Source organism: Pyrgilauda ruficollis, unplaced genomic scaffold (genome assembly GCF_017590135.1).
Source record: "Pyrgilauda ruficollis isolate IOZ18807 unplaced genomic scaffold, ASM1759013v1 scaffold20, whole genome shotgun sequence".
In the NCBI taxonomy this organism is placed as follows: domain Eukaryota; kingdom Metazoa; phylum Chordata; class Aves; order Passeriformes; family Passeridae; genus Pyrgilauda; species Pyrgilauda ruficollis.
In genome coordinates, this window is record NW_024519207.1 from 4460699 (window position 1) to 4532787 (window position 72089).

General features: G+C 41.3%; 2 protein-coding genes across 3 annotated transcripts; both read right to left on the minus strand.

Annotated features, from left to right (window-relative positions):
• Nucleotides 1–10979: 10979 nt before the first annotated feature.
• COG3 (component of oligomeric golgi complex 3) lies at nt 10980–41118 on the minus strand. Its single transcript, XM_041466991.1, has 23 exons — nt 40859–41118; nt 38842–38988; nt 38260–38321; nt 36426–36591; nt 35563–35637; nt 35349–35441; nt 34941–35066; nt 33049–33129; nt 32788–32831; nt 32451–32577; nt 31865–31956; nt 29292–29431; nt 27973–28133; nt 25749–25854; nt 23739–23863; nt 22043–22132; nt 20079–20199; nt 17694–17782; nt 17461–17595; nt 16377–16452; nt 14813–14940; nt 14147–14245; nt 10980–12972 (listed from the first exon to the last, which is right to left on the minus strand). Exons 1-23 carry the CDS (start codon nt 41024–41026, stop codon nt 12943–12945), a joined length of 2481 nt encoding a protein of 826 aa, XP_041322925.1. The 5' UTR covers nt 41027–41118; the 3' UTR covers nt 10980–12942.
• A 915-nt stretch (nt 41119–42033) lies between these two features.
• On the minus strand, nt 42034–53870 carry SLC25A30 (solute carrier family 25 member 30). Of its 2 annotated transcripts, XM_041467085.1 has the most exons (11): nt 53770–53870; nt 53104–53193; nt 51060–51138; nt 49383–49530; nt 48674–48768; nt 48314–48399; nt 47024–47119; nt 46023–46147; nt 45374–45512; nt 44436–44516; nt 42034–43643 (listed from the first exon to the last, which is right to left on the minus strand). In XM_041467085.1, exons 2-11 carry the CDS (start codon nt 53122–53124, stop codon nt 43602–43604), a joined length of 912 nt encoding a protein of 303 aa, XP_041323019.1. In that variant the 5' UTR covers nt 53125–53193; nt 53770–53870; the 3' UTR covers nt 42034–43601. The 2 variants fall into 2 exon arrangements, with proteins under 2 accessions (XP_041323019.1, XP_041323020.1); XM_041467086.1 differs by lacking the exon at nt 53104–53193 and having other exon boundaries at nt 53770–53838.
• Nucleotides 53871–72089: the final 18219 nt, after the last annotated feature.

Sequence of the window (72089 nt, forward strand, 5' to 3'; positions counted from 1 at the left end):
AGCAAACATTTGTTTTTACTTCCCAGAATACTTTCCATTTCCCCAGCGGTCTGTGACTCAGGAACCTCCTGAACTGTGGATGCCATCTCTGCATTTAACAGCCCTTGATGGATTCCTCTCCTATCGATCAGCTTACACCCTATTGAACCAACACAAACTTTAAACATCCACTGTACCCTATGGCAAGGAGTGCCACAGCTAAAAATCTCCTTTGTTTATTTTGAACCTCTCACTTGATAGTTTGATAGTTTTCTTTGATGTTCACTCTCTTCCTTTGAAGAGCACTGAATAATATGAACAGCTGTTCCCCAGTCACATCGCTCTTCCTTTCACAAAACTTGGTCATATTTCTTCTTCAGTCATTTTTTCCTCCAAGATAAAAAGTCTTAATCTATTCAGTCATCCCCTGAATGGAGGCCTTTTGTGTTTTTGATCATCTTCAATTGCCTTCCTCTGTAACTTTTCTATTTCTTCTGTATCATATTTGAGATCAGTGAATCAGGACTGCACAATGGCATTCAAGAGAAGGGAGTCCATGGAGTTATACAGCAGCATAATGATTTCCCCTGTTTTGCTCTCTCCTTCTTTCCTAACAATTCCTAGTTTTCTGTTTGCTTTTTTGATTGCTACTGAGTCTTGAGCTGACATTTGCATAGAGTTATCTATTATACCCTGAGGATTTTGCTCCCAAGTGGAAATAGCCAGCTTGGAGCCTATTATTTTGTATGTAAAGCTAGGATTGTCTTTCCCATGCACATCACTTTACATTTATCTACATCAGATTTTATCTGTGATTCTATTACCCTTTCATTCAGTGCCATGAGGGTCTTTCTGAAACTATTCACAGTCAGCCCTTTGCCTCAACCACCCTTAATATCATCAGCAAACTTCTCCTCTCCCTGCTTGCTGCTATGTTGAAATTATTTCTGAATATTTAGAAAGCATGGGACAATGTTCTGGCTAATTTAACAGCTTACTCTCTCAAATTTGAAGTGCCAGCTCCCAGGGAGAGGGTGAGAAATGTCAATTCCCAAGCTCTTGGGGTGCCATTGGAGAGCAGATAGGGATAAATGGCATTGTGCCTAAGCAGCACTTCTAGCTCTGCCCTTGCACAGACAGGACAGGAGGTGATGGCACTTGCTGGGATGTGTGTCTGCCTGTACCAAACCAGCCTAGGATGGGCCCCAGCCCAAGGAGGTGAGCAGAAGTCCTGGGACCCCAATAAAGGGTGCAGAATGGAAGCAACGGATGGCAAAGCCTTTCTCTGGAAAAACCTTTGCACACAAAGTTGTGTTGAACCAACAGGAGTTAACTGGGAACTCCTCCTCACAAAAAGCAATCTGGGAGCCTGACCAGCTTGTCCAAGAGAGCCCAAGGCCAGAGTCAGACAAGGAGCCTCTCCATGGGAGGAGAACACAAGGATGAAGGAACAGCCACTGCCCTCTGCCTGGGCAAGGTGAGACCCAGCTCTGGTTTTTTGGTGAGAAAAAGCCAGAAAGGAGCAGTGAGGAGCACTTTCCCAGCAGTGTGTTTTCCCTGGGAAGCAGCACCTTGCAGCAGTGCCTGGCAGGAGATCAGTGCTGGGGAGCAACACCGGGGCTCTTCTTTCTGCTGGGGGTGTCCTTGTTTGGGGGAAGAGGCTGGACAGTTCTCACTGCCATTTGTAGGCAAAAGGAGCCAGACTGAGCCTCTCTCCAGCACCACAGGCGAGCATGAAATTAATTCACCTGGAGAAAAAACCAAGACAGGGTTCTTCATTTCTATCCAATGGCACTACTCAGAGCCACAGGGTCACCCAGAATGTGTTGTCTGCTCTCAGGTCCTAGTAAATTCATTTTGCAGCCTCTAGAGCCAGGCAGGGCAGGATTTGCCAGCTCTTTGGTGAGATGCCTTTCAGAAAAGGCATGTGGCTTTCAGAAAAATGCTCTGTGGAAGTGATTTGATGCTCCCACACCTGCAAGGGGAAAAAGGATGCGTCTCTTCTCTGATGACAGAGCAAAAATTGCTTCAAAGGGCAGAGGCTCTCCCCTTTTAAGAGACTTAAGCTTGACCATCAGAAAACCAGAACCCTTTTGATGACAAAAGAATAGAGCAGGCATCAGTGACTCAGGCACAAAGTGTTTCTTGAGTTGTGGGAACACTTTTGTCTCCTGGCAAAAAGATGCGTGCGCATATAAAAAAAAAAGACTGGTTTCACAGATCCAGGGAGGAAAAAAGAAATTCAAGAGAAATCCAGGGGCAAACCCACTGATATTGCAGCCACCAACCCCCTGCTCATCCGAGTGTGGAGGTGCTCAGCCACGAGGCAGAAGTGCTCATTTCCACCCAGCCTGGCAGCTCTGGCCGTGCCATTGCCCACTCTGGGGACTGAAGCTGAGGACAGGCAAGCGACCAGGGCTCCCCCAGAGTGGCTGAGGATTTCAGCAGTGCCTTCACCTGTTGTTTAGGGGTGAGGTTTGGCTGGGAACTGTGTGGTGTGCCCTGTGCCAGGTCAGCGCTTGTGACCCACCCCAGCATGGCTCACACACCTGCACAGCCCTGCTGCAGTGACAATGGGTGTAAAATCAGCCCCTTTGGCTCCTGCTGCAAACTTTGCATTTCATTCAGGTCAGAACTGGAGGGTCTTTTCCTCTCTCTCTCAATGGGAGGTGTTGGGGAGGAATGAACAATGAATAACAACTCTTCTCACCACCAGAAAGGCAGATGTGGATCGCAGGCAGAGCACAGCATTTGTACAAGCAGCAGTGGCAGCAGCCTGTGTAACTCAGCCAGAACAAACCAGCAATGCCTGCAAATAAAGCTGCAGTAAGATGCAAAATGCACAGGTGCCATTCATTGGTCCTGGTGGCACCAGGGTTTGTGCTGTCAGCCCACCCAGCCCTGGACCACAGCTGGCTGACAGATAAGAAAAAACCAAGATGGGCTGGATTTAGGTGACACAGTAGAAGGTGACTGATCACAGAAGAAGGCACCAGAATGGCTACTATAAATACTACAGAGGAGAAAAAGACCCTTAAGGCTAAACCAGACTTGCAGTGCTTTTGAGCCATTATCATAGAATCACAGAATGGCAGCATGGTGTGGTTTGGGATGGAATTACAGGATCATGTAATTCCAATCATCTAGTTCCATCTCTTCACCATGGGCAGGGACACCTTCTCCACTAGATCAGGTTGTTCATAGCTTCATCCAGCCTGGCCTGGAACATTTCCAGTGGTGGAGCATCCACAGCTTCTCTGGACAATCTGTTCCAAGCGCTTCATCACTCCTACAGTAAAGAATTGCTTCCTAATACCTAATCTAAACTCTGTGATGGTTTAAAGCCATTCCCCCTTGTTGTATCACTACATGCCTTTGCCAAAAGTTCCTTTCCAGCTCTCCTGAGCCCCCTTTAGGTACTGGAAGGCGCTGTAAGTGTCCCTGGAGCCTTCTCTTCCCCAGGCTGAACGACAGGCTGGAGACAGGCTGTCTGTCTCAATGTCTTTATAGGAGAGGTGCTCCAGCCCTCTGGACATCTTTGTGACACTTCTCTGGAACAGATCCATGTCTTTTCTGCTCTGAGGACCCCAGAGCTGGATGCAGCGCTGCAGGTGGGGTCTCACCAGAGCAGAGCAGAGGGGCAGAATCCCCTCCCTCACCCTGCTGGCTACGCTGCTTTGGATGCAGCCCAGGACACGTTTGGCTTTCCAGGCAGTAAGTGAACATTGTTGAACTTCTTGTCAGCCAACACCCCCAGGTCCTTCTCCTTAGGCTGCTCACAATCCATTCTCTGCTTGGGAAATCCCCAGTCAGGAAGGAGGAGAGCTGGCCGTGAATGTTGCCATTGCAAATGCTTTGCAAGTGCAGGCTATTTTACTTTCCAAAATGCAAATTTTCCAATTTCCCTTAAAGATTCTTCATATTAATGTTGTCTTAAAAACTGAGTGTGTCTTGACTTCTAATGTAGTTTCTCAGGGTTTTCTTTTTAAAGAAGAGACAGGAGGTGCTTTTTAAAAATTGTTTTTAAAGTTTCAAGCCTTTTAAAAATGCATAAAGCCTTTTTTTCTCTTTTTTTCCCCTACTTCCTCAGTGCTTCACAGGATGTCAAAAGAAGGCCAAATTCCCAAGTTGTCCACATTTTCATATGAAAAACAGCTACAACTTTCCATTGAGCTCTTAAGAAGGAAGTGTAAACATGTCAGCTGTGTTTACGTGGGAGCACAGATAATGAAATATAACCTACATTTCCTGCATTATATATATATATATATATACATATATATATATGTATATATACACATGCCTTTATGAGAACAGTCTAGACCTACAGTAGCTGATCCAAAGGAACAGCCTCAGGAAAACATGAGTCTACCCATACTGTGAGAGCATGGCTGTAGCACAAGCTGCTTCCTGGCGAAAAGGGAGAGTGACCATCCCATGGCAGTGGCAGGGAAACACGCTCTGCCCACCTCCATACCATTCACCTCTCCTGCCCTCCAAACCAGGCTGCTCCATACCCAGCGGGGTCAGGTCCAGGCTCCTCAGCTAGGAATCACAAGGAGAAGGGCTCCTGGTCCCAGGCCAACAATTTAACAGCACAGGTAAAAGCTTTACAGGGTTCAGGCAGCCTTGAGTAAGGACAACACCACTGTGTCCAGCAAGGGATGGGGTATCCTGGGACATCCCCTCCAACCCAACAGCCAAGAGAAGCAGCACCCCAGGCCCTGTTGTCCCAGCTTCTGTGACCTTGGAAGGGCAAGCAAGGACTGGAGTTCTGCCCAACGAGCCAGGGGCTGGAAGGGATCTCCCTGACAGCTCAAGCCCCTGCAGCATGGCTCCTCTCTTCCTTGCCTGCTTCTCCTCTCCCTTCCCCAGCCCAACAGCATTGCAGTTTCTGTCAGCATGCAAGAAAATTACCTGTGATTTATCACACAATCAGTGATTTTGTTGGCTTTTTTATTTTGGACATAGAAGCACGTTATACTGCTCTCCCATACTGAAACATAGGGGTAGCAAATCTGCCTGCCTGGGGCTGTCTGTCTTTTTAGCCTCATAAAAAGCCTGGAAAATGAAAGCAGGAGCAAAATAGCCAGTTTGTTGCTATTTTTGTTCCCCTCTATCCCTTACAAGCAGGAAGGAATTCTTAGTTGTTCTGCAGAGCCAAAGCCTGCACCTTCAGATTACTAAGCTGGTATAGCCAGAGCTACAGCTGGAGTCACCCACTTCAAGCATACAAAATGCCTCCACCTGGGAGCTGCTGTGGATGGGTCCCTCAAGTCCCTGCCACAGACACAGCCCAAGCACAGTCCCTTTCTGCAAGTGAGAATTTGCTGCTGCAGTAACAATGACCTCTCTGCTTCCCCCTCTCCTAGTTGCTCTCCATTCTTCCCAGAGAAGCAGGTGGTAATGCTGCTTATTTCTATTAGAAAGTATTAAGCCCTGCTCCCTTGTAATGCTGGGAGCCAAACCCTTAGCAAAGAAATGTTTCTATGTTCCTTGTCAGTACCTTGCAGGATAAATTACTTTTGTGTCTGATGAAAAGAGGGCCCTTAGCAAATTGTAACATCAGAGGGCAGCTAATAACACAGAATAATCTTTGTACATGGAATGTGAAAACGCAGAAGTGAAGGATGAGTTTTCTTCAGTTATTTGAAAGGGTTTAATTAAACAGTAAGCAAACAAACAAAAATACCTAAGGCGAGGTAGAAAGCACAGAGTGTTATGGTCTTGCAGAGCTCTGGGGTTGGTACCACTGGAGGGAGGAAAAAGGCCTGGGGCATCACATCCCCATCCCCTCTGTCCAGGCAGGCATCCCCACCACACTTCCAGAGCTGTGGAGCCCCAGGTGGCCACAGTGGAAAAATGTGACCTTGTCACCTGCACCTGGGAGGGGAAGCTGCAATAGAGCTGGTTAGCTTTAGGTCAGCACTGCTGCTGGATTGTTTCTCATCTCCAGTGAGTGTTCCTCACTAAAAGAATGACTGAGGTGACCATTTTCTTGCAGTCTAAGTTGTTATATGAGATGAGTGATGACTTTAGTAAAAGCTGGAAGCATCTGAGCCATCAAATAATAATTTTTGACATCCCATTCCCAGTCTCCAAAGTTTCCCTTCAGAAAGCTCATATCTGGAGGAATCACTAAATCCCATCTCAATTTTACAAGTCCTCCTTGTGCTGAGGCTAATTAATGGACATCTTAAATGTCTAACCGGCTATTACAAATCATTTTAAATGGCTTTTGCAATAATGCTTCCATCAGACTCCTGCAGTCCCGCCGTTTGCCTGCAGACATGTTGGTGTTCCATCCGTCACACGGCAGCCAGGTTTTACAGCCTGACACCGAGGAGATCCTGAGCAGCACTAAAGCATCGCTGGCGTGCCACGAGCCTCTCCAGCCTCGCAGGAGCGCACGCTTCCCGCCGGGGTCAGCCACGGGCTGGCTGCTGCCTCACCTTGATGCCTTAAGTTTTAGCTTTGATATTTTTCATATTCTGTACTGCACTAGTACATAACTCTGAACTTCATATAAAGCGTTAGCAAGCTCTCCTCACAGTTTAGTCAGACCAAACAATCCTTTTCCAGCCTGAGAAGCAAGGACAACAATTGCAGCTTCAGGCCCAAGAAGTGCAAACAACAGCAAAGCGAGGAGCGCAGTCTGGGAGGATGGGACTTCATAACCTCAAGCTGTAATTGGACAATTAACCCCAATATGTAAATTAGCCTCTCAAGGCATCAACTTCTGAGCTGGGGCTGGCTACTGCAACAAACTCAGCCTCACCCAGCACCTGCATATTAAGGGCAGTGCTAAGTGACCATCTGATGTTTGTGAATAGAATGTGATAGTTTTAATGGGAAGAAAAGAGAAATCTGACAGCTTGTCCTGCTTACAGACAGGCTCAGGCTTGCCCATGGCTGGTGCTGTAACACATCACAGATGCAAAGTTAGATTTTCTTTTTTTCCTGTTGTTTTTTTTTTTTTTTTCTGAACTGCAGCACAAGGTAACACTGAGGGAGACCAAGCCAATTCTTGCAGCCTGGTGAGAATCAACTTCTTCATTCCTGGGCAGGAAAGACTCAATGCAACACATGCAGTGAATGATAAAAGCTCCCTGTGTGCCACAGCTGGGGGATGGTCCAGCACCCAGAGCTGTCTACCCAGGCTGTCATGAGATTGACAGCATCAACTTGCATTTGTATGTGTAAATATGGGTTGTTTTCCCCCACATGCTGCCTTTCCCTCTCCTCTGTAGTTTGGCAGGGCCATTTCCCATACCCAGCCCCACACACAACCATACACATATGCATAGAAGACCTCTTTTTGGAGAGGGACTGTGGAAAGATGACCAGGGTAAAAAAGGTAACAGTGTGGAAGTTGCTGTGGAAAATCCAGCTGCTCCTCCCTGGATGGAGCATGGTCAGCACACCCCACCTTCCACACACAACACAGCACAGTCTAAGGGGGACTACTGCAGGATGGCGTGGTGACACCACAGCCAGGCCCATTGAAACCCTTGCAGAGGAGGGAACGCAGTGGTACTTTCCAGCTGATAAGCCCCTGAAAACAGCAGCTGAAAACCAAGGGAGATAACAGAAGTTGTCCTGCTGTTGAATCAGCAACAGTGGTGAAATCATTCTCCTTGGACTGGCACATGTCCCCATCACACAGGTCCCAGCTTTTCTGGGGTGTTGGCAGAACCAATCAAACACAAAGGGTTTGAGTTAATCTCCCTTTTTCATATGACAGAGACTTACACAGCCCATACTCCTCCCAAGGGGTTTTTCTGCCCTTCAGGGACTCATGGTTCTCCAAAGGGCCATCCAATTTCTGTCCTGTGCATTTACCAAAGGACAAAAACTTACCAAAATGAGCTCCTGACTTGATGCATCAGGCTCCAGAAGCAACTCCTAAATGGAAAAAAATGGAAGCTTGGTCCAATTGCAGACAAAATGTGGTACTTGGGGCCAGGAAGTTGTTGGGTCTAAATTCACCCAGCTGTGTACTTCTCCCCAGGGCCACCCTGGACTCACATACAGATCTACTTGAGGTGGGAAGGGGCCACCAGAAGCGCTGATCTGACCTGACTTCAGCCAGCACTCTCACAGCCCTCCTTTCCAGTCCATCACCATGGAACAGAAAGGCCACATCACCATTAAATCCCAGACTTGGGATCAAATTGACTTACTGTCCTCAGGCACAACAATCCTGTCTGTTTCAATGTGGGGTCCCAGCTCCTGGTAAGCACTTGCTGTGATATCCCTGTCTGGCTGGCTCCTGCCTACCAGCTCCTTGGAGAGCAGCAAGGAAACCACCCAGTGGAGATAAATCTGGGACTGCTGCATGGGACTGGTCATAAATTTTCATGCAGAAAAATAACTTGTTTCATTCAAAACCAAATTTCCTGCCTGTGTGACTCTTAATGAAATTCCCTCCTGGAAAAGCATTAAGAGGAATTGAAATGCTGTCATTGAAGGATAAGAACAAGACTCATAAATCCATTTTGAAACACTGTTTCTTTTCAAAGCATTAATATTAAATGTCAATATAAGCACAAAGCTTCTGATTTTATCTAAACAGCACTCCACTTAACATGAAACAAGCACATGGGGAGAAGAACACCAAAATCCTTTGGTATTTGTCATCACCCACTCAGGTTTCCCACCTCTGACCCTCAGAGGTGGAAATGCTGTTCTGGCCAGGGTTGAGCCCTGCTCGGTGCCAGTGTGACTGTCCCAGCCTACTGGTGTGTAACCCTGTCCCTCACTAGAGGCAAACACAACTGGTCAGCACTGAAATCACATCTTGCCCATGCTTGGTTGGGGACTGAGGCCTCGGGGGTAAGGATTCAAGTTGCCTTCTCTGGTGCAGGCACAGACCAAGTGTTGCCAGCCCTCGCAGCAATGCGCTGTAAGAGGTCACAGGCACATCGCTAATGGAATCAACCTCTGCGCTGGCTGCTCAGGAGGGTGGCAGTGAGCCAAGGCACCAAGTGTGCAGAACCATAAAGCTCTGGCTATTGCTCTTTGGCTCCCAAAATTCAGACTCCTTCTCAGGACCATCTGCTCTGTTAGATATGGAAGTCATCTTCCTTGTCCCACTACTTCTGGGCAGCCCACTCCCACTGAGCTGGCTCAAGTAGTGAGTTTAGTTCTTTGCTCCTCAGTCCCCTTGTGCTGGAAGAGGATCAGCTTCCAGGGGAAGCTGTAGGGTTAGTGTGCTCCATGAGCATGAAGGGAAAGGGGACCCATGGCAGGCTGCACGGTGAAAGGTTGAGTTACAAGAGATGCAGGATGCTCTCCCACTCAGTCCCCCCTCAGAGAGTTTAGCACTAACATCCTTCACTCTGCACGGGCTCTCTTTGCAGCTGAAAGATCCAGAGAAAAGTCACCCACTTAGGTGGCCAGAAAGCAAAGAGGAGCTCCTCCTTCAGTCTAAAAACATTCAGCTCATGAGCCTGCTCTGCAATAATCAGTGTTGCAATACTTTTGGCAATCTTTTTCTCAGCGATACCACTCCTTGCATTTTGTTATCTTCTACCTGCATGAAATACTGAAACACAAGAAATTAGTGCTCACAGCAAGCAGTCACATCAGCATTTCAGACCAACTTTTCCCATATCAGGGTGGTAACAGTCACTTTGCAATGAAAACAAAGCTCCTTTCTTCAAGCTCACAATGCCCATCTGTGCACCAGGTCCTTGTAGCAGGTTTGCCTCAGCACATGACAGATCCCAGTCTGACCAGCAGGGCAACACACCAAATGCACAGTGCCTTGAAGCACATGGCTTCCATACTGCAGCTGAGGAACTGGAAATCTAGGAACTGGTTGTGCCAAGTGTGCCTGACCAGCCTGCTTTGGCTCTCAGCCAGAGACACCCGGGCTGGGGCAGAGGGGATGGCAAAGAGCAGCCTGGGCACAGGGATCAGGGGCAATCCAAGAGAGGGAACATGAGGTGTTTCCAGGCTCCAGCTGATGGCAATACCTATGGCTTAGTGGCATGGTTGGCCACCACTGAAAGGAACTAACTGATTCTTTTTTCCTTTTGCGCTATTTAGAGGTCTTTATATCAATAAAGACCTGACTTGCTGCACATATTGGCTTGGTTTTAGGACTCAGTGAGGATGAAAATGCACAAGAGTAGGAGAAAACAGCATTTGTAGACAGAGCTGGATCTACCTGCAGCCACCAGGATTTGCTTCAGCAGCACAGACTTTTCCCCCTTTCACACCCACATCACTTTGTCAATATCAAATATGCAGTTTGAGAAAAGAACTATTAGGTTTTACTTGGAAAACACATGGCACAGCGTAAGATTTTGCTGCACCCATCACTGTTGTCCAAAAGCTGGCCAGGCATTCATCTCATTTGGATGCAATCCAAAGGGCCAGACCCCTAGAGGAGCTTCCAAGTGACCAGGAAGCTCTAGTCACACATCACTGCCCCATACCTCTCAGACAGAAGCCGAATTCCACAGGGAAGGAGAGCTTTTACTTTGGTAGTTCCATTCCAATGACATTGTGAAAGCCAGAGGGTGAAGGGAAGCTCCATGCTGACATTACAGGGGACAAACCACAAGCTCCTGTATGATGTGCTTTACACCACCAAGGCCCAGAAGAGCACTACAGGGTAATGAGAAACTCTGGCTAGATGAGTCTGTGAGTAACCAGGCAAGAACAGTCATCAAACACAGCAACACTTGTGTTTTCTGCCACCAGCTCCCAACCTCTGTTAGTAAAAGCCAACTTAGCTAAAATATGTTCTTGTATTACAGCTGTGGTTCACAGTTGTGGTTTCTTCCTCCTAACAAAAGTGCAAGGAAAGAGACCATTTAGTCACACAAGACTGCTTGTCAGTAAAGAAAATACAAATTTACTTTTATTATAACCATAAAGAGGCATTAATTTAACAATTAGCTGTACATTCAGCACTCAGGTATATCGGTGTCAAATAAACTCAATTCTCTTACTGCCAAAAAAAGAACACTTCTCAGCAATGCACAACCTGTGCTTATTAGGATGTTTATTGTCTCTGTATTGCAGTTATCTTGACAGACAAGCCTCAGGATACAGAATAAAGCTTTACTCTTGGACCAAAATAGGAGGCAACATTTTTATTTAAAAAAATTAAAAACAGCAAGTTTCTAGTCAGATAATATAAAGCATCTTAAATTAATCTTTTGAAACTATTTACACTATTTGTAAACGTAAATATCTGAAACTGTACATGTTTAAACAAATGTTCATTTAGCAAACAGGCTGTAAAAACTGATTGCTCTAATCCTTCCACCAGCTATCCTAGAGCTGTCTGGGTACTCTAAGACAGAAAAAGATCCCAAGCACAAGAGCGACTACTGCCATGGTTTACCCTTCACAACTCTTCTGTACAATGTCTGCTTTAAGTTAGTCATAACTCTGTACAGTGACCATGCAGTCCTTCTGAAAAACCTTATAAAAAACAAATATACATATATTACAATGCACTGGACATTATTTTACAGAATATTTTACTGTATTTCTACATAAGTAAAGGGAGAGGGCAAGTTTTTCTCCTTGTTAGTTCCTTTACTTAATTTTTTAAGGGGTCATGTAAGGTCCTATTAGTACCATTTATGTATTTCAGCACCACTGCTGTAACACTTCTTGTGGTAGCTTTCAATCCTACCTTCTTATACTCCAGCCTTGTTATTTATATCAGGAAAATTATTAAATCAAAATATCACCGATGTGCAAGGAAATTTCTTCTTATTCAAAAGTACAGAATAGGCTTTATAAATAAGTTAAAAATCTGTCACATAACCCATTACATTTTCATTTTACAGTGCTGCACAATGAAGATTTACACACTGAGAGACCCTGAAGTGTTCATTCCATTAAGGGCCAGGCATTTAGCATCCAGCTTTCCACCCTAATGTCCAATTAATGCTCACTCAACAGCGTGCACTGTTTACCAGTACTTCTCTCTTTACAATGCAGATTTGAAAGCCTTGCACATCAGCTTCAGGCATCCCCACACCCTCTGATTAGCACTTTCTCCACGGCACAAAGGCTGTGCAAGCTCCAGACCCTGTTCCACTTTAAACAGTGTGACACCACCATCTGATCTTGAGAAAGGCAAAAAAACCAACTGTGCCCTAAAATAAGACAGCTGAAAACATCAATGCTAAGCAGTACTGTAAAGCATCTGAGAACATGCAGTTCTCTCAGAAACAACAGAAATTATGTTGCACAAATTTCCATTGCAAATCCCAAGGATCTGAGACTCTTCACATGGAGAAAGGCTAGAGTATGACACTTCAGGTCAGGCCTCACAGCTCCCAGTCACAGGAGTGGAAGAAAGACAGCCCATCCAGTGTTTCAAGAAACACTTCACATGTGGGAAATTAAGTTTTCCCAAGCAAGAACCTCTGAATTACTTTCAAGCCTGTGGTGGATTAACAGGATTTTCAGAGAAGTTAAAGAAAAACTCAGAGCACGCCTGCTTAAGTCAAATTTTCATACCAATATAATCATCTCCCAAGTCTCAAATATCTATTGCTGTTCTCATTTGATTCCCTGCACTGCATTTCCAGTGTCTCTTTGAAAGTGTGACTTTCCATTGCATATATCAACTCATTAAGAGAAACCAAGAATGGTTTTTACATTAAAAAAACAAACAAAAAAGGTTTTCAATTTTGAAAATATCTGGAAAAGGCAGTAATTGAGCTTCCATAAGAGTGATCAGCAAAGGAGTTTTTGTTTCATTTTCTTCTGCCCACTGCTCAAGCCAATGAACAGGAAGACCTTTACCAAATCAACAAACATGTTCATTTTGGGTTTTTTCCCTAAAACAGGGTTAAGCAGCCTGAATAGTTTTGATACAGACTAGACTGCACAGGGATCCTTCGTTTACTTCAAGCAAATGTCTCTGCATTCCCTTCACTCCCTGGCATTTGGCTGAAGCTTATTCCAAGCAGCCTCACTGTTGGGCTACTTGGACATCGACAAGAGTAAGTTCACCTGAAAGACAAAATGAAAGCCTACGTTAGACAGAGAAGCCAAGTTTTAGAACTGATGAGTCATATTTTAACCTTTAAACAGGATTCCTAGGAAGCACATTAATCAGAAGACAGTTACAAAACAACAACCAAAATTTCCAGTCAAATGCCTACTCACAGGCTTTTTAAAATACAGCTGATGACCATGCTGACCACTCATTTCAGCAGTCACAAACTACTGTGATAAACTTCCTAAGATATCTTCATGTGCCAAAAAACAGGCACACTGGCAAAAAATGTTTATCATTCACCTCAAATATCTGAAACACACTTGGGATCCTTCACAGTACTTGTTTCCCATAGATTACAATATGGTTTCCCACACACTTCAGTTTGCAGGGTAAGTGATCCTAAAGTTCATCAGATAAACAGTTAGAGGAAGCCATCTCCTCCAGGATACCCTCACCTCCTTATGGTGCATCACTCCCACTCCAGGCCACTGCTCCAGGACAGTTATCACACATGCCTGTGGCCACACGCACTGCAGGCAACATCCTCTAATCCATAAACTAATTACCTGTTTAAATCATCCTGTGATAATCAAGATTCTACCTACATTCCCTAGACTACTAAGGTCAAAGTGACATTTTTAAAAGCCTACCTGGTTTCTGGCAGAGAATCCTAATAGAGGGAATTCTTAACCCAATTAGATCATGTACGGTTACTCTTCCATAAACACCTGCACATTTTCTCACTACAATTCACTTTAAATGCACTCTAGTAATTCATTCTCGTGCTTTCTAAATGTAAAAGTGGCTGCTTTTTGTATTTGTCAAGACTGTCTTCAAGTGCAGTTTTTTTAAGGCATATTCACTGGCTTTGATAACTTTCCAAGAAGACAATGCCAGGAAATGGCAAGACTCTTCTACAATGCTGTACAACTCAATCCCCAGCAACAACAATCACCACCTTGGTTTAAGAAAATCTATTAGACATTCACTAAAAAAACCCAACCAAACAAAGTCCCCTCCTAGCTGAGAGTCTTAAGATCAGATAAAGCCCAAAGTTTAATCATCCAGGATTAAGGGAGATAAGAAATAAATAAACTGGAAATACAAAAAATGAAAAAAATCGATGTTTATAAAAGCCAATCACATGAAAGAGCAACTGATAAAATAGGGAGGTTCAAAATATACCTGTTCCATTGAAGGACAAGCTATGATCTGGAGGTCTTCATTACTAAATTCTTCCTTTAACAGAGCATGGAGTTTCTGGAACATTTGCTGAATGTTATTCTTTTAAAGGAAAGGAGAAAACATCAATATTAAAAAACACAACACCCATCTTAAACCAGAACACACACAATGCACATGGAATAGCTACTGAAGTGACCAGGTAGTGAGAATCAATCAAGCATCAAGAACTTTTTTCTAAAACAAGCCCCAAAACAGCTACAGGAATCCACACTAGTTATAAGACAAAAACTTCAGTTAGATGTGCTAAAGTGAAACACTGGGTCCTAAAGACTTAACCTGGAAGCTTAAAACTCAAGCTTGGCTCTCCTGATTGTTTACAGCAGGTTTTCCACTCAATTTGTATCACCCTCTCTGCCTCTGGTGCTCTTGCCCATGCATAACTGACCAAAATCGACTGGTTGGTGTGGGACAGAGTTAATTTTCATTATGGCAGCTCATTTGGTGCCAGGTGGAAGATGTACAGAATAAAGAGCAGCAGTTACTTCCCTGTAATACCCATGTGTTGCGTAGTATAAGCGAGAGCAGTACAGCTGTTTGGATTTGGGTTTTTTAAGCTAAAGATAACACCATGAAACATCTACAGGAAAACATGGCACCAATACTCACCCTGACTGGCTTAAAAAGAATTAATTCTGTGTCTTTATTGGACAAGTATAAAGACATGCTTCGTAAAGTTGATGGCAACTTTGTTTTTATTGTCTTGTAAGTGGAAGAGATCAGATCGTTGATCTTTGCTGAAAGTAAAAGAAAATATGTTTAACAGGCTAAAATGGAGTTCTGCTTGCTGAAACCTATACTCCAGAAAATCACCTCCACTCTCCTGGGGCAGATCATTACCAGAGGTTTGAGCGGAAGGGAGAGTGTCAAACCCATCACAGGACCACAGCCTGCCAGACACTGCTTCCTTTCCCTGCAGAAAATGCACCCATCCCATTTCTGAAAGCTACCACATCCTCCCATCCTCCTGAGGCTTTTGAAATCACAGCCCTCCAATAGCAACTAAGTTCTACATAGGCTCCCTCCCAGAAAACTTACTGGAAAAGCAACTGCTGGGAAACAGTGCTAGCAAAGAGAGCAGAATATCACAAATTCTCCTTACTGTTTATGGACCATGTCTATGAGAGGAAAGGCTGCACAGAAATCTGGATTTTGAATTAACCAGACAGGAATCCTCTGTCAGACAAGACCTTCTTTCTTTATTGCCAGGAATTTTAATGATTTTACAAGATCTTTGTCTAAAGGCCAGGGGAAAAATACATTTTGTAGTTTTAAAGTACTGAAATTAAAATCCTATGTGGGTTTTTACCCCACTCAACTTCTGCCACATCTAAATTTTCTGCCTAGTCCCACTTCCCAGACAAATGACTCCAGGAAACAGCAGAAGGTCTGCTTCAATTTGCTTCTACACACATAATTATCTCCAAACAAACATTAAAAAAACTCCTGAAGAAGTGGGAGATATTAAGTAGAACCTCGAGTAGAACCACCCTTCAGAGTGTCTGACCCATGGAGCAGCACTGAATTATGTATGAACATGGCTGGCTTTGCATCTTAAGAATATGATGCAACAGAAGGTTCCAGTGTATGATTTGGAAAAATCAGAGTTTTTTATCCAGAAGCACAACTTTGTAAAATGAAGAGCAAAACAACCAAGGAGCATCTAAAACTGCTCCAAATGTTCCTATGAAGTGTTCACATTTAAATTTTTAAAAAGAGGGAAACAAACGCAGATTCCATTTTTGCATGGTGACAGGAAAACTGAAAACAAAGTAAATACCAAATGTACAGACAATAAGGGCTTGAATGAGGATTCATTCTTTCCTACAAAATTAAAAGCTTTATAATAACATAATTAATTAATTCCTTAAGCACATTCTGTATGCAGTTGCAGAAAGTCTGTTTACATGCAAGAACAGTCACAGTTTGAGAAATACTCAAGGCATTCATCTACTGCACCAATTAAACACATATTGTGAAGTTTGTCAGGTTTTTAGAGCTGGCTTAAGACATTTCAAATAGCACACAGGCTCAAATGGAAGCCAGGATCTGCAAGAAAAAAGTAGACAGTTTTTATATGTAGAATTTTTCAAAATCAGTCTCTCAGTCCAAGTTATTCTGACCACCTCTTCAGATTCCTAATAGTAGCATGAATATAAACCAAAGTAAATACCTGGTTGTGCCCAAGGTTGCTGTGAAAGGCTGTAATTGGGACCTCCTTGAGTGGCCATTGTTTTTAAAGCAGCTACCTAAAACAAGTAAAATCAACAAAATGATGTTTCTTTCAGTTGAGTTCACAACAAAATAACCAACTAAAAACTGCACAACTCTCTGAGATAACAGTGCACAGAATCTCCACTGATCTTCTATGACCTGACTTAACAACACACAGGGGAAGCAGCTTGACAGAAATGCAATTCAAAATTACAACTGCGATCAATTCTTGAAAGTAGAATTCAAAATGGGATTAAATTTACAAAGATGCTTAGGCACCTAAGGATACAAAACCTCAAAAGAGACTTATCCTTAAGCAGCTTAGTCAAATTCCCCAGATTCTCAATGAATCACTGAGATCACTCAGACAATCTATCAGTCTCACCAGTTACCCATCTATACTTTAGGCATGCCATTGACCCCTACCCCAGCATGACAGGCATGACTAAATTTAATCTTCTAAATTCTTAAAAAATCAGCAATTGGGATGTCTGGAGTCCATGCAATGCTGTAGACCCAGTTTCTGAGAGGTCATGTCACTTATTCTCAGGACCTAAGATTCAGAATAGATCCTGCCCTCTAGAGCAGGTTCTAGAAAGAAATCCTGACCTCTAGAAATCCTGACCTCTAGAGCACGTTCTAGAAAGAAATGTATTGTAGCAAGACATGTAATACTGTAAGACCTCCCTCAAGAACACACATGACCCAAGACTGTTTCTGAAGGCTTACAAATGCAATCAAAATAATTCCTGCAGAAAGAAAAGGTCCTGCCAACCTTCACACACTTGTTACAATTCAAGGAAAAATTAAAGCTTTTTGATCAAAGAACACAAGGGTTGCTTCTAAAAACAAACCATGACATGTTCCTTTAGCCCATTAATCTAAAAAATGCCTGCAAAATTGCTGTTGGAACTTAAAGGAAAGCACATTATCTTCAGCTAATCACACAGCACTAGCAGATTGTCATATACCCAATTTAAATACCCATTCCCTTATCCTACCAGTACTTCAGTTAGGTTAACAAACATACAACTCATTTGTACCTTTGTCATGAACTCCTCCAGCTGGTCTATAAACTGTTTGGTTTGCTGCTGAATAAACTGCTCACAGGCTGATTTCAGATGACGATCTACGTCTTTCTTGGAGTCGATATAATGTTCTCTGATTTCTGGAGTACCCTTGAACAGAGAACAACAATTCTCTTCTTTTTAATTGCCAGAGATCACCGCACACTTAAATGACCCATTTTTTCTTAATGCAATAAGACTCACATTACCTCCAGTAAGAACTGTATCAAGGCATTGTTGCTGTTCAGTCTAAAAAATCTTGAAACTGCCTTAGGATTCAGGATTTTAAATGCTGCATCTGTGAATCAGAAAGCCACTCACACTGTAAGTCAATGCCACTCAGCTCCAGGAACTACAAACTATAATCACTCTTTTATGCATAAAAATGGCCCAGCATGAATGATTATGACTGCAACATTAATGACTCCAGCACTGCTCAGAGTGGATGCACAAGTGCACATGCACAGAAGCACACAAACATTAATTCACTACTTTTCAATGGCACCTATGGTACACCCGTACCTAACACTTGCACAGTCTAAATAGATAAATACATTACAAGAAACTAACAAGTTGCTGATATTAACTGCAGTGCTAAAAGCATGAAAATTGTGTGAGCTCTCCTCTTCCTCCTACTGTAATCTACAAGTGGAAGACTTTTACATAAGCTATTTAAGTATTTACAAATAATCTGCAAAATTTTGCACGTTGCCTGGGAAAACCAGCTACAGTTGTATTAAATAACTTTTAATTGTTACTTTTTTCTTCTGTGCTCAGCTGTTTTAGTTAGGACAAAACAACAAAACATCAAGGTTGATAAACATTCATGTTTATGTTCTCTACACAAGTCTCAAGAAGGAAAAGCAACAATGTCTGTAATTAACACAAGATACTGAAATTACACCTATAGTCTCAACAGGATGCTGTCACTCTGAAATCTAGTCAAATTAGGAAAAAGAAAATTATTAGTTACAGTATTGTTTTTTTACCCTACTGTCAGCCATTTATCATCCACACATCTATCTGCTTTTTTTTTCACTTCAAAAGGAATTCTGCACTCTGTATGAAACAGGGGGAGGGAAAAAAGACATAAGAGTAAAAGAAGCGTTTTCTGAGACATTAAATAAAAAGAGAATATAAAATATATAGGTTTGTAGATTTTGCACTGAACTAAGAATCTGCACTCTTATGCAGTGAAAGGTGAACACAGAGCAAGATTATTGTTCTCTGAATTTTTTACCAGCAATTTAAGCAATTCCAAAGATTTCCCAAATTCTTGATTAGAAGACCATGAGCTAGTCCTTTTTCCCACCGAGTATTTCAGTTACATGAACCTTAACATTATACTACTTCAAAGAAGTTGGGCAAAAGCATGACTTTTACAGTAAGCAGTATCCCTTCATCTGTAAATACCAAATTAAATCTCAAACCCGTGTACAGGAAGTTTGGCTAGAACACAGTAAAACTATTAGCCATATTATTTTTCCTTTACAACTCATCCCAAACATAAGACCCTATTGGTCTATGCTACACCACAGTAGCTACACCACAGTAAGTCAGAAAAGCTACATACATCTTTTCAACACCACTGCCACCACCACCACCAAATACAAAGAAAATGTTTTTTTCCATTACTTACCACTACCACCTGCAAAGCACTGGCTGGCACAAAAATTTATTCCAATAAATGAATATGGAGACAAACTTGTGTGTCAGCCAGGACAGGACACCAAAAGGATGTATTTGCCCTTTAACCTCCAGTCAACTAGAAACCACTCAACAGGTAGGAGGTTTCATTGATGTTCAAATGCAACAAGTGAAATGGTTAGTGTAAGAAATGCTTGCTTCAGAGTTAAGATTGCAGCATATTAGCAGGAAAGAGAAGTTATTTCTTCAGCTTTCTCTTCTGAAATGGAAGGAGAGAAACTTGACATGCTTCCAATAATTTTTCCCGTTATCCTTACAACTTGGAAAGTGCATGACAGTTCAATTTTGTATTAAGAGCTTTTTTCCTGAATTCTATAAGGGAACAATAGTACAATTTCAAAAACCATGACCATGGCCACTACTTCTATTTTCCTACAAGAGACATGCTTGCTACATAATACCATAATACCGATACTGTTCATTGAACTTGCAAAATAAGAAATGCTTCTCAAAACAAAAACCTCACAGAAAGGTCCAGGAAATCTTAATTTGCTCTAGCTAAGTTGACTGTGTATTGTTAAATTTCCCTGCTAAGCAGCAGTAAGAAAAGATATTCCTTTAACAGACAAGAAAAGAGGAAAGAATTCTGTGCAATAGAAATGTAGATTACTTAGCTGTTCTTAAAAGAGACTGGAAAAATTAGTTAGGTCAGCAGTGAAAGCAGGCAAATGCATTTCATACAAAAATAAAGAATTTTTTAGACACATTTTGAATTGCCCTGAGTAGGAGAATGGTTTTGGTTTTTTTTCAGAAAAGCTAGGAACAAAGCAAGAGATTAGAAAGAGCATACAGGTCATTGCAAGTGAACATAAAATAAACCCAAAAATTTTGCTGGCACAAAGGGAGGACAATCCCATCCCATTCTGCAGCCAGCAGCTGTTTAGTACCTCTAGTTTTCTTAAGGTCCAGGGAAATTTCCTTAATGGTGAAATCAGTGTGGAAAGGAGCAATTTGTTCACGAAGGATCAGAAGGTGTTTTATTAAGAAAAGCTGTCCATCGACCTGGGTCTACAGCACAAGAGAAAGAACATGCATTACATGTAAAACAAAAAAACCCCAAACAATTAAATGAGGAGCAAAGTTTCGACATTTCCACTTTTATTAGTTAACAAGCTTTTTCCATTAGTCTGTAGTGTGATTAACTACACTCTGGGATCAACAAATCCCACTTCTGTACTATTCCTAATACACTGCACTATAGAAGCATTACTTCTACTTTAATGGGATACTTTATTCCCATTTCTCAGAAGAATTAGATTACACAGTCTTATCACTAAATGTCCTCATTAAGTAAAGGTATCCACTACTTGAATGATACAAATTTATTCTTCTTCAGAGAGAGGAATTATTTAATGTAATTCATATCATTTCTAGTCGAAAAACATGAGGTTCTAAATTTGTTTTCATCATTACAATGACTAAAAAAAGTCAATGTTCCTGTAATAATCTTGATTAACTGTTCTGTTCTGCAAAGGTCTTACAATGCATTTTTCTCATGTCATTAAACACAAAGCTTAGTTAATTTCTAAACAGCACAGCAAAGACACAAAGAGTAAAAGAAGGCCAAGTTCACTCCATCTAAATGATCCGTTTTGCACTGCTTGTTATTTTAACTACATGCTTTATACTGCGTGCTACTTTTAATCTTTAAAGTTCATGGCTCATTGAGGTAAAAGGAGGAGGACTTTAGAATTCAAATTTGCTTTTGCAAGCTGGAGGAGAGCTTTCCTTGATATAATGTTAAATGAAACAAAAAAGAAATCAGATTTAAATCTGCACTTTCAACAAATAGAAATTTCACTAAAAATGAGTGGTGGAAAGGGCTTCTTGAGTTGTTTGGGTTTGGCCTTTTTTTTTGTTGTTGTTTTAATTCTTATATGCATCATTTCACCACACAACATTAAACTAACATGCATCAAGAACAAAGTGGCAGAGATCCTAGTTTTCGGCCAACCTATTCAGGGTTCGTTGCAGGATGAGTTTCATCCTCTGCAATACTTTTAAGTCAATGCTGGCCAGGTATTTAACTGCAGAATTCTGAATCAGCTACACAGGAAATAGTTATCGGCTCAAGCTAAAGGGAAGTGTAGCTTGCATTTCTTTTTAAAGATGATATGTTTAACAGATTTCTTTAAAGGACACTCAAAAGAGACACTTTAAAACAGATAATTTCCAATCAGAACTACAACCTTTCTCATTATTAAATATTTACTGCTTATAAAAATCCAACTATTTTAGCCTACTAAGACTTTCTTTTTTAATTCACTTCCTGGCTGCTAGGAATTAGCAAATTACTACAGGATTTAAAGGAACTGTGAAAGGAAAAAGAAAGTTTACTGCTCAAACACAGTAAAGTTCAAATGACTTGATGAATCTGCATTGAATTCTGAGCAACACACGAGATCAAACCTTTTGATAATACAGTTCTGAGCAGTGAATACTTAAAACTTCTTCCTAGTGAACATAAGTTAGAAAGATTTTTGAAAATTCAAACAATGGAGGCAGAGAAAAAGAGAAAAGAGTAACAGGCAGTGAAAATAAATACAAAGTCCTCTAGCAAAAATTTCCCTTTAGGCATCACTTCACTGAAATCCCACGAGTTAGAGCAGCCTGTAAACACGATTGCTAGGATCTGTATTCCACCTTTTCAGACAGGCTACCATGTGAATCATTATCTTTGCCCTGCAATACATTAACCACAACTAAGAACTGGCAAATCCATCAAGTCTCTGGGGGCAGAGCAACATGCTTTGACTAAGATTTTAACAGAATTCTGAACCACTGCTTTGTGACTTTAGATATACAAGGGGCTGGGGGCTGTGGAAATCATACCCAAAGCACAGATTCTGACCTTGTTTTTGCTGATGGAATCAGCAGCTCCCAGCAGCGACTGGATGCAGGCAGATAAGGCCTCTTGCGATAATCCCTGAAACACTGCCCTCTGCAGGGAAGAGGAAAAAAAAAGACCAACAAAAGAGGTGTTAGCAAAGCTTAGGCAGAATTTTAAGAGTTGCACTTCATGAACGATGTGTTTACCAGCTTATAAAACTCTAGATTAACTAGCTAAAAACATGTTTGCTAAGTGCAGTGACACAGGACGGAGCATTCACACACAAAAGCTTGCTACAACCACTCAGGCTGGATGCAGGTACCCACACAAGCCTGCCCTGCTCCCCCTGCAGCTCTGAACTGGCATCTGGGTAGTGACATGGTCAGTGACACCTCACACATTCAGAGCCAACAGCATGAATGGTGTTGTGCTGGGTAACCTGACCAGACACTTCTTCCTGTGTCAGGCAACTACCTGTGCGTGCAAGCTACACCTGCAATAGACACGAGATCATTTGAGTGAGCTTAACCTCAGGCAGACTCAAATTACCTCACATTTGTGACAGCTTAGTAAACAAACATGACAGCTGCCATGGCCCAGGGGACACGGTGCAAGTGCTTAAGTGGCAGCAATATGATCCTACAGCTGAGCCAGCCACAGGAACACGGCTCGCTCCCACCAGCACTGCAACAGAGCCCTGACTGCTCCAGACTTGCCAGCACCACTTCATTCACATATTCCCTATCTACAGGGTGCAGGCAAAGGGTGCCAGTTCAGCTACAGTGTCTCAGGGTAAAACCAAATTAACCTCTGTGCAGATACACTGTAAATGAGCCTTGCAAACAACACAGAAAGCACCTCATTTACCAAGGTCTAGCTGAAAACAAGGGCAAAAATTCATCTATTTTAGTGGGATTGATATGTCAAGCAATAAAGCATTAGTATTTTCTGGCTTCTTTTTTAGCACTAGCATCTTGGCAGGAGTTTCATTTAACACCCATCAAGATATTTCGAAATCCATTAAATGTGTCTAATAAAAATACAACATATGCAGAAAAGCAAAAACATTTGCCTTAGTTTCCTTAGAGACTTATCAGCCTTATATGCTGTTAAGTGAGCAACACAAAACAGATTCTAACAGGAAAGTCTAAAAATATGTGTTAACTAAATATGTCTTTTGTTTCTGCTAGACATGAAGATTTCCACTATCTTAAACTTCGGAAATGTGTTCCTGTGTTTTGGAGCATGAAGAGATGTGTCACAAAAAAATTCAGAACATTTTCAAAATGTAGAAGCAGCACAGTCACCATTTTTAAGACCAGAGACATCACACAAACACATTCACCCAGTAATTTCAGCAATAAAATCATTCCCTGTAATTGACCCAGAACTTTCTATTTTTTCTTGTGCTATTCACTCCTCAGCTTTGGTGAGACCAGTACCTTGAACATCAGACACTGAATTATTTCTGTAACAGCAAAAGCAATAGACGTACAAATCAGTGCCATTTTTCTAATTCTACAAATATAAAATTGTCTTGGCAATGATGACTTAAATTTGTCAGTTCACTTGCTTTACATAAAGACAGCAGCAGAAAGACCAAGAGGTTAGAGGCCAGTAATTGTCCATTCCTAGTTTGTATTAAAATATTTAGACATGGTGCTCTACACACTTCATAACTTCACCTTAAAAATTAGATAAAGAAATTTTTGCATACATCTATACATCTGTACAGTTTGGAGAGACACACTAGAGTCCTTCTGACAGTAGGATACCACATTCCATGCAGATCTGCAGGTGAAATCGTGCTCTGATGCCTGGGATTAAGGGATTCAGCTGAACCTGTTTAAAAGCAAAATACACACATGAAAAGCTTGCCCATCTGTCCTTCCAACCAAAGGAGACTGTAATATCAACTGTAATATAAAATTCCATTTCATACTCTCTACACAGAAATATGACATTTTATTTTACCCAAACAGGTAAATTTTTTTTTTTCCTTCTGAGCAGGTCAGTACTAGATTTCTGATGTGAATCAAGCACAAGCCTGTGAAAGACATGAATTTGCTTTCAGGGGTGGCCCAGCTCAACCTTTTTAAATGAGTTAGTTTTACAGGCATGTCTCCAATGACACACACCTCCCACTCAGCTAAATGGCTGAAATGATCAGTAACTGAAAAAAAAAAAAAAAAAGCACAGGAGAAAAGAGGAAAAAGAATTGGTTAGAGATCATGGAATTACAGGAAATGCTTAGGAAAAAAATAAGGAAAAAAACCGTTCTATTTCTTCACTCTTTCCTTTCTGCTGGGGATAATCCTACATGGATTGAACAGTTGCAAAAAATATAGGGTTTAAACATAATTTATAAACTGTAAAAATAACAGCAAAACCAATTTTTTCGTGAGATAGTTGTAAACATAAAAAAGTGCTCCTCCTGCATAACCTTGATAGTAACACAGTATGCTCAAAATGGATTTTCACAACACCTGACAGACAGAAGTCTGTTTTCATTTTGTCCTTAAATCAAGCTGGGAAACAGCTGAGTCAATAGCATCAGAGCTCTGATTTCAAATACCAAGCATGTAAAAAAAGTAAAATTTTTGGAGTTTCAGCTGCTGATGGAAAATGCACTTGTGTTTATGTGATCAGTGAAGAAATCACCTGAAAAAAATCCAGTAATATCTTTCTACCTTTTGCAATTATAAATTTATTGTCACAGTAATTAGAAAGCCTGTAAAATCTTATGATATCAGTTTGAGGTTCCTAGGCCATTCATTAGTCACTTCAGCTACTCCTGCAGGTCCTGAAATGGGAGAGGCACCTCTGAAGAACAAATAATCCAAATTATCTCAGACACATGTCTTCAAATTACACCACATAGGTTCCTTCCATCTCCTGAGTGCAGGTGAAATTTACAGGACTTGCAAATTCCATACACATGGGGTGAAGTACGATGAACTCCATTCTCGAAAGGATTTGTGCAGTCCAGCTAGAAACACCTCTGCAGACTTTCCAAGCCAAAAGCAAGAAACTACCATGTAATCAAAAGGAATACAAGAAACAAGTGATAAAGAGCTGAGAAAGATGCTGCTGGGTAAATAATAACACTGTACCACACTGAACAATGATAAAATAAAAGGAGAAATTCTTCATGGGTCTTCCATAGTAATTAAAAAATTTCTAACACTCAAATGACTGGCATCAGCCACATTTTAAGAAATTTTATTCCAGTTTGCTGTAATTTACAGACACATGGGTCACAAGTTTAAAATGTCAAGGAGTAAATTCTGAATTATTTTAAATACCTGTAATTTAAGAGACATGCCTAACACACCAAATGACCTTTCCCATCCTAGCACAGCTGACAAACAAACGCATCCTCAAGTACACATCTTGATAGCAGGGATACTTTTCAGTGGAGAATACAAAAGCTCAGGTTTATACAAAGTACAATAGATGCTGTTGGTTGCAAAAGTAGTTGCTTCATATAACAGACTGCACTTGAAGCACAAAGAAATAGCACCAAAAGAACAAGATCAGGCTGCTTCTCATCTAAAATACAAAACTAAAACTTTGAGACAAAGTTCACCTCTAAAAATTGCTTATGTATTTGTCTAGGAAAATAACCTTTTAAGATACCTGCAACTTTTTCACAGATGATTCAAGTTAATGCTCACATTCCATGAGCTTTATGCATTAATTTGACAATATGAGATGTATTTCATACCAGATTTAACTAAGCTGCAAGACTCGGGATCTTCTAGTCGGACATCTGAAAATGAAGCTTCAGATGGCAGCTTCTTCTGTTCCTCCTTCAAACTCTGTGCAATTTGCTGCAAAAGAAGATACACAATAATATTTTAATATCACACAACATTGCTTTGGTTACAAAGCTTTTTGGGCGAAAGCATGCTGAATTGGAAAAGAAATCAGCTACACTCAGTTTCCAGTGTTTCAAAGACATTTAGAAGAAACAGGCAGATGTTTCCAAAACAGTGGCAGAAATACTGCAATACGAGAAAGATTCACAAATACATATCTGTGTAAAGCACTGTTCTTTTATTTTGCCTGTTTTACTGATTTCTCAGTAATGACCTATAAAGCCACTGAGAAAGAAAAGTTCAAAATAGGGTAACCCAGTTCAATGCTTACTTGGATTTTAAACATATAATTTTTTGATGGCTTTATTTCCAGAAATGACATGCAGATGGCCCAAAAGTACTCTCTAGTTTATTCCCTGCGGGAGTTCAACCAAAAGCCTTCCCCTAACATTACTCAACATTTCCACACTTCAACCTTTTCCACTACTTGGTCAGCTTCAAAGCAACAAGAGGCAGCAAGAATGGGCAAAGAACTACATTAATATTTGAGCAGCACAGCACAAGAAATATTTTTTCCCTGTGCTTTTAACATTTTAATAATTCATTTACTAAGACAGAAGGGCTCTCTAAATAGCAAGGTTTTGAAGTTTAAAAGCAATCAAGTAGCAAAATGAATCTCAAACCAGGCAAAAACTGAAGTCTTATGAGGACATAGGAAGAGCAGCGTAATTTCTCAATTTGGAATGAACTTTCTCTTCCTTAACTAAAGGGCCATAGGACCTTTGTTAGAAAATAAGGCCTCGTACAGACCAAACAGCAGAATCACTTGCATGAAGATGCTTATTAGTCCTTAAACTTTCAGTATAAAAAGCAGGTACTCTACAGACTCACTAGCTTCAGGGTTTAAAACCCTGTGGATATCCCATAAAACTGCCAAAGTACAAACTGTAGCACAATAAAAGCTTTAGATGTGTATAAAGACAATGTCATAGCAACATGAGTTCACTACTGATAATTTTCTCACAGTGTTTTCTCTGTTTGCAGGCAAGAATTGAGCCCAGTAAGGTACAGTCACACAATGTTAACGTCTTTCAGCCCACAGCAAAATACATATTTTAGGTAGGTAGGTAGGTAGGTAGGTAGGTAGAGAGAGAGAGAGAAGAGAGAAATAAGACAGACAGACAGACAGACAGCTTCTGCTTTTTTATAAGTAATGTTCTGATTCTGAAGTCAAACAGCAGCTTCTCTACCAACTGGTCAGCTGGAACTAAGTCCTACAGTTTTCTAAGCACCACCAGCTATTCTGACAGCTAGGTGGAAAGCAGAATACAGCAATAAAATTTGGATCTTGCCAGTCCATGTTGGAAAGGTCATTCTCAGTCACCTCAGTCCTTTGACAGCTTGGGCCTCCCATTATAAAGTGAATGGCAATAGTTATTTGGAGGGGGATCTTTACTATGCTTTACTGCTTCCATGTAGTCTTCACACAGTTGCAGCTTGTTCTAGTCAAAAACTCATGAAAGGTTTCTCATTGGGCATTTATTTATTTCTGTGAGTTGTTTCATTTTTTAAACTAAGTAGAATTAGTTTGATCCATTTCATCAGGAACATTGACTCAAAGGGAATGACTAAAAAAACAGCTAATACTGATAAGAACTTGAAAAAGGCTTCTGGAAGCCATTGCTAATGTGTTAAATTATCTAAAGCAAGTCTCCTCTCACACTGCCTGAACACAGGGTATACACATGCCTACCAAAAGCTAGTTGACCAGTGATTCTTAAAACAAACTTGCAGCTAACTGGGACTGTCCAAAGCATCTTTTCAATTCCAGCTCAGCTAGAAAATACACTGGGTAATATCTATTACTTATGAATGTAAACAAAAACTCAGAAGCTTCAAGTTTTGACAAAACTGTTAACTGTGAGAACTATTGCCATTGTCACTAAGTTTGACATAAAATGCTGACATATAGTTCAGAGTCATAATTTAATCAGCAAGTGTCAATTTTAAAATGCCAGTAACACTAAATACACCTAAGAACAGGAAAACCCAAGCTGCAAAGCACCGTACTGCACAACTGCATACACTGCATGTACAAAGTCAAGGACAGTGAAAAGGCTGAGGCTGTACCTCCATCATTTCCAGCTTGTCAGGATAGGCGAGATCGCCGGGCGCGGGCTTGTAGCCCGTGATGTCAGTCTGAATGTAAATGTGCGTCCTATAGACAAGGCGCTCCTGTACATCTTCCAACATCTGCTTCACACCAGCTGCAAATGCACCCAGTTGTTCAGCTGGCAAAGGTAAGAAAAGGCACAAACTTGTTAATGACAAAGCGAGCTTATAGAAATACAAATCTGAAGTATCACATATAGGATCATAAAAACCTGGCTTGCTGCAGATGGAGTCAGGATATTTTTGGAACAGTGGCATGCAGACAAATTTGTGACAAACAAGGAATTTACTGAACTCCATGCTACAGTTGCTTTGCTCCCCAGATTTTCATTAGGCTATGAAAATGCAACCTCACACTGATGACATGTTAGATGCCGTGTTAGAATTATTTCAGACCTGGGTACGTTAAATGGAATTTTGGTGGGAACAACAAAGCAGGGTGGCTTTGGTTCCATCACAGCCAATACCTGTGGTGTGACTGTCGGGAGCTGATAAAAACAGAAAAACCAAAGCAGCTCACATCAAACTTAAGAATTATTGTATCAGCCCAAATTTAAGTAGTAGTAAGACACTTCTTATGATAAGCCAAAAGATTAAGTCAGCAAATCTTTGCTCATTCCCAACAGTGTTACAATTATACTTCCAGGAACGTGAACAACTCTTCATGACTACTGGCACAGTTTCAGCGACAAAGAGCTACACTGGGTAATATACCAGCTACCAAGGATGATTTCTGTTTATTGCCTGGTGCAATAAAGACTGTGAAGGGATTCCACTATGCGCTGGTCATACTACGAAATGAGACACCAGGTTGGCTCACTCCTATGAGACTTTGGGCTCTGCAGACTTACAAAACTCCAGAATCTACACTGCTACTTAACTTCTCTGCCAAAGTTACAATTTCTAATCTGGGAAACATGACATTAAGGAGAATTGAAAAAAAATCAGTTTGCATTCCTTTATCATCTTTATGCAGAAAGCTCTACATGGATGATGCATTAGCAGGGCCAAGTGAAGTAGTTTGTTAATTTGAAAAGTTAATTTAAATCAACCCTGGTGCATGCATATACACTGAGTGGATGTTTGCTAGCATTTGTACAATCTAGAGAAAACATTACTAACATCAGTACATTACTTAAAATGATGCTATGCACAGAGCCAAATATACAGACCTGCACTATAAATGAAAAAGCATAATTAATTTTACACAAACATGTCAAATATGAGGTTAGGTTAAGAAGATACTTCAAAACAATAATCTTCAATCTATGAATTACCATTGTTCTGCACATGATCCTCAAGCATTTCATTTTTGAGAATCCCACAGAGTTCAGAGAGTGTCTCTAAGTGAATGACATGGATGATCATTGGCCTCAGGACATCATACAATGAAAGACACAACTTCTCCAACAGTTCACTATGAAGAAAAAATTTAAAAAAGCAAAATACTTTCAGGATCCCCCAAAAGCAAAGGAAAATTTTAACACAAACATAGATTATTTTGCGGCAAAGATTTTTGAAAGGAGGGTGAGAAAACAAGTGTCATAGAAGACTTCAGACAAGACTGTTTAAAACATGAACCCACTATTTCCTACGAAGTAGGAAAAGTTTTCCTTTTAAAAGATGTGGCACATCCACTGCTTAAAAATGGTGTTACAGCTTTTAATTAATTTTAAAATAAAATTTTAAAAACCCAAATAAACAAAAAAAAATCTATACAAACCAACCAAAAACTCAACCTGTCACAAAGGGAAGATGCTGTAACCTGATTTACTTGGCTTCTGTGTAAGAAAATGCTCCTGCTGAGCTCAGAATCATAACCCAAATTTTCTCTTGAGAAAGGGCTCATCTGATTCCAAGGACTCAAAAGTGTATTAGAATCAGGAGCACACAAAGAGGGACACAGGAGAAGAAGCCTGGTAATGTTTTCTGTAATAGTTACCAACATCCCAGAGCACACTTTTCAATCTAACTTAAGTTATGATATCAATGCAGTGACACACCAGAAATCTCACTTCAATTTATTTTTTTCTTTCATGTTCAAAGTGATGCATGTCTTGGTTAAGACACCAACAGCACTCACTCTAGACATTTTTGCCATTCTCAATGCTCCCTTTGTTAATCACATATTAGGCACTAATGCTATTGCCAGTCTGAAAATCTGAAAATTCAAGTAATTTCCCAGTTAGAGTTAGAAATATAAAAATCAAGAACACTGAAGTTATCAGTGTGATAAAGATATTGAATTTACTGCACAATTTGTTTTTTTCTAATTCACAAAAAATGTCTGTCAATAGGACAACAACACTTCAGTTCCTCAGACAGGGAACAAAAATGCTCATGAAAGAATACTCACAAGAACCATTTTGAATGGCTCTTCCTTTGCATCCTATAGCACTATAAGCAACTAGGTAAAACAGCAACTCTCCATTTTAAAAGCAGAAACCAAAGAGAAAGTTTCACCAGCCTTCTTATTAAATACAATACTCAATGTCAGATCTTTGCTCTTGGGTAGAATTTCAGTAAACTCTTATCTCTACATGGACACCTGGCTGTAATATCTTCAGAGCACCTTAGCACTGCAGAAAATAAAATGAGGCTATGTATTATGCTAAGAGAAACCTAATAAAGTAGCTACTATTTTACACTCTTTTTTTAAACATTTTATTTAGATGTAGGCCAAAAAAAAGGGAAGAAAGTTCTTAGGAAATGAGGTAACTACATTCTATCAAAATTTAAAAAAAACACAAGTCTATTATCATTCTTGGTGTGAATAGCACTAGTGACAAAATTTCTGGCTGAACAACATTTTACATTGATTTCAATTAGGGATGTTTAGTCCACGATTTGGACTAAGATAACTGAACTGATCTTAAGAAAATTTATTTTGGTCACCTCAAATTCTGAGCATGCCCCACATGAGGCCACAACTCCTCAGAAAAGACTGGGCCTACTCTGGCACTGTGGTTTATCTCTAGTGAGGCTTTATGCAGTTTTGGTTTTCCTCTAGCTTTGAAGGACAGGGAGGGTAGTGGGCAGTCTTTTTTTCAGGTTACACATTTGTTTAACTTAAGCTGCACTCAATTTAAGACATTGCAACACTCAAAACCAGTGTCTTAATTACACTAATAGGAATACACTCAAATTAGGAACTTTATAGCAAGGGAACATGACCTACCCAAATTTCAGAATCAAGTATCAGTACTAAAACATACCAGAAAACTGGAGGAGGGGCATAATCTATTCAATTGCTTTACCATTACAGGTCTGTTGTAAAAAACTTAACAATACTTTTGCATTGCAATTACTGTGGGAAGCTGCAACCTGTCCCTCTTTTAGGTTTAGGCACGGGAGACTGGGACACTGTTCTTGTCAGGCAACCACTACCCTGCCTTCTGTTCAGCCTAAATACAGGCAACATGCTAATATTCCTTGACAGTAAGGGCAGCTCATTAAATCCTTCCAGAAAAATACCTGGAGTTCATCAGTCTAATTTCAGACCAAAGCAAATGAAAGCATTAGTGCAACAGGCTGTGCAAAACCAGCTGAGAGCTGTAGACTTCTACAACTGTTTTCAAAGAACCTGAGTATCTTTAACTCTTTCAGACTATCTACAGAGCATTTGCAAAGATTATTTATGGAGAATGAGAACTATCTGCTTTGCTTAAATAAAGAAGAAAACTAAGAACATCAAATTCCAATGCTAGAAGTGATTTGAGCTGTTTTTTTATCTTGCTAGTTCTTACCAAACCATTTGAACACAGCTCTGTTTGCCATAAAATATTGTTTGCTACATCACAACACACAAAATACAACATCAAGTAAAACAAAACCAGCATCTACCACCTACTCCAGTTTTGGTGTTGGTTTTGTGAAGAACTCATTGTAAAGCTGGTGCTCATCCTGGCATACATGGACCATAAAGGCACAACCACTTCGTACCTGTATTCACAGAAACACAAATACTTGATTATTAAATTCTTTTCCTTGCATCAGTATCACAAGAGATATTAGAGGTATTATTACTATGTATTATATATTGTGTTGTGATTATTACAGCTATGATTAAACTGAAAATTTGTAAAATTCAAAAGCAATGAGATGAACTCTAAGATTATGGGCTGAAAAGATGTTACTAGCCAAATAAAAGCTCACTGTACAACTTTTGTCCTTTTTTTGTTTCTGAAATTTAAGTAACCACATTTTATGCTTCTTTTCTATCCTCCCCCCTCTGTGAGGTTTGTGACAGGGTGGAGTTTTTACAGAAACAAAACATGTATGGCTTGAAAATATTAGTAGAATGTTAATGATTCAAACTCACAGACAACATAAACAATTCTGCATGTAAATGACTGAATTAAGTAAATTCATTTTTCCTGGGGGAGAGGGGACTAAAATGTAACAAAACCTTCACAACACATGATTACTTTACCTACCAGAGCACAATGATCTCTGTTATTCTGACTGGTTAATTCTGTAACAGTGCTAGCGATACTTGGACCAAGCAAAAGCTCCCGCTGGTCGAGGTAACATTGATGGATTTCATTGAGAACTTGCTGATACCTAGCCAAGAAATTAAAACAATAATGACATCCTGAAGATAATTTTCTGGCAACATAAAATACATTCTAATACCCTCTTAAGGTCTATGTAATTTCAATTTTTAAAACTTTCTTTTAAACAAATAATAGGTACTGTTTAACAGTACCTAAACAAAAGTAACTATTTTCAAAACTTAAAACTGTAGAAGATAAATTATGTAGACATACTCACTCTGGCATTTTTTCAGATCTTTGCTCTACTTGTTCAATGAGAGTCTACCCAAAAAAAAAAAAAAAAAAAAAAGAGAAAGAAGTATTATCAGTAAATTACTTTTTTGTAGTAATTGGAAAAGAGTTAGTAGTATTTTTCCACAGATACAATATGCAATCTTTGGACATTCACACTTGCACAATATGCAATCCCTGCATTCATAATAAATTCAAGCCTCGTTTTCCTAACTTCCTTTTTAAAAGTTAGTTACCAGCTACTTACTCTGACTTTGGGAGCAGCTGCTCTGAATTTCACATAAAACAGCGTGAAGGCATTGTCAGAATTTGGCACAGCTGAAGGATCCTGAAAGAAGAGATGAGTAATTGGTTAAAAAGCAAATAACTATATTTGGCTTCTAGTATATAATGGCTGAGATAATTAGGCTCTAAAACAGGGTATTGGTTGTTTATGCTTATGCTTCCAGTGGAACAGCTCTTTGCCACTTCCCACCAACAAAAGCAGGCTGGATTCAGAATTTAAAGTCAGATGGAAGAACAAAACCCAAGCGTTTCATCCAAGAGCCTCTACAGGGAAAGGAACATTTTCAGTAATTATGACATTCTCCATTAGAGACAGAAATTTTCTCTGGACCTGCCAGAGAAGTAACAATTGTTGGTCCTTAATATGTAGTACTAAAATGGAACAAATCTCCCTTTTATCTGCTGGTCCCAAGGCAGAGAAGCTAAGTTTCAGCTTGCATTCAAGCTCCAACCAGAATATCAAGTCTTGAGGCAGCTCCCCCTAGAGCTCCCCAGCCCAGCAGGGCAGACAGCTTGAACTTACACAAATTCTATCACAAACAAAGCAAAGCAGAGACCCAGTTTACACACCAAGCTTTCTTCCCCTTATCCCTACTGAAGTGAGAGAGAAGAGATGGTCCTCTTTCAAAACATGATGGGGACAGGAAAACTCCACCAACCTCACCTCCTATTTTTATCCCTGTGAGCAACCTCATCATCCTTCTACAAACTTACATCAAAACCTTTTTTTTAAATAAAACCTAGTTTTGTACCAAATACAAAAAATGTTCAATACCACTTAACCAAGACTTTCACTCCATGAGTACCCTTTCACAAGTTTCTATGAACACTGCCTAAAATTCCCTTATTTTAGGTGTGCGCTCTCAATTCTAGCATCTTTCACTTTCCTTGATTATCCCTCAGGACACCAAGTTTGCCTGAGCACAAGGTACACAACAATTATTTGGAGAAAGTATAAAAGTGCATAGGAAGAGACATTCCCCTCTCCCTTCTGCTGTGCCAGAATACTGCAGCATGAGACTCAATATTTTAATGAGACAAAAAAACCTCCCTGATCACATTTATGTCTACATCTCCCTGGAGTGAGGGGGAGTAAAAACCTGGACAGGGTGTCTTCCCTGGGACACTCCAGCATCACTGTCAACACTTTAAACTGAAACAAAAAATACTGGCAAAACTAATAGGAACCTGGCACAGTTGTTACCTGCAGCTACACAAACCACTGCAGAATAAATGAACATTTACGTGACCAAGAGCACCCAAGAATACTTACTGGAATGTAATACTGAAAGGATCATGGTATGAACTCAGAGTTGTGCTTTACAATTACCATCCAGTAACACCCAGCTCCTGTATACTTTTTTCAAGTATTCTCTTTAATCTCTCTCTGTCTCTAAAGCAATCCACCTCAAAAACAAAACACCACAGTACCCCTGTTTCTCCTGTGTACCTTCCCCAATTGGCAACAGACCAACAGCCAGTTCAGAGCTCCAGTGCACACCCTGGTTCAGGAAAGCAACTGTCTGGCCATCTGGTGTCTCTAACACAGTCTTTCATCCATCCATGGCCTTCACTAGTTTACTGCTCACCTACTTCAATTCACTGACTTCACCTTCTTCAATTTCCATCACTTTTTAATTATTAGTACTTATAAATCTTTTGGATCACTAGGTCTCAGTCATATTTGGCTGAGTATTGGACAACCTACACAAACACCATAGTGTTTGCATTGACCTATTTTCACAAAAATCTGCTGACACATCCCACCTTCAAAAAAAAATAAAAAGAGAGCTGTTTGATGTTATAATAGACATTTTAGTACAGCTCCACTTCCCACTTGCTGGTTCACCTTACCCTTTTCATTAACTGGGTTGTGAGGTTCTGTAGTGTATTCACAGTGTATGTCTTGATAAGGTGCATAGCTTTAGAAAGGCATTGTTTAAATTTCGTCAAATATACAGGATAGTCTTTAAAATTTGGCTGAAAGAAAGAAAAAAAAATCCACTTTAAATAGAAATAGTAAGAGTCAAAAATATCAAAATTTAAAATACATAACTAGCTAGCTTGTACAAACTAAAAGCAGTATTTTACAAAAATTAAGCAGAACAAGTATATTCAATAAAAATTTTCTACATTTATAAAGCACCATCCCTAACTTCACCCTGTATTTGGCAGAGAAAACTTTTTATAGGGAAAAAAAAACATTACAAAAGTATGAACACATAGTTGTGACAATTTAACCAAAAATACAGAATGACTTACATGTGATGAAATATATGCGATACAATCATCAAGTTTAGCCAGCATGGGAATGAATCCTTCACTGTTCACGGACAGCGTAGGGGAATTCAATTTCTTTGGAAAACAAGACAAAGCATCATTGTAAGGAACCTAAGCACATTACTGTTGGTGACTAAGTTCAACAGACAACTACATTTTCATTTTCTAAGACTATTAACAACGAAATAATACTTACAGTGTTGATGTTTTCCAGCTCATTAAAGTATGAAAGTTTCTGCTGGATGTTTTCAGCCAGGTCAACAAGTTCTGACTATTAAAAAAACAATAAATAAAAGAAAATCATCAACCTACCAAGTAGCTTAAATATACATATGTATACACATGGGTGTATAAAATTATTAAGCCTCCCTTTCAGCTCTCAGCACATACCATTGTTAAAAAGCTCCAAGTAACTTGCAACTGATTAAGTCCAACAAAAGATGCAGAATACAGCAGTGCTCTCTTGCTCTTTTACCAGAGACTGACACACTATTTTCAGTAGTGTATTTAAAATAACATATACTACAGGTTTGTCAGTATCCCACAGACAATGCTTCATACAAAAAGCTGTGCTACCATCAGTATTATGGAGAACTGTAAAAATCCTGCATCTCAGGATTGGAGTCTTAAAAAGTTCTCTTGTATCCAAGACTATGACTATGAAAAAAACATTCATTGTATCACTGTTGCAGCAATTCATCAGGAAAACGAAAGCATCTGGGAAATAAGCTCCCAACTTGAAGAATCTTGCAGCAAGCAGCTCAAAATACTTCTTCAAATGATATGAATTACTGATTCCAATACAGTTTGTACCTGTCAGGCATCAGTTACAAAAACTGCCCTCAGCTAACTTTCTTCATTAGGGCATATATTGACACATACTGAATATTTGACTGCAGAGCCTCACACCCCAGTTGCAGGTGAAACACTCCCAAAAAATTAGGTCCAAAGCAAACGGACGTATTGTTACCGCAGCTGATATGTTTTCCCAGCCCAAGAAAAAGAAACTGTCATTTAAGATGTCTTGCAGTTCCCAGTAATCCTTCCATCAAAGATTACCTGCTCTTTCAAAAGCTGTTCACAGGCCTCATGCAGTGTTCCTGTCTTTGTGGACACAAAAAGATACTGTTTTTGCAGTGACTCCAGGTGCTGAAGGGCACTATTCACATCATTCAAGATAGCATCACACTGCTCCTGAAAGCCAGACAAGTAATCCCTCATCTGTCTAGAAAAAAGAGAATCAACAGATAACAGAAGTAAAATTTCCCTTTCTGTATTTGCAAATCCAGCTGCCTGCAGGGACACCGCCACCACTTTTCTCCTTCTAGGAACAGGAGATCACTTGCATCAAGCAAGAGTGCACAATAAGCAGATGTTTCATCATCTTAGAAATAACAGAGCTGAAGGGTCTGGAATACCCACTCCATTTTCCTGACATTCCTTACAGCAAGCCTACCTAGAAAGCAGCAGCTTGCACCACACAGCTGGTCTGGAGGGTGTGAATACAGTCTAAATGGGCAGCACAAACACACTGACTTCTGCAAGCAGCCAAATTCTACCTGCCTTGCTCCCAACAGCGGTGTTAATTTGGGTCTCTTCTACATCATTTTCACTTTCCATTTAGAAATTACTTTTTCTCTCCTGAAGTAGCTGAAATTATCTAGAGGATTTAAAACTTACTGTGAGGATTGAAAGAGGCTTAGATGAAATAGATCCGGTGTCTAATGTCACCAGATTCGTCCGAGGCTCAATGCAGACAAAAACTCTACCTGATAACTAAATGTTATGTCAAGCATTCAGCTTATCTAAAGCATATTAAAAATTAATTACTCTTGGATGTCAGCTAAAACTTCAGAGTTCTACTTTACCATGTACAAAGATGCAAGTAATGCAATTCCCTGTATCCATGCACATCAGGCAAAGAAATTATTCATTTTCCTTCTGCACCTTTGGCCTCCTGCAGACAGTAGCATACTGCTCATTCTGCAAACCACTGTGCATCCATGGCACACATGAGCACATGTGTGCACCACTGCAAACACGTCAACTGACAAAGTGCAAGGCTGCTACTCCTTTTAGGTTCTTAATGATCAGATCACAGGATCAGTTTATGCTTCACCCTCTGCTTTCAAGAAAAGTCACGTCCTCAAATGTCAGAGCAAAAGAGAAACAAACAGCCCAAAGAAAAGCAGAGGAAAAACAGCAGAGGGAATACAGCAGCATCTCCTTGTGGCCAAGGGCAAGTTTGTGAAGTGTCAAAACAGAAGCCAGTTTCTATAAAAGGCCACGAGCAGATCTAGCTAAGTCATTCAGCTGCACTTCAGATTCCCAAGGAGTAATTGTCGAAGTCAGTGGGAAAGGGTTCTTCTGAGCCTGATGGGAAAGTCAGTTCCACAAAAACAGATGAAATGGCAAGGCTCAAAACTGGAGTTGAGCAAAGTGTCAAGGAATGCAGGGAATGCAGATACAGAGTGACAACCACAGTCACAGTCTGAGCCAAATGGTGAGAGCAGAAATGACCACCAGCCACATCTGCTTACACAGTCTCACCCTCAGAGGATGCCATTCCAATAGCAGAAGCAATTGAAAAATATAGGAAAGCTCTTAGAATGCCTTTGTCTACAGCCCTGTCTGTAAGCCAAAACTAATTTCCATCTGTCTAAATATAGTGGGCAGTTCAGAAGGAAATCTGCGTCCTCTTTAACTGCTCTGCCACCTGGGCAATGGCCTCTGGGAGTCAGGCACACAGCCTTGGAAAGCCTCAGCTGCTGCAACACATTCCCCCACTCCCCACGTGAGTGACTGTGAACCACGTGGTAACATTAATGGACAAGATGAAGCCCTTCAAGGGTGGAACTGCTTATAGTGAAAAGAACTGAGGAAGAGCACGTACCTATACTTGGCACCTTCATCTTGATCCATCTGTGTTTGCACCTGAGCAAACCAGGAGAAGAACTAGAAGAGATTTTATGGTGTGAACAATATAGACATCACATGCAATCAATTAAAAAAAAATCAAATCTATGATCTATGAAATGAAGATGAGCTTTTGTTAAAAACAGAGCTGTTTCAGAATTCAGTTATTAATCTAGGAAACTAATTCCTCACTGTGGGTCCCTTCCAACTGAAATACTCCATTCCTTCACTGAGTTAAAATGGTAAAGACTGGCTTTCAACTGGCTTTATTTGCACAAGAACAAAGGTATCACATTAGATAGTGGGCGTTCTTCTACTTCAAGAGCAACACCACTTTACTGAAGGGGTGCCTTATCCTCACATTACACTCCACTCCAAATGCAAAAAGTACCTGTCACTTAAGAGCTAAGACTTCAGTGTTGTTTTCCCCCCAAGTTCCCCCTTATGCATCTTGAAAACAGGCCAAAAGGTTTAGCAAACTCAGCAAAAGCTAGGTGAGACACACAGAAACTAACAGCATTCTCTGAAGATTACTGCATCTTGGAGGTCATTCACTTACCTGCTGTGCTGTTTCAATTCTTTCATCCTCCATCCCTAGTGTTGCAAATCCCTTCAAAAGGACATCCTCAGTGGATTCTGGCACCGCAGCTGGCAGCAGAACAGGCAGTGACTGGGACGTCAGGCTGCACAAGTCCTCAATGGGCAGCTGCTCACAAAACACCACAAACTTTGGTCAGGTAACTCACTGAGAATCCCTTCACATTGCAGCTCAACTATAAAGCAATCCAAAGCAGTGATGAGAAAATTACAGGCTTCTACTTTCGAAGAAAAAAATGCAACAGACATTTTACCTATCAATATGATAATCACAGAATCATTAAGATTAGAAAAAACCTCTGAGATCACTGAGTCCAACCATTACACCAACAACTACAACATCCATACATTTAGAAACATCATACAGGAACCGTCAGATTTTTTTGCCAGACATTCAAGGAAAATTCAAGACTGCTGCCATAATGTATTCAGAAGACAAAGAATAGCTCTGCTGAACAGGAACTTTTTTTTGGCCACAATTACTTTGTTTAAGCAAGAAAAACATGGAAAATTTAACTTGAGATAAATTGTATTTAAGTATGACCAGATACTATTAATAGCCTATATGGAAGAAATTAATTCAAGAAGAAAAATACTATTATATACACTTAACTAATATAATACCCTCTTCAATTACATGACGATGAATTGTATGTTTTCTGAGAACATCGATAGGGTAAAACCGAAAACACTGCTTAACTACAAACTGGTATCTCTCTAGAAAACAACTCGCTTAGTAAAATATTCCCTGCCTGGTAGTATTAGTCCAACAAAAAAAGAGCCATCAATATTTCAACTATTTGAGAAAAACCAGATTGCCATACATTGTCCAGCTTCCACACACCTCTCCAGCCTGGCTCCCAAAACAGGGCTGACCCCAGCAGGGGAGCCAGGGTTCCTCTGGTGTCTAATACAGAGGGAAAGGTGAATCCACCAGAGCCCGCTGTTTTGGACAGCTGAGACAACACTGTCCCAGCTCTCTGAAGAACTCAATGTCTTGCTTTGCTGCTGTCCTCACTGGCAAATACAGTACCTGCCTTGTTGCAAATAAGAACATCCTCTGATAGCAGGACATCCTTCTACAATCACTTTGGATGCCTGCCAATATTTACTTTTTGCATTCTGCTTACACAAAAAAAAAAAAAAAAAGAAACCAGGAAGGATTAAATGAAACAGGTGTATTTGAGGAAGGAATTGCTTTACACTCTCTCTTCTGCAGTTCTGAGCTTTCAAACACTTGCTGAGAGCAAGCTTTGTTGACTTTATGGCACCATATCTTACACTACGATCCTGTTTAAATACAAACCCCCTCCTGAAAAGTGCACTTAGGAACACAAGCATTCTGCTCCACCTCCCTTTGCAGACAAGGGAATGTTCATAAAGAATCACCTTGTCAGAGTTTGGAATTTTACACCGTGGGAGACCAAGTCCTCTATGGTGCTGACAAATTATTAAGCTTTTTATCCCTATTCCTGGCTTTCCTCAGTTTGTTCAGAGCCTGCAATTCATACCAGGAAATAACGTTGGCGCCAGCAGCTATGCATTAATAAGGATCAATTTAAGAGGACCGAGAGAATGAACTCCACGACTGAAGTTCCCAACTTCCGCAGGACAAATGCTGTAGGACTGAGGGCAGCAGCGAGGGCGGGCAGCGAAAGCCCGTGGATTCCCAGGGGAAAGCTCCCGCCGCTGCCTAACGAACCCTGCCAGACAGGGCGGGCGGGCGGCACGAGGCTCCTCGGGAGGGCTCCCAGAGGATCGAGCCCTGCCGGGGGAGGGGGCAGCTTGGGGACGCGGCTGCGGGCACGACCCGGAGCGCCGAAGGCGGCGGAGCCCCTCCGCCCGGGAGCGGCCGCGGCCCCGCAGGCCCAGCCGCCCTGCGCCGTCACCGCCGCCCGCCCGGCGACGTGGCACCGCGGCCCCTCCCGCCCTCGCTCCCGCCTGCCGCCCCTCCGGGCCGGGCAGCGCCGCCGCCTCACCTCGGCGGGCACCGGCAGGTTCTCGGCCGCCGCCTTCAGCTCCAGCACCGAGTCGGTCTGGCGGTCGCTGAGCGGCGCGGTGGGCTGCGGGCGGCGGTCCCAGAGACTGAGGCGGTCCCGCACGTCCCTGCCCGCGGGCGGCGGCTCCGCGGGCGGCGGCTCCAGCATGCTGCCGGCGGCGGGACGGGCGGCCGGGCCGGAACGGGCCGGGAGCGGCGCCCGGAGCGCGGCGGAACGCCGGGAGCGGGGCGGCGCTTCCGGGGGAGGCTCGGAGCGCGCCGCGCCGTGTCGCGTGGCAGCGGCGTCATGGGCACGGGGCAGAGAAGCGCGTCACGAGAGGCGGCCGGGCGGGATGGCGCCCCCTGGCGCATGGGAGGATCCACAGGACCACAGACTGGCCTGGGAAAGACCTGGGATCGCCCGGGACAACCTGTGACCAAACAGCACCGTGTCAGCTCGACCGTGGCACTGAGTGCCACGTCCAGTCATTCCTTAAATACCTCCAGCGACGGTGACTCCACTCTTTCTGAGAAGACGCTGCCCCTGATGTCCAACGCAACCCTCCCCTGGTTCAGCTTGAGGCTTTGGCCTCTTGTCCTGTCGCTGGTTTCCAGGGGGAAGAGACCAATCCCACCCGGCCACACCCTCCTTTCAGGCAGTTCTAGGAGTGGTAAAGTCCCTCCTGAGCCTCCTTTTCCAAACCAGCTTGAACAGCCCCAGCTCTCCCAGCTCCTCCTCCCAGGGCTTGTGCTCCGGACCCTTCCCCAGCCCTTTCCCAGACACACTCCAGCGCCTCAACGTCCTTCCCGAACTGTGGGGCCCAGAATGGGACAGAGCACTTGAAACACAGCTTCACCAGTGCCAGGCACAGGGGACAATCCCTGCCCTGGTCCTGCTGGCCACACTTGCTGATCCAGGCCAGGATGCCATTGGCTTCTTGGCCACCTGGGCACACTCTGGCTCACAGCTCCAGCTGAGATCCTCAACTACTGTTTCACTGTTTTGTTGCCTTTGGGACTGAGCAGCCAATTCCAATCCATCTTGTCCAGCTGTACCTCTGCAGCTTCCCCACAGACTAACTGGTACAGTGCAGTTACTGTCACTCCAAACTGGCAAACTTACTGAAGTATTAGAAACTTCAAAACTGAAAGCAGCTCTAAGTCACCACACTTTACATTTTAATGCTTTTAATATGCTTGAAAAACATATACTTTACTTACACAGCATACAAAAATATTTACACTTCTTTTTATTAAAGCACAGAAACCGTTTTAAGGGGAAACACTGCACATCAGCATACCCCTATATATAGAAAAAGTTTTACCTTAGGAAAGAAAGTGCCTTGTGCATTTAAAAATTCTATTTGTGAATTCAAAATTAGTAATTTTAAGTGATTACAGCAATTTTGATATCGCAATGAAACTTCTTTAAGTGGAATGCATGATTCTATGAAAAATGTGGAAAATATTAACACAAGGCCACAGAAATCCAAAGCTATGGATCCTGCTTTGCTGCCCTCTGTAAACACAGAAGATCCATCCTACAATTTGCATCTCACACACTCCTTTCTCCTGGAATTCAACAACAGCACTTCAGAAGCTTGATGTAACTGTTGAGTTAATGGCCCTGAAGTTTTGATATACCTTTAAGCCTAAAGGTAATGCTTATAGAAACTTTGGTTGATTTCTACATCAAGCGTTTCCTTGCATGTAACAGCAACTTGAGCATCTTTGGTATATGAAAACATCCACTAGTTCTGGACTTGGGGGTCTTTTTAAAGGAGGAAAGCAGTCTTTATAGCAGATTTACTTTTGGAGGGGTTGGTTCTTGTCAAATAGGCGCCCACATGACAGAGCCTGACTGCTCAGTAAAAAACTGCTCTGTAAAACTGACAGTAACCAGTAGTTCTTCCCAAGGATGGGAAGAGGCATGGAAAGTTTCTCTGCAAGATCAGGAGATGGGCATGAACTTGTTTGAACTTCATTCCTACTAGCAATTTCCATATGAATATGTTTAAGAAGCACTTATACTGAAATCAAGAATTATACATGGAAGAAAAAAAGAAGCTTTCTTCAAGCTATGTAAAACTGTCAACTGTAGCAACCACACTTGCTAATGAAGCTAGATTATTCCCAGAAAATTATGCAGACATCTCAGGACTTAGAACATCAGAAAGCTTCAAAACCAGAAACAGATTTTATACTGCAGTAGTTATTTTGCCAACCTTAAAGCTAGCAAAGATGTCTTGTGACACTTCCAGTTAACTGGAAGCTTTAAGCTATGAAAGCAGGAAAAGCCCAACTCCTCAGTTCTGCTTCTCTTCCCTTACAGAAATACTTTCTTCCTTTACAGAAATATTTTTCTTTTCCTTCCTTTATGGAAATACAGAAGAAAAAAACCCTTTCCTTTGACTCTTATACAACACTCTGCTTTGAGACTCAGATGCACAAAGTTGCATTGTGGATCTTTACATTCAAGAACATTGAAACAGTTGACAGAAGGTATTCCACCATGTTTGGTTCAGTCTGAAAAACAGTGCACATCAGCCACTGAATCACGTGCACAAACCATGGTTACAGGAGCCAGTTTGCCTTGAAATCCCTTCCAGGTTCTTCTCATTCAATCTTGCAGTGATCTCTTCCTTTGGCCAGCAGCTCAGACAATAAAGAGCAAGCACTCAAGACAACTTGCACATTGCTCTAAACTCAGTACATTAAGAGAGCTCTGTACACAGCTCAGCATGTCAGGCATCCAATTTCTTCAGCTGCTCATATGTCAGAAAGAACTGGCACAGATGATTAAGGAAAATTGTTTCCTGTTCATGCAGTTAAAACTGGTCACTTCACTACTGAAGGTTAGCTGCATCTGTGTGCAGCTGTGTTCCACTCCTTGTTCCTTCCTTTGCCATGCTGCAGGTTGGTCACATTTTTACACAATACTAGGCAGAACAATGAAACTTGCTTAACGGCTAGTGATACAAAATACTTTCCCATCCATCTTCCTCAGGATCTTAAACCCAGGACTGTGGAGGCAGTCCTGCAAAAGCTGCCACAAAAATACTGCAAAAGCCTTTAAGAGTCTTTAAACACTTAGCTTTGATGGGCTAAAGAAGGTTTGTTTATTGTAAGAAACATTTCTACCGACCCACTTCCCAGGGCTCTGATCAGCTGGCTTCTGAAACAAAGCCAAAATTGTGAGACTAAGATAAACAAAAAGATTGCATCAGTAACTGCCAACAGTTTCCCCAGTTCTGGAAATAGCCCCCATTCCTAATTCACCTGGTCAACTATGATTAAAACTAGGCTATAACAAAGAAAATGGGCAGGTATGAAACTGGAAGAACAGAAAATTATTTTGCAAGATCATATTTTAGTGTTGACTGTGTGTGAATCAAATTCAATCTGACTGGAAGCAGTTGGCTAAAAAAAAAAACATGTAAACTGCACAATTTTCCATTCATAAAAAAGGGAATATCTGTGCTGATATGACACTTCCCACGCTGACTAATTCTGTAAAAAAACAATACTTGATGTTGTATGGCTAACTTAGTCATTTTGCACACCTATGGAAAGGATACAATGATATTCCAAGGACCAAGTCTTAGCCAGTTTGGCCAAAAGCCTTTATACAGAGCAAAAAAGCCTTCATTCTTCCATGTCTAGGAGAGAAAAAAAAAAAAAAAAAAAAAAAAAAAAACCACACTTATGTAATTCTTTTTTTAGTGAGAAATCCAGACAGCATCTCAGCTAACAAGACTGTACCAGACAAGGGGGTGGCTTAGTTCCTGTAACCTTAATTTATTGTCTGACAGGACAAAGAAATACATTTCATTAGATGTAAACTTGCAGTTGACATTTGACAGCCCCTTGAAATTTGCTGCATGTAAACCTGTAGCTAACATTTGGCAGCCCCTGGAAATATTTCAGTTTGCTTTATGGAGCTCAAATTTCCCTGGACAACGTGACTTGGACTGTTCAATCAACAGCTGGACAGCAACAGCTTACTATCCATTCTTCTCCATGTACAAGTCCATCATGGTCCCACCTCATACCAAAGTTAGAGACTCCAGGAACCAAATCAAAGTAATCAAAATCAGAGGCTGACCTTGCCTCTGGCTGTACTAGGCTTTCCATTATGCAGTAAGCAACACAGAAAACCATCTGTTTCAGAAGATCTTGTCCTTCAAGGGCTGACCTATGAGATTTTAATTTCCTGTCAGCCTGACATAGTATGAAGTTGAACAAGAGAGATTGCTGCTGAGAGCCTTCCTCTCCTCATTCAAGCACCCAAAGAAAGTAAGGTTCTGCAGCAGACACTAACTTCCTTCCTGCCTTTCTGTCAAGACAGTAGATACTTTTCACACTTGAGTGCATTACTGACAACATAGTACTTATAAACATTATGGCAAAAAGCATGTCTAAGTTACTAGGCAAAACAGAACAATTTTGAGTTCCACAGCAAAACCATTGCTTGGTGGCAGCAGTTTCTATTTATGATGATACCTGAACTACTTACCTGTAACAAGCAATCCAAAGTGCCCTTGTAGGCTGAGTGTCCCCCATGGTTTTGGCTTTTCTGATTCATCATGCGTGTTCTTACAACATCAACTGGGTTGGATGCAAGGGCTCCAGCTAACCCACAAAGAAAACTGGATCTAGTAAAAGAAGGGTTTAATGCAACCTGATCTACCATACAGATGTACAAGAAATTCCTCTTCCCACGAAACACACAGTAATAATGACTGTTTAATACTTTTACTAAAAAATTTAAATCAGCTAATGGATGTGAAAAGTTACTTTTCATTTACTATAAAAACATAATTTTGAAAATTTGTTATACAGCCCTTATACACATTATGCTTGGAAAGATGTTTGTGCCCCAGGGAATAATATTTGACTGTAAATTTCTTCTAACCTCAATTTGCAGAGTTGAATGATTCATACCACCCACAAAACAAATTTCCACATTGCAAAAGAAAGCTAATTTGCAAATGCTAAATAAAATTAGCTTCCATGCTACCATTTGAGATGCCATTAGACTAAAAATTGTAAACACATCAGAAGTATATGTACACATCTAGACAGATGATAAAATCTCAATACTCCTTTCCCCTGTAGCAAGAACTAATTACTCATGAGCTATACAACCAGTTACACAAACTTACAGGAAGTGAGTATATACTGTATCTCCCATATGTCCAGACATAATTATGTGCTTCTTGGTAAGGTCATACACTGGCAGCTCTACTCCAACAACAATAGCAGCTCTCTGTGCTGTCAATGATACTCCCTAGCAAAAGAAATTATATAGTTGAAGTTTAAAGTCAACCTTTGTGCACTGTTAGAAATGCCAAGCTCTTATAATACAAAGCAAAACACCACAAATGCGTCAAGAACATTGCAAATTCAAATAAGGCTAATTAGTACAAATGTGCTCCAAAACCACAAATCTGAAATAACATACATCACTTCTCCACACAGAATGGCAACTTCAGATCCTTTAAGTTATTTTCTACCTCTGCTTAACATCAATTCTTGCATCAACAGTCAGCTAAAACCTCAAAACCAGTGTTCTTTTCCTGCTAGCTGAGAAACTGACAAAGGTAAGGCTCTCCAGTTTTCTGTTCATCCTCAAGAAACTTTGTGAGAAAAGCATGCTAATACAAAAACATTCCTATTTTCCAGCTGTTTCAAATCAATTATCCGTTTTGGCTTTTCAGTTGTTACACAGTCATTGACTATAACTGGCCCAAGAGACGACCTGTATGACTGAATATGAGAGTTCCTGAGCTAGAAGGGATGGATGCTCAGCAGCTCCTTCACTTCCAAATGTTCTTTAGCATATGTTTTTTTAAAACAGACGTAGCATACAGATTGAGAGTTGTCATGCAAAGGGTTATTGAACTGTTCCTAGAGCCAGTCACCCTAATTGAACCCTACATTTGTCCTCCCTCTTCCTAGTGGCAGCTAATTACAGCACACAAGGCTGGCTGTAACCCTTCACCAAAAAGCACTGAGACATCAGCAGTGAAGCAGTCATGGCAAATGACAGACATTACACCCTCCACATTTCTGCTGAGAACACTGTAGGAATACATGACATTCAGTTGAACAAGGAAGTGTAGTTGAAGTGTAAGATACAGTTAAAAAAAACCAAAAAACTTGCCTTCCATAATCCTTTAGTGCCTTCCTTTTGGTAGATCTCTATGAAGTTGCCCATCATTCCTCCTTGAATTGTTCTACCTTGAGCTTGCATTCTGATCTGAGATTCATTAGAAGATACAATTAAAAAATAAATACAACAGAAAAAAATAATAAAACTAGATTCAATTATTAAGATACAACTGCAAGTAGTAAATTTCTCTTTAAGTATAAAAGCAAGAGCTGACATTATCACAACTATAGTGCAATCCTTTGCCTTAACTATCCAAATGCAGCTGCTAATTTTGAAGAAGTATGTGGTAGAATTCTTAGCTGCATTGAGTCACTTCTATTTCTGTATGGGTATGCTGCTCCATTTAGATAAGAATGGCAGATGGGTTCTGCAGGATATCCTTTACAGTGTTCTCACAGGAACATGTTGAAATGAAAGGTTAAACAGATTTATGTTTCAGCTACTGAGAACCATGGTCTTCAACCCTGTAGATTTATAAAATCATCCTTAGGAGCCTGTCAAGGTAACTTTCATATACAAGTTGTCAACAAGTGACTTGGTAAGTGGATATAATTTTAGGAAGTAACTAATTGAAGCTACACTTGAAATACAAGCTTATGTTTGAAATGCTACTACATAACCACACCAGCACTATGAAGGACTAAGCTTTTTAGTAGTTTCAGAAAAACGGAGTTTTCTTGACTTCCTTTTCATTAGGAGCAGCTTTGTAAGTCACAAGCTCCACTTTTATAAGATAAACCCATCAACCCTTTCAAGTAACTATGATTAAGCTAACAGATTCTTAAAGAGGTGGTTGTTTCACTAATTCACTTTAAATGACTGAGGCTGGAATGCCATTTCCTTGGAACACAGGTTTGCAAAGCCTCTCTACAGTATTAAGGAATCATATGGCACAAGTAGCATTCACTGGAACTCTTGCCTCTGAACTGATCTTCACCTATTTTGAGCTCCAGCAACATCCAAGTGTAACAGTGTTACCAAGAAGTACAGATGAAATATGCAGTGTGGCTTCCACACAAACACCACAGCATCAAAGTTTTTCTCCCCCACACTCAAAAGTATGTGGATATAACTACCTCCCCAGCCTTCACCTTCCTCATGTATACTTCCAAACAATTAGTATAGACCCCAAGGAGGTTCCAAGAACTCAGGATGTTACTGATTCTTTAGAAGTTAGGAGATGAGAACAAATAGGGTTACAAAACAAATCCTATATTCATCAGGAGACTGTTTTTACTTCAGGAGAGAACTAAAACTAAAAGACAAGCTCTACATAATTACCTTTAAGACATCTGTAGGGTTGGCAATAGATGACGAGATTACTCCCGAAAGAACGCCACACAGAACATTCATCATGAGGGTTTCATCTATTTCACAAACAGAGATTTTAGATGCAGATTTACAAAACTTAAGATGCATTAGGACAGGATGATGCCTCCCCTCATTTGACCAGAGAGAGCCAGTTACAGAAGCCATAAAACCTGCTCTGATGAGTTACCCTTGCTGACTAACTTTGCTCTAACTGTTGTTAGGTGTAAGGAATGTCTTCTTGGTAGACTTGTTGAAATGCTACAGTAAGATGCGAAATGGAATTGGCTTCAAGCACATCAGTCCTCAGTTAAATAGCAAATGACCACTCACCTTCTGGATGCTCAACAAACATTCTTTTTAAGCTCTGGTAAGTGCCTATTTTTATAGTTCCATATGAAGCTTGTCGTAGCATTGCAGGTGCAATCCTGTAAAAACAAGGAACAATAATGTTTATGCTCAAAGTCTCAAACTCATCAGAAAATTCTTCCTAGTGCAGAGATGTCTAGCAAAGAAAGGTTTGCTCATTTAATCACTATAAACAAAAGAAGCTTTGGAGCTTTTTAGGTTTTGGGGTTTTTTAAAATACAGCCTGCAAGAACATGAATGAACTGTAAAGAGGTTATTACTATTAGACCATGCTTCAATTTGTAATCTATAAAATAGCTGGCAGTCTTGTTTGAAATGTAGTTCCCCCACCATCCTGCATGTTTTGAAGAAAAGCATGCTCATTTATAGAAAAAGGAAAATCCAATTTTAATTCTGGAGGGATGAAACAACCATAGCAGCACTGTAGAGAATAAACTTATGCTTAGGTATTTTGTTTCATGTAGGTTTTGTTTGAGTTTGTTTGGTTTTTTTTTTAAATGAAATGCTATGGCAGTGTGCAGCACTGAAGATATCAAAGCTGGGTCTTCCAGCTTCCAGATTAAGGCTAGCCAAATACCTTGCAATCCTGAAGCCCAAAAATTCTCATACAGTGGGCTTATACTTTTATCAATAGACTGTTCATAAGCCATTTCTGCAACTCAGTTAACCTTACCCAGAGTATAAGGCTTTCAACCCTTCTTCTCTGCATATTCTGACCAGTGCATGCAGCATTCCACGGTAGCGGATCTCTTTATATTTGGCATCATTAACTTGACCTTGAACCTGGAGACGTGTTTTGGTCAGATCAATGGGGAAAGTACCTTAAAGGAAAATGAGTGAGAAAATTAATGAAGTACCTACCTAACCAAAGACAACAGAGAATATCATACAAGAAACAGCAACATTTATTATATATCATAATATATGAAAATGCGCCCATGGGAAAGAAGCTTTTCTTACCAAGACTTTCTTTTAAAGAAGTGATTCACATTCTATCACCTTGCTTCTTCTAAAGGTCTGTCAGAGGCCCTGCCTACCTCCTGTGTTCACATTCACTATATTTTCAGGCAACACAGCATTGCCTGGTTGTAAGCAGCCACGCTGAACAGGACTTTGCAATCCCAATCAAGCACTGAGTTTGCATGTGTATTCTACCAACACCATTGAAAAGGATGTCACTGAAAGCAAATAAATTCTGTAGAACACACTATACAGATTCTGGCCTACTGTCTGAAAAAGAAATAGCAGCAGTACCTATTTCTGTTACTGCTTTCCTGTAACCTACTGCTATGTTATGTTCAATTCCTATTCTCCATGCTTCCCTTATGAAAGGATTCAGAAACTGTATCCATCCAGGAACAGGACCACCTCAATATTCCATACTCACCTAAGTACTAACAGGAGCCAGGATTAACTACATCTGTTTAAATAAGTCTTACCAGACAAGCAAAGCTTTCATGAATTGTATGTCTTCCTTAAAAGCTTTTGGTATTATTTGCCATATTCAGTCAAGTCAAATAATGACAGGTTTCAAACTCAAATTTGTACAAATTTCCTAAGTAGAAACCCTTCCCATCGCTGGAACCATTCAAAGTCAAATTGGACAAGGCTTTGAGCAACCTGATCTAATTGAAGATGTCCCTGCCCAAAGCAGGGGGGTTGGATGACCTTCCAACCCAAACTACTCTATGAAAACAAAATAGTAAGTGTAATTGGATACTGCCTCTACTTTACTAGACAGACCTTTCATGCAAGCCCACCACATGCCCAACCACGTCCCGCTACAATGACAGTCCAGATTTCCTTTATTTTCATATACATGCATTTCAAATACAACTCTACATTTAAGGTTTAACTTTAGAGGAGGCCTAAAACATCAGATGCGCTGTCTCACTACAGCAATTATTCTGTGTTGCTCACTATTGAATTTAAGTGTTCAAATCTAAGCAACCACTTACATTCAGGAAAAGATTATTTAAACTGCAACACAGTAAAGCTAGAGAAAAATCTACAAGTTAAGAGCATAACCAATCTACAGCAGCAAAGCAGAAGCTGTATCTACTTATGACCACTGTCTAGGAACAGATCAAACAAACACCAAATAATAAAACAATATAAGGCAAAATATGTGTAGAAAACAAGACTCACCAGGGCTGAGAGTTTACAGACACAAGTGTTCTGACATTGCAACAGAGATAAGAGCAACTCTTCAGTCAGCATTAAGCAAAAAAACTCTGTGCTGCAGACCACCATATACCACTGTGTCACTGGCAGCACGGAACCAAACTTGTTTTACATAGAGACTGTCCAAGTAAAGAAAATCATGTCAACAGTTAAAGCAAACACTTACCACATTCTGCAGTGATTGACGCTAAACCTCCATAGATAAAGGGCTTCCAGTTCAGTGCTGGCATTATTGGTTCCTCTTTCTATGAAAGAGGAATATTTAACACTACTGTAAGTACATGTCATAAATATACATGCTAATACCTAGCAAAAACTTCATGCCTCATCCATTAAAATGGGCCTTTCAAACATGAGTAAAGAGAAAAAAAAAAAAAAAAGTCAAAAAACCGTATTTAATACATTTGACAATCAGAAGAAAGAGAGGAATATCACAGAAAAGCATCAGGGCTCAAATCAGTGTCTGTTATGTATTTGGGCCACCACTCTCCTCACCATGAAAGGTTAAAGCAGGCTATCTCCCAGGCATAATGTTAAGGAACACTGCAATGAATCCTAGGATTTTTACTAAGCTGAACTAGTCTTGACTACATCCTGCAGTCATTACAGAACTTCCTTTTTTTTTTTCAGTTGCCAACATTATTTAGCATGACCTAAGCTGGTACACTTAGAAAATAAGGGTGCATACACCATTTTGCTTCAATTCAGACCTATTTCTGCTGCCAGTGTTCACAATATTCATTCTTGTGAATGTTACATGAAAATTGTCAATTAGTGAATTTGACAAAGTAGTTTTGTAATTAACTCTGGTATATGCTTTGCAAGATGTTAAAGTAATCCAATTAGATAAGAGATAAGAACTTCAAAACCAAACTAGTCCAGCCAATACAAGATTGCCCTTCCCAAAAGCAAGTATGTCTCTCAACATCTTATTTATACCCTTCCTCAAAATATAAATAGTTTTAATTCCCCATTTTCTATGCTATCCCCCTAAACATTGCATTCTACAGTTATTTTTGGCAATTAATTTTAGGGAGAAACTGTACTTGAAAATACTTCCCTTGGCACTTACACTCCCTGTTATTCTTCCCTGCTTTACCTGTAGTGCCTAACTGGAAAATATCACAAATATACCCATTACTTAGCCCTGCCTTTTGTACAGCTGAACTTTCTTTAGTCACTTCCTCCAGAAATGTCAATAACCCAGCACCTAAATGAATTTTCAGAGCTGCAGACACTCAGCAGGCCTGCACAGTTCTGCAGCTCTAGTTTTCCTTTAATCATCTTTAGTTTATGATTGAGCTACCTGGGTCTTCTGACACACTGGGGAAAGAAGCTAAAAATCACACTGTTTCACATACTCAACACCTACATGCACAGAAATCTTTATTCTTTAGACTGTTGCAAAGAACATCATTTAAAAAAAAAAAGAAAAAAAAAAAGGACAAGGCAACTAAGGTCACCCCACTACACTGCCAGAAAGAGTGTAGTACAGAGGTCTGGGCACACAGGCTAGACAATGCCAGCATTTCAATACGAAGAAGGGAGAGCCACATGGATGTGGCACTTCATCAGAGGGAGGCCAGTTCCAGCTCCAAGTTCCTCATAATCCTGTTCTGCCATGATTAATGGCAGATCATTTAATTAGCAGAGACAAAGCCAAGCTCAGTTTGCCCACTATCTGCTAAACACCTGATAATTACTCCTGAGAAACTCATCAAAACTGACAGTTAAGCCCCCCAAACATACTAAAACAAGTTTTCATCTGTCACAAATACTACACTAATAAAACAAAAATAGATCCTTTTTCTGTTCATTTCATATTTCACTCTACCTAGGCAATGAAGGCTACTCACTTTTTCTATGCAATTCTGAGCACGGTCAAATAAAGTTTTCAATTTGTACACAGATTTACAAATACTAGTTGAAGCTTTAATATATAAATAGGATATTCTAATGTAAAAATGTCAGAGCACACTCTTCCTTTGACAGATCCCAAGGTGAAGATCAAGATCCGTACATCTGAAAGGCTTTCAAGTCTCATCTCCTGCCAGTATGCTAAACTAGCCATATGAATCTTTCAGCTTCTAACCTCCAGCCCCCTTCTTCAAGATTTCCATACTTTAGGAAGAAGTATGAAGAAGAAGAAAAAGATAAAGCAAAGAGGTAGAGTTTTTCTCAGGAAGAAAAAAAAAATCAAAAAGACACACCATCCAGTAATTTCGCCCCATGACCTCAGGTGTCTCATTTCCCGCTTATATTCCAAATTCTTGGTTTGCTTCTTAGTCAGAACTTCTTCCCTATATCAATAAAAATAGTAAGTGTCTCCTCAGAACAATTCTGTATCAGCTGAGTGAGTGGCAAACTACTTAAAAAGATAATCCAGCCATCATTATAGAAAACATTAAGGTCTCCACTTTTAAGAGAAAGATATGCTTTTACAAAATACACATTGCCATACCCTGAACATCAACGATGACAGAGGGGATACTCGACCCTAAAGGACATTGGGTTGAATTAATACAGAGATTCATTCACACACTTTCTGCGCTGGTCAGAAGAGAAGTTTCTTTCTTTTAACCACAGCATGACTGGACTAAACCCAAAAGCCCGGGTTCCATGAAAGAACGTATCACTTAAATAACTCGATATTTCCCCGACGGGGAACAGGTTTGAAAAGTCCCACATGGAATTACATATTGGTTTAAAACATCACTAGCGTATTAAGCACACAGAACACTGGAGATTATAGCAGTTTTAACTATTTAAAGCGTATTCGGGTCTAGGGTGGCAACAACTACTACTACGACACACGAAAACTGGTCTCCCACCCTCCAAGACCTGAGGGCGGCAGCAGCCGCTACCTCCCCACTCACCACTGAGCCCTGCCCGAGCCCCGCGTCCTGCCGTGCCGACCCCGCCGCTCCCAAATCCCAGCGCTGCTCCCCGCGGCCGCGGCGGCTTTTGGGGAACGCGGGGCTCCGCCCCGGGACGGGCTGGCCCGAGGGGCCGAGCCAGGAGCGGGGTGTGGAAGGGGAGGATGCAAAGCCGCAGTCGGTTTGAAGGGGGCGCCGAGCCGGCTGTAATTATCCCGGGAAAAGATTAACCACGCTGACCTTGCAGTCAGAGGTCTCCCCCCGCGCTGGCCTTGGAGGGCTGCTGGGCTGGCGGGGCAGGGCGGCATTTTCCATTAGCATTCCTGCCCCCGGAGAATGGAGCGCCTGTGTCGGGTGTTTCAGCTCTCCCCCGTTAACGAGCAGGTCACTCGCCCCTTAGAGTTTTTCCTCACCATTATCTATAAGGACACTGATTTTGCCCCTCGGTTTACGATCCTATGAGCGCCAGCGACACCGCAGCAATACCCGGGATGAGCTTTCCTGAGGCGGCACAGGAACATTTATCTACCTGCTGTGTGGAGGAACAGAAAGGGGCAGGGTGGGCTTAAATAGCTACTTTGCTCTTTAAAATACCCTCTTCAGTATTTTTGGCAGAACAGTTACACGGCTGATTCAGCAGTCATAGTAGTATTACACAGTTCTGTGCCATTCTAACTATGTTTCTTTGCATTACCAGGGCAGAAATTGTGGATTCAGTATGTATGCTTTACATCGCTTTGTTAACACACATCCAGTGACCAGAAGGAAGGGGGCTATCCAAAAGGGCAGGTCTCTCTCAGCCCCTGTACGGGTGGCAGTGACCAGTGCGTGGAGACTGGATGAGAACCAGAAGTAGTCTGGTCCGGAGCCCAGGGCTTCCTGTGAAATAGTTGGAATCAGCTCTTTTGCTGCCCCTAAAGGCAGAGTGTTCTGGCAACTCGGTGCTTTCTGTTTCTGACTGAAGAGCTGCCAGGAGTGCTTGTAGGGACCTACCCCCACGGTGCAGCCCTGCTGCCGCTGTCAGTCGGCTGCCTCGCAGGCGGATGGCATGCCTTGCCCCGGAAAGGGCAAAATCCCTGCGGGATTGCTCCCCGCGCCAATCTCAGGGCAAGGCTGGAGGCTGAGAACCTTTATTTAAGCTTACTGGCTGGTGGAGAATGGGGGTGACACCCGCTCAGCCCTAATTAAGAAGCTGGATGTTGCTTTGCATGCAATCCTCAATAAAGCATAAGGAATCCAAAATTTGGGTTCTGGTATGCTGCAAGTACTTCATACAATGAAAACAGCTCTCTAAAGCAATCTGAGTGTATTACAGACTTCCCACAAATGTTACATTTCAGTTGTTAAAGGATGGGTAGCCTACAAAGCTGGTGCTCTAATCACAGTGTTGCAAAGTCGTCTTTGCAGGTAGACTTCACAGAACCTAGCTACAAAGTCCCACCTCAGAAATAGTATTCACTTTCTAACCCCCTTCTGAAACTCTTAGTACCTGGCTAGTACTTTACAGGTTTTATATCTACAGCAAGTAGATATAAGCATGATCTTAATTCAGATAAACTTTGAATGGTTTCTTTATTTCTTTTTGCACAGAGATCATTTGGACTGATTCTAACCAGTGATTTTGCACTTCGGTGCAGCCGCTTCAGTTTTCTGACTTCTCAAATTTCTGCCTCCTTTTAAGAAGAACTTTAACTCCACTCTGATCTTGAGTTGGGCAGCTCCTTCTGTAGGCAGATGGGTTTTATTACCTCTGATGAAAATCAGTTCCTGCTCACATGTTATATCTTGCACCCAATCACATTTCTTAGTTTCTTAACAACCTAGATGCTAGTTCCCAACTGTGTACTTCTGAATATAGAAGAATTCAGGTTAGCTCTTGTTACTGCTGGTGACTTTGCATGGGTTCTCTGAATAACGTCTTCTGTTGTATTCTCAACCCAATTCATACTACGTATGAGGTACGTAATGCTTTTGTCAACAGACAGTGGACTACTTTTGGCAAGCTGCCTTGAAGCTGGCATCTGCGTCATACCATCACTGACTGAGGTGCTCAGCATCTTTCCACATGTGCTACTGATTACACAGTCTGACAACAGTTTTATCTAAGCACCAGTTCATTTCCAAGGGGCTGTGCAGGGCTACAGTTTAATTAATTAATTCCCAGACCCCTAAGCTTATTGCTCCTAAATTTCCTCACACTTCTTTTGGATTTTTTTTTTTTTTTAAAGCAAAAGAAGACAGCCCTCATACCATTTTACTGGGGAGATCTGCTCTTTTTGCATTTATTCCTGTTTTGCTATTTGCTGCTTAAAATGGAAAATCATTTCACTTCTGGTCTCTATAGTGGTGAAGACAGGTCTGCCAAGTCTCCTACTGCTTAAATGAATAGTTAGTGGAGAGACACAGCTGGCTACAGGTATTGTTCAAACTGCCTTGTCATTTTGTTGCTAGCTGTAACCACTGGAGGGTTAGCTTTTTCCCTTGTCAACTTCCACAATTATTAGTTACATAATTGATTTGCATTTTTCATGTCCCATTGGCTGAGTGATGAAAGCAAGCCTAGGACATTGGAGTCAAGAGCTCCCTGCCCTGGCACAGCCTCCTCACCTTCAATTGTTTGCACTTTCCCTCTGAGGAGCATTTAATCTGACCCTCAATCATACAGCAGATGACTTTGCTGGGAAAGTAGACACTCAGTGTGCTATTGGCATGTGTAAAACTGTAAGACATAAGAAGTAGTACTTCCATTGTGTTTGCCAGAGGCAAAGCCTCAGCCTGAAGCACCACATCCAGTTATGTGTGGTGCATTTCAGGAGGGCTGTACTGAAGAGCTAGGAAAATAAGGCTAGGAATACAAAACACAATCTGTAAGGAAAAATTGAAAGAAACAGTCTTAAAAAAAGATTAGTATAACATAATCTTCAAGACTGAAAGTTATCCATAAAGAGGAATTTGATTATCTGTTCTCCACCACTTATATTAGACATACAACAGACTTTCTAATGGTGTGGACAGTGCTAGATGAAAATGACTATGGAGTTTGCAGTACCTTCATCATCACCAACTTTTAAAAACTGTTAGGCAGCTGTTTTTGAGACATAATTACAATCTGGGTTACCCAGACCAAGCATTGGGATGGACTCTCAAGGATCTCTCCAGCCCTTTTTTTCTGTAATTATTCAATGAAATTTCCTCCTCCAGCTGCTAGCATATGTTATGTACAATGACAAGACAACTGAAGTTTCTAACTTAGTAACATAATCTACTGTGCAGAGACCAAGGAGAAAGGAAAATGAAATCAGGAGTAACAGTAAATGCTATTTTGTTGTAATTTTTTTAATAAATATTTTTTTGTAGTCTGATTTGGACTCTGGCATTGGCAGGAGCCAAAGGTCTTTACTGTGTCATTGTTTTGTGGATATAAAAGGGTCATGTTATTTGTTTTTAATGGGTAAAGGGTGAAGGAACAGAGGGCAATTCCAGGCTTTGAGTGGATGAGAGTCGCAAAGCATCAGGTCCCAGCAAAGCAGTTCTAGTAAATGTAAACGTGCAAACCAAACAACATTTTCTGAAAGTGTTGCAATCTTGGAGCAGCTCCTGGGAAATTGATTTGTCTTCTTTTCTGAGACTCCATACAGAGGTAATTACTCGTATGTATGTGACAGTGTTGGGCTTGATGTTATTTGAATGAGCAAATGAAAAGCTGCTGAAGTTGCTCAGACAGGAAGGCACTATAGGAGGCTTTTCAGTACTACAAAATACTTTCCAGCCTCAAAGGGTGATCCTCCAGGTCCTTGCTAAATAAAGATCAGTCACAGTTGCTTCACAGAGGCTTTTGTCCCAACATTGCACTGCACTAAACAAGTAGCAACTGGAAGAAACAATGCCAATTTAAATGCTGGTAGATGCAACATAAAGAAGAGCAAATATTTTTCTATGTCCTACTAAAAACCAGACAGAATATGGTGTAAGATACAGCCTAACCTTTCCCACAAGGGAGATGATTCAATGTTGAATGAATGACAGAGAGGTTGACTTGACACCAAATAACATCTCATGCATGGGATGTTTTCTGCCACTTTCAGTACACCCCTTGCTGGCAGTACTCAATATCCAGGGATAGTAGGGAGCATCTGTTGGGGGAAGCATATATTTGTGGAAATGTCAGCTGGGGGAGTTACATATTTGCACTAGACTATCCTGTGAAAGCAGAGTTGCAGTTGAAGTAGTTCTACAGTAAAAGAAACATGACTCAAACAAGACAATTGTCAGGGAGATATACTCACAGGTGACCCCAAGGTGATTCACAATGCAGGATTTAGGTTGATCAGAATACAGAACTGCCTACGTAGCAAAATTTCAAGCTTTCAGTGCTATTACTTCTTAAAAGAGCCTCACTATTCTCTTTCCAGATTCTCAAGTTTTGGTGGTTTTCCTCTAGTGTTCACAAAATGCTTTGCATTAAATCATTACCCAAATAATACAGCTTTTCTTCTGGTTACTCCAGTCTGGCTTTGGGTAACCTAGCTTTCGTTATCAGTATCTGAATACCATTTCCTTCCTTTTAAATTTAAAAGTGTACTTTATAAAATTTTATCAAATGAAGCATTAGATAATTTTTTTTTTTTTTTTAATAAAATGTTCTGAAAAGGCAGGATGCTTTCTGAAGTACTCTCCTGCTTTGCAGGCCTGCTGATCCACAGGACGACAACACCAGAACTAACACAGTGTTTTGCTGAGATGAGCTGATTGCTGTTAACCTTGAGCAAGACAGGTTATTCTGCACATCAGGGAAAAACAGCTGTAGGATTTTGTCCTTGTGGTAGTTGTCACAACAACCACATACTGAACAAGTCACTCAGGACCTTTAATGTGCAGTGGGATTCCTTGCTGATGCAGGCTGATGCAGCAAAGCAGCAGTTATGGGTAGGAGCTCACATCTCCACTGCTCCTAGTAACAAAGTCTGGCAGAGTGGGAGAACAATTGTCTTCCAGAGGCTGAAGAAGCACAGATGACAGTGATAGACATCCTGGGTTTCCATGAAACATGGCAGCTGATATGCTCATGTCCCTCCATTTCCCAGAGTTATTCTTCCCTACACTTGGTTCAGTGGATGCCAGCCTTTGGGCACACTCATGCCTTAGGAGGCAGCACCAGGGAGCAGAGCGATGTGCCTCACAGCTGTAAAAAGGGTCGCTGTTCTGCAACAAGGCAGCACTGATGTAGCAGCTCACTGCCAAAAAGGCAAATGCTCCCTTACCTTCCCATATTCCCCTCCCATTCCCAGGTACAATTCTGGCCCTTTGCTCAGGCTGCTGATTGCTCTCATCTACTTATGAGTGGGTTCAACTCACTAATTACAGAATGCAGCCATCAAACCCCAGACTTCTGCCAGCTGATGCAGCTGAACTGGCTTCGCACTGGCAGCAGCACCAGTGTAACAGAAGCAGCAGCATTGCATGACTTGAAGGGGGTTCTTCCTGTTGGAAGCATTGAAATATTAGACAGTCACAACCTCTCACAGGACTTAGCCACAAGTGTCTGGCAGAGCAAATACTCCTGAGGGGTTGCAGTATGCATCCTGCCTTTAACACCCCATCCTAATACCTCTGGCCTCCTGTCTGGCCTGCAGTAAGAACAGGAGGTGGCATTAATGCCCAGACTTCACACAATCTGCTAACAACTTTTTCAGACCTTCAATGCCAGACAACAGAGGCAAGGCAGAGCCACCTTGCAGCCTGCAGGCTGCCAGCTGGATTGTGTGTAAAACCTCATCAAAGAACTTTGGATGGCCTCCTACAACACAGCTGAAAATGCAGACTTCAATTCATGCCAAAGATGGATTGGCCTTGTTTCAGCTCTAAGGCCATGGGGAATCCCGTTCTGCTTAATAAAAGAACCAGCCTACAAACTTCCTTACTTTTGATTTCAAATGCAAAGTCAACAAGAAGACATGAAGAAGAGAGACAAAAAAAGCAATTAAGAGTAACAAAGATGGACAAGAGAAGATAGTGCAAATGAACGTTCAGACAAGAGATATGAGAACAGGCCTGTATAAATTGTGCAGAAGGTTTTACTGGTTCTAGGCTGTCTGAAATAACAAGAGGGATTTTTGTAAGTGAAAAGAATAAGTGATGCTTTGAAAACAGATGGTTTGCTAGCTCAATGATAGTTGCCATGAGGACCAAGACATCTAGGTAGCTTGTTCCAGAGGAAAGCACTACAGGTGAAAGCTACTTCTGACACTTTCAGGGTCTGAGAGAAGAAATGTTCTAAGGAAAGTGTCTGGGAATTGAGTGATTGTCTCCACTTCCTGGAGGAGGTGTTGAGGGATCCTGTAAGGTCACAGCACCATGCAGTCACACCTCAGGATACCCAGCATGGCCATCCTTCCAGGCTGCTTGGAGTACAGGACTTAGCAATAGATTACATACTTCCCCCTGGATGGAGTTAGACTTTGTGGATTTGTAGTATCTGTAAATTTTATAGGAAACTAGCCTAGCTCTTGTAGTTCTTACACATCCCAGATTTTATGTGGTTCCAAAAGATCCACTGTTTTTTTTTATTTTTATATCTTAAATGACAGTCCCTACCTGAAGGCATTCTGTAATGGAGGTAATTGTATGTGTATGAAAATGAGGTAACTATAAAAGCTACACAACCAAATGTATCTCAGCAATATGTAAATGACAGCACTTTTTTCTGATGTTGATTTTCACTGCAGACTCCATTGTAACATTGAATTTTGGAGATTATAAACAGGCTGTTCTCTATTTCTAAAACCGTGAAGTACAAAAGCAGTTCCAGAAATAGCGGAACCCCAGAAAATGGCTTTTGATCAGTAAGTACACAGCATCTCAAAGGAATGGGAGAGGTGAAAGTGTGAGCAATGAAATGTACAGTATAGATGATCTTACTCCATACAATCCAGTACACAGTAGAGCCATTTAAATGGTGTGGTTAAAGACTAGGTGGGGAAAATAACACTGGTGTGCAGGCTCCTGCAGCTCCATCTGGTTTTTCTGAACAGAGCTCATTCAATTAGCTCAGCAAGTCTCTAATCAGCAAAAAAGATCTTAGTTTAACCACTGTCCACGTCACCAGTGCAGAAGGAATTAGCTCCCAAACCGAGCTCATCTGAGCATGTTAACACAGAGTTATGTGTCTGTCTTTTCCATGTAAAAGTTAACACACCTGACTTCACAGGTTTCAAGTATCAGATTAGTTGTGTCCCAAAAGCCCTCTAAATTTAGCTGAACACAGGCTTCTGGATACCAGCCCAGAAAGAGTTCTAAGAATTTTCTTAAATTCTGCATTGTGCTGTAGTCCCCTAACAATTGTGATAGGAGACTGAGCTGCTGCAGCAGCGAGACCTTCAAAACTTGCTTTACCTGTTGCAGGTGGACAGCATTAGGAATTAGTTCTTGGCGTGCTGTCAGAAGTGCAGCACTTGCAGCAGGAAAATCAGAATCATGACTCTTTCCATCAAAGCTGTTCTGCCAGTGCCACAGATGTTTTGTTTTGCTGTTTTGCCTTAGAAACAATGAGCAACATTTTTGCATTTTCATTAATTAACATTCTTGGTCAAAATCATTATACCCAGAAAACTCAACTGAATAGCATTTTGGTTTTTTCCTATTAAATCTTCTAAATCCACTGAAAAATACAGTTCTCTTTCTTCTCACTGAAAATCAGTTCTCTGGAAAACAATTGTTCAGGCAGGCCACAGCACCCATCCACTCTCTCAACAGTTCCAGCAACCCCAGAGTACATTTGCAAGGTTTGGAGGTATTTGCTCTTTGCTGACAAGCAGCAATGGCATCAAGCCCTAGAGTTTCTCACTGACATTCAGTTCTTTCTCCTTTATTTCCCCTGTTTTGTTTACTTCAAATGCACTGAAACAAATGGCCACATAAATGTTAATGAATTACAGACTCACTAATCGGACCTGAGTCTGCCTCCAAGTTTTAGCTGATCTCTTTCAGCCTTGTGAGCAATGTACTGTGAAAATTCTTTAAAAGCTGGTTTAGTTTCAGAGGGTGGTGGTGGGAGGCTTATTATTATTTTGTAATGTTCTCAAACCATAACTTTTATTGTAGTAAAAATAGGAGGGGAAGCCTTGAAGGAAAATCAAGAACAAAATATTCTTGCAAGGTGACCAACTGCTCATCCTGAACCAAGGGTCTGATCTTCCAATTAGGCTAGACACAGTAATCTCAAAATACTCCATGTGCAGCAGCACTGCAAAATATGTGGCTGAATTTATGAAGTAGATTATCCTGTCTAGTGTACATTACACCTGGAGACATCCTGTGACACTGGCACTGTAAATACAGAGATGTGTCTTCCAACAGTGCTCTGAGCTCACAGAGGCTCTGCTCTGCTGATTTGAGTTGACTGTGGCCATTGGGTGAGGAGTCAATGGTGCGAGGCACAGTTGTAGTCACTCTGCATTTTGATGACTGAGATTGGCTGGTTTTATTCATACTTAAAGCTTGGCCCACCTTGGCTCCAGAACGTCTCAATTTTAAAATCTTCTGGAGCATACTCTGAAATGTTTTCCATTTCCATTTCCATCACAGAACACACGCACAAATATTCTCCACCCACTCCCAACTTAGTTCATACTTGAAGAGGTGCTTGCAAACATGAACCTTAAAAAGTACAGACAAAAGGGCAGGAAAAAGGGCAGTGGAATGGGTAAAAAGATTATAATAAATCTCCTCTGTCAGAACTGCATCTTAGTTCTCACTGCCTCTGTTTTTAAGCCCAGATTTGTATGTCTGAACTTTCCCCCAAGTAGCACATGACAGAGCCAGTTTGTGCCAGATTCCAAAATCAGCTCCCAGAGACCTTTCCTCACCACAGACTGGAGCCAGAGCAGGCAGTGTGACCTTACTATGGGGTCATGCTGTGCCCATGTATTAAAAATAATTATTTTCTTTTTTGCATTTCACTTCTGCAATTACATGAATGCTTCATTTCCTCTTATTACACACTATTAACATAAGAATTGGTGTTTGAAATAAGTCAAAACAAAGCCACAATGTCACTTGACAGAGCATGGAAAACAAAACATTACATTGAAAACCACAGCGCTTCTCTTGCAAACTATGTGATTAAAAAATATAACTACAGCCAGCTTAATATTACCTCTGTATCACACACTAGGCAAAACCAGAACTCATGTATTCAACAGTCTTCAGCTCTCAGATGTCTACTGGACATTTGTATTAAAAGACTAAAGTACTTTCTGCATAAGTTCAATATGCAAGTCCACATGTGCAGTATATACAATCTGTAGCTTTCATGTTTTTCACATAAAAATTATTTTAATATAAGCTAACAGTAGTTAACATTGTGTGCATTTTTATATCATTTTTAATCTTTGAGATAGATATATAGATAATAAAATATTGTTTAAATGTTGTGGTGATAATACAGGTCTGTATTATCAATACAATACCTTCTCCTCTTTGTGCCTTTCTGGTAACTTCATAGCTATTAGTTACAGTTTTTAAACTCATAGGTCCTTCACATTAATGATATAAAAAGCGAAATAAAGGACTTCAGAAGTCTGAATATGACTGAAATTGCACTGACTGTGAAAAAAGGCTGTAACAGTGCTGATGCTGTTCACATCTCTGCAATTGGACTTGAACAAGAGGGTGCAATTCCTACATGTTTTGTAATACTCAGTCTTCTTCCTTGAGATCTTAAAGGGATCTCATCCCATAGACTGCACTTCTGAGCTGTTAGCAATGACTCTTTAGGGTATTTCTTTGTGGTCTGTTACTGCCCACATGTACGCATTATGAATAAAGGGACTGAAACCAAATAATGGAAATCCAAATTGAGTGCCAAGAATAAGATCTGAGCATCACAGGAAGCTTCTGCCTCTGCTGGGAAGCAGAAAAGTACTTTGATTCCTAAAAACATTCTTACAGGCTTAGCCCTGAGCACCCTAGAAAGTGTCACGGCTCCAGCAGGGCTGGGATGTGGGAGTTCCCCACTGTCAGTCCAAAACTCAGCCCTTTTTCATGCTTCTCTTTCAAGATTAATATTTTGTAACTTGGGCCAAATGCTACTCTGTGAAAACAAACTTTGTACCTCTCTTCATCATCAGCACCACTGAAATATTATCTTGACAAGATCTCAGGTTCTCGCTATCCATCCTGAATATCCCTGATCCCCACAGTTTTGTTTCCCCACCTATGGAAATAAGTAATAATTTGTTATGACTGCATTACACCAGAAGAGAAACTATGGATGAAGAAACATATTTGGTCAATATAACTACCAACCATCATGGCTATGTTCAGGAAAGGAGAATATAATCAGAAATCAAGGAAGTGATGAAAAAGAATTTTCCTGCTCCTTAATTTTCAGTGGGCTACAAAAATCAGAAGCCTCAGCCTTTATGTTTGCATTTTTCATGTGAAATGCTCTAAAAAAAAAAAAAAAAAAAAAAAAAAAAAACCAAAAAATTGAAAAAAAAAATCACCGAAGAATTGCAAATAAAAATCATGCCCTGAACCTCTGTCTTCCTAGGTCAGACTCCAGGTAGTAAAGACACTCCAAAATGATCAGGTTGTTCCTCTGAAAAAGCTGGCCCTCAGGAAAGCAGCTTGCTTATAAACAGGACTGCATGCAGAAACAGAAATAGTGCCTTTTGTGTTCAGCAGCAGCAGACCTGTTCAATAAACTAATGGAGAAATTGCTATTTTTCTGTCTGTGTTTCTTGTGTGAAGCATGCAACTGAAGGCTTTGGATGAAAGCCAAATCTTTAAATAGCACTGGCCACCAGCAGAAATCCAAAGCAGCGGATAGTAAACTCAGATTAACAGAAAGAAAGAAAAACTATCCCCATTTTCATGGCATTGCTCTTATGTGCCTGGATGGAGCTCACCCCTTTGCCTTGCCCCAGAGGATTCTGAAGCCAATTTCTATCCTGCTGTTTAGGGGTGCCCCGCAGCTCTGGGCACCCTGCATGCTCTCACCCAGTGTATGCAACACCCACTCTCCCCAAAAGCAGCTTCTTTCAGGATGTTCGGCACAAACCTGCCTGTGAATAGTGAGAAAATGCACCAAAAAGATGATCAGAATAATTTGCATATATTTGATGTTCAGCATAGTGCATCTGTTGCATGGTTTCCATATTCATGCTGTTCTCAGAGGAGAATCATTTGCTTTGTGCTATAAGAGCTACGCCCCCACGCCTCCCTGATTTCTCTGCATTCACTCGCTCCCATATGCATTAATTTTTTCAGTGGGAATTCTTCCTGGTTTCCTATCCCCATAGAGTAGTAATGATTTGCTCTATGAAGCCTTGCAGTAGGTGCATAAACATTACTGGCCTCATTTCATGCATGGAGAATCTGAGACAGGAGGGTTATGCACAGACTGCCATCGCAGAGAGGAGGGGCTGTAAGCACCAGTTTTGACACACAGGAATTTCTCTGTTGCCTCACAGGTGTGTACTGTGCTCCCACCCATGCTCCTGAGCTTCTCAAAACTGAAGGATAGCATGACCTTTTAGGAAAAACAAGCCCAAACCTAACAGGCACTGTGTGCACCACAGTGCTTGTTATTTACAACAGAAAAATATGTGTGCTCAACTTTGGATGTGCATAAATATGTTTTCTAGGTCCCAATGCACTTTGCTTGTACACATGTGCATGTTTGTGGGCTCAGGTATTCACGTGTGGCAGGATGTCCCAGTCAGGAAATTTGCTGTGATTTAATGTATGATGAGCCACAGCTACAGGAACACAGGACTAGACCACATTGCAGAACAACTTCAAAATGAGACACACAGAGGGGGCCTGTGGCCCTACTAAAGAGTGCAGAGGGTGGATGTGATTTCTTGGCACTGCTGAAACAAGGCAGCCTGACCTCACATCACCTCTGTAATCCTTCTCTTACTCAGGGATATCCAACACTGCCTTGGCTGGGCATTTGAGCACAGTCATTAAACAGTAAGGAAGCTGGTGGCAGCTAAACCACCTGTCACATGTAAGGAAGGTTTTGCTTGCTCTTTCAAATGTCAAAACCAGGTCAGAACTGTAAGACAGCAGAATCAGACGAGGAGAAATCCTCAGGGCAGCAGCTAATGTAATTGGCATAGCTGGGAGCTGGTGAGGCAGAAGGGGCAGCAGTCCTCCCTCACCTCAGCACGGCCCCATAAGTTTGCCAAGGGTTACTTCAGGGCAGAGGAGCAGACAGAGATGATTCCCTAGCCTCCTTACAACTTTCTTTCTTAGTGCTTCTAGAAATATTCTCCCCTAAGGCTGCATATGATTGACAAGTTAATAAAGGACATTTAAGGATACAGAGACTTCAAACTTCTTCCTGAAAAACATACAAATCTATGCAGAGGAAGGCAACATCTCAGTGTTAAATTTCCTGACCTCCAGCAGTCCTTGGCTGTAGGGCTTCTTCCTGAGCCAGAAGTGCTTAGTAGCCTTTTCTGCAATTTTTTTAAATTGTTTTTACAATAATCTAAACTTTTGGCATCCACAGCATCCTCATGCAATAAGTTTCACAGGCTAACTATACACAGGGTGTTAAAAGGAGCCATCTTTTGACTCTTCTGAACTTGTCACCTCATCATTTTCTTGATGTTCCCATATTTCCTGTCTGCTGATAGACAGTGAATGGTTAGTTGGTCTCTTCTAATTTTCTCAGCTCTGCTGGTGATTTCAAAGATTGCCATCACACCCACCACCCCAGATATCTCTTTTTAAAGTTAGTGTGTCCTATTGCAGATAATATTTTGCTCCTTGCCTCTCTTCTTGGTACTGGTCCCACTTTTATCATACGTTTTTGACACTGTGAGGCCAGGCCTGCACATGGCACTTGACATTTGGGCATGTAGCAATTACATACAAAATGTGTGTGTGTGTGCGTGTGCGTGTGTGTGTGTATTTACTCTGTGTGTGTGTATACAGACATATGGCAGGGATGTTTCTGCTTTTATTCTCTATTTCCTTCTTAAAATTTCATTAACAGTTTAGTCTTGTGATCAGCACTGAGAGATGCTCTTATGTTTTCACAGATGTATCTGTTATCGCTTCAGGCAACTCTGTCCTGAATTGTATTCATTAACTAAACTGCTTTTTTTATGTAAAACTCCTGGAGAAATACATAAGATGAGCTGTCCTCTCTACCTACAGTATCACAGCTGTAGAGAGAGATTTCCATGTGCCCACTGACCCAGTGAAAGAACCAAACTGTGAGGAATACCCTGGTTCATCCTGTGTGAAAGTACTGACAAATAATATAGTTGGGTTTTTTAAATAAATATAGAAATTTATTTCTGTATTATTCTACACAGCCAAGTGTCTGTGTAGAATGGGGCACACTTGAGTTCCATAGGGATCTGAGGATCAGACCTCTAAATCCACATTAATACAGGTTATGATGCATCCTATACTTGCAACACTCACAGGGGAATGGTAGGGCCCAGCCCCCTGTTCAGTAAGCCTTTCTGTTTGTTCTGCAGAGGACTATGGAAATCTCCAGCACCAGGAAATCTGAAGAACCAGGTAAGCAAACATCTCCCCAGAGAAGTGCATGTTTAACTGATCCCCCTGATGAAAGAAGACTGGCTGACTGAATTGTCAAGGTCCTTTTCTACCCTTATCTTGAAGTGCCTCAGATTATCAGCCATCTCACAGACAGACAAGCACATCAGTCCCTATTTCCCCAGAGCATATTTGTGGATAAAATCTGCAAACACCTTCTTCTTTCATCCTTCTTTTAAAATTCCCCAATTTTGAGTAGCTCCTACAGTGCTGCCATACCTTTCTGAAAAAATAGAGAAAATCAAAATCTCTCAGAAGCTGGGAGATGCCTCCTAAATGTCCAATACATCCTTTGTCACCCAGGTAACAAAGGATGTATTGCAGAAAGGAGGAATGTAATGGACACTAAATTCTTAACAGAAAGTAATAAATATCTGACTTGAGATCTTTGAAAATGACAGCAGCTTTGTATTTCCAGCTGACATGTGTTATGACCTCAAGTTACTGGATTGCCATTTGAGAAGCTGTTTTCCAAAATGGAATATTTTAGTCCTGTTGCCTGCTGTCCCCTACAGTATTTTAAAGTGATGCTTTGCGATCCCAAGAAGTTCATCTACCCATTTCCTCATAATGGGTATTAAATCCTGCCATTTTCCTGGTGCATCTGCAGCAAAGTTTGCTTTCTAAATGTGACTATGTTACCCTCTGGTAGTGTCAGAATTCCAGGGATAATACCATTAACATGCTGAGTGCTCTGATGATTATTTCCCTATTGACAAGACTGAGAGCTCACTCTGTGTAACAATGACCTAAAAAGCACACAGGGATGGATTAAAATGGCAGAACTCAATTTCAGGCTTCATAAGATTTCTGAAGCAAATGCCATTTTGAAAAATGGCAACTGAGTGAGTTTAGCATGGCAGGATTAGCCCCTATAATGGTTAAGAACTCAGCAGACCCCAGCTCATTATGAGTGGATGCTAATTATCTGGAGTGAATGGTATCTGTGTGCAGCATCCAGCTGGCCAGGAGCCCAGAGCGGCTGCATCAGTTACAGGTCAGAGATCGAATTTTACTTGTGCTGGTCCTGGGGCAGTTCAGGTGACAGTGGAACGGTACCAACAGGAGTGGAAAAAGCTCTGGCCTCCTACCAAGTGAGCAGAGCCCTGATTATCATCCACCGGCTCCTATTCCGCCATCTAGCGGGGTGTCTGCACATGGCACAGGCGTTCAGAAAGCCTTAAGGCTGCCATAAAAATAGAGAGCTCGCAGGAGGATGTCTTTGAGTCCTCTCAACAGGAATCACTAAGTTAACTGAAGATGTCGTCAGGGTGAAGAACTGCGCAGAGATGTGTACCTTTGAAGCACTGGCTAACTTTGAAGTGGTGCTTGTGGACAGAACTTGTAACCTTGACTCACGTTGCAGTAAAACCAGCTCCATGGATGAGCCGCCCTGCTGGGACCCTCTTCCCCAAGGCTCAGCAGCTGTTTGTGCTCAGGCCCATCCTGGCCTGGCTGGGGCACCCTGGGACTAAGCCCTGGCTGGGGAGGACACTTCCCCTGCCTGTGGGGGTGTTCCAGCTCCCCTTCCCTTATGTAGCCAGCCTGGCTGCTCCATGAGAAGTCAGCTTGAGCTCCCTTAACAAATGGATCTACTAATGAGTTATCTCTGCTGTGGAGAATAAATAGGATAAATTCCATTCCCATTCTTTGCAAAACAATTGAACCAGCCAGGCATGCACTGATAATTTTTTTTTGGTTTTTGGTGGATGACTTTATAAAACCTCCACTCTGCTGTAAGAGTGGATATCTCTGCAGAGAGACATCCAGTTTTACTGCCCATGGACTAAGGAGAGTCCCATCACAAGAAATTAGATCCCTGCTTACCTTTACCTTAGGTTTGGTATGGAAGGAACCCTTTCTGCAGCATATCTCTAGTCTGAGTCAAAGGATTGTACCACACTTTATTTAAATAGGACTAAAATAGGGACTTACTAGGATTAAAACTCTGGGCACTGCAGAACCTGAATGCTTCTCCTTCTGTGTACATGTGATTTCCATGCAGATCCATCTTGCCATGCAGGGCAACATTCCTCTCTCACAATGTCCCTTTTCCAAACCCTCTTGTTCATTCTGAATACGGATTTGAGGATATTAATTTTATTCTGATTGTGCAACCACTCTAAACAGGTATAAATGACAGCACATCTAAGAATGACAGCACATCTAAGAAGGTGATGAATAGGGTTAAAAAGAACCCAGAGACAGGCAGAATCAGCCATTATTTCTGTCAATAATAACAGATCTAACATGCTTTCTGATCTCCCATGAGCAGGTTTCTAGCTTATTCTCAAAAACCTGCCAGGACAGAAAACTAGGTAGACAGCCTATTCTTTGCTTCTCTATTGGCTGTACTGGAAGGCATTTCCAATGGCTAATCTAAACTTTCCTCGCAGAATAAACAAACTCATTTTCCTTCTACTCATTTCCTCTGCTCTTGTGAACCCTTGCTGATCAGTCCATACCTTTTTCAAAGTGTGTTGCTAAAGCTGGAGTCAGTGCTTCAGGAAATACCAGCATCACCAAACAGAGCTCAGCCCCTCATATCTACGATAGCGCAAGTTTCTTACATATAACATCACCACTTATTTACTCCAATATGGTGTGGGCTTTTCTCAGAACAGGTGAAATAGACATTAGGATTTTTTTTTTTTTCCACTGATCAAGCATCAGAACAGGCTGCCCAGGGATGTAGTTGATTCACCATCCCTGGAAGTATTTAAAAGACAAGCAGAGGTAGCACTGAGGGACATGGATTAGTGGTGGACTTGATAGCGCTGGGTTAATGATTGGACTCAATGATCTCAGAGGACTTTTTCAAATTAATTGTTTCTATGACTCTATGATTCTGTTTCAGCTTTGGATCCACCAGTATCCCAGATCTTTTCCATAGAACTGCTGCCCCCTTCTCTGTCCTGTGTCCATGGCTGATCATTTCTGCTCTGGACTTGCAAGCATGACATCAGAGCACCCATATAGAGCACATCATCATCTCAGCATTCCCTGGAATTTGCCAGCAGCAAAAGCCTACAACAGAGCAGAGGACCAGGGCCAGGATAAGGCAGCACTTCCCCTATGCACTCTTTCAGTTTCTAGTAATGTGTGGCTCAGAGTTTTTTGGACGTTATGCTGCATCTTTGTGTTCAAAAGCCTTTGGCAGATTTTCCTTTTAGCAAATGTTTGACTGCTCATGGATGGGCTGGCCTTGTCCAAATGCCTTCTAACAATTCAGGCCACTTGTCCAATGTGTCAAAATCACTTTTTAATTCCAATCTTAATCTCCAATACACTTGTGGTTCTTCCCATTGTAACGTTACTGTCACTTTAATGAATGCACTCTCTATTCCATCACTGAGCACACCAGTGGGACACACTGGCAGCAGACCAGAGGATCAGGTGCAGGCATTTCCACCACAGCCCTTTCAGTCACCTGGATGTTTATACAGTCAGTAAATATAAAATTGCAGGTGGGCAGCATCTTGCTTCATAGTTCTTAACTTGGGAATCGCAGTCCTGTTTTTCCTAAAAACGCAGCAGTTGCAGTGCCGGCTGACAGCCTCACAGCCCTGGCCCAGGGCAGGGTCTGGGTGAGCTGGCCTGGTGCAAGCAGTGCCGCAGATAAAAGGGTTTGTGGCTGTGCAGTGACCTCTGCGTGTGTTCGCAGAAGTGCAGCAGCCAGCGAGAGGAACAGTAAGTACTGAAAATGCCCAGGTAAGAACACCTGCAATTGTTCTGAGTGCAAGAGGGGTTGTTGCTCAACCGAAGACCTTCCTTGCATTCTAAAAAGTGATGTCTTTGTCTGGGATATCTTAACCTATCTAGTCCAGTCTAATATGGTCTATCATTTGTGAATAGATCTGAGCTGATAAACTATACTAAAGATCAAAGCTCAACTCTTTCAAATATTAATCTTGGAATCTGGGATTCTGGCTTAGTACACTGCCAATGTAAATCTAAATTATGAATTTTGGCTCGAGATCCAAAACAGTCAAAGGATTGCCAAGCACTGGAAGACTGACAATATTCATAACATAAACTCACCTGAAAGAATCAAACTGATGCTCTGGCTTTGTAAGATCAATTCCCAATTAATAAGAAGGGGTAACAAATAGTGATCAAATCTTTATTGGCTGGAAATGCTCCGGGGAAAGGACTTGAAGGAAACCAGTTAAAAGCTGCAGTTTCCATCTGTGTGTGTTGAAACAGGGTCTACAAAGTCACAGCTCTTTGATACAGTCCTACATTCCAGACAGATTTGTGAAGATATGAGCTGATCACGTCCATCCTCCCCCAAAGCCTTTGTGCTGGGAGATGCACTGGGGAAGGGGACACTGGGCACAGACTGTCCTGCCAGCCTCTCTGCAACACCAGGGATTGCTCAGCCCTTTAATCCTCATTTTTCCAGTTTCTTTCTATCATCAGATATATACTTAGGGTCCTCTCCCCCACACCCAGCAAATTATGTAAAACATCACCACTCTTATGTGACTTCCACAGCCTTTTAGAAAGGTTAGACTGGTGCCATCCCTTATGTCATAGCCCAGTATCACCTCTCTTTCTCCAGACTCACCTCCGCTTTATTTCCACTGATTGCACCCTGCAGGAAACAGCTGAAGGCAGGATCCCCTCCCTTTTCTTACAGCTCAGTGGGAGTTGCCACAATGGGCTGAAAATGTGCTGTTTATTTAGGGACAGAATGGTGTAGTATCATCTGTCATCTGGCACTTTAATCC

Bases quoted from the DNA above. Each gene is read 5' to 3' on its own strand.
- COG3 (XM_041466991.1), bottom strand. From the start codon at position 41,026: ATGCTGGAGCCGCCGCCCGCGGAGCCGCCGCCCGCGGGCAGGGACGTG. The intron at 33,130-34,940 runs GTAAGGTGAACC...CTCTTCTTTCAG, and splicing joins CAACCCAGTTAATGAAAAGG to GATCCTTCAGCTGTGCCAAA. The intron at 14,246-14,812 runs GTGAGTATTGGT...TTCCTTTAAAAG, and splicing joins TTCTTTTTAAGCCAGTCAGG to AATAACATTCAGCAAATGTT.
- SLC25A30 (XM_041467085.1), bottom strand. From the start codon at position 53,124: ATGGGGCGAAATTACTGGATG. The intron at 49,531-51,059 runs GTAAGTGTTTGC...TTTTCCTTTAAG, and splicing joins GTCAATCACTGCAGAATGTG to GTACTTTCCCCATTGATCTG. The intron at 48,400-48,673 runs GTGAGTGGTCAT...TTTGTGAAATAG, and splicing joins GTTTGTTGAGCATCCAGAAG to ATGAAACCCTCATGATGAAT.